Source organism: Myotis nattereri (assembly GCF_964212035.1).
Source record: "Myotis nattereri genome assembly, chromosome: 14".
Taxonomy (NCBI): Eukaryota; Metazoa; Chordata; class Mammalia; order Chiroptera; family Vespertilionidae; genus Myotis; species Myotis nattereri.
The window spans coordinates 5235655-5306754 of record NC_138089.1 but is presented as its reverse complement, the minus strand read 5'-3'; the positions used below and the strand labels follow the sequence as shown (position 1 = coordinate 5306754).

The 71100-nt window shown below is 49.7% G+C and overlaps 1 protein-coding gene across 2 annotated transcripts; it reads right to left on the bottom strand.

Moving 5' to 3' along the window:
* Nucleotides 1-34057: 34057 nt before the first annotated feature.
* EIF4E3 (eukaryotic translation initiation factor 4E family member 3) lies at nucleotides 34058-64409 on the bottom strand. 2 transcript variants are annotated; one of them, XM_081106431.1, is made up of 8 exons: nucleotides 64245-64409; nucleotides 63670-63801; nucleotides 48836-48908; nucleotides 46390-46484; nucleotides 44991-45051; nucleotides 42542-42608; nucleotides 39489-39644; nucleotides 34058-35454 (listed from the first exon to the last, which is right to left on the bottom strand). In XM_081106431.1, the coding sequence occupies exons 4-8, from the start codon at nucleotides 46413-46415 to the stop codon at nucleotides 35408-35410; spliced, it is 357 nt and encodes a 118-aa protein (XP_080962557.1). In that variant the 5' UTR covers nucleotides 46416-46484; nucleotides 48836-48908; nucleotides 63670-63801; nucleotides 64245-64409; the 3' UTR covers nucleotides 34058-35407. The 2 variants fall into 2 exon arrangements, with proteins under 2 accessions (XP_080962557.1, XP_080962556.1); XM_081106430.1 differs by lacking the exons at nucleotides 63670-63801; nucleotides 64245-64409 and adding an exon at nucleotides 58901-59082.
* Between the last annotated feature and the right edge of the window lie 6691 nt (nucleotides 64410-71100).

Genomic DNA, 71100 nt, shown 5'->3' with positions numbered 1-71100 from the left:
TTGAAATGATAAGATACTGAAATGTTCATCTAAATTTGCCTCATGAAAAGTCTACAGGATAGAATTGAATCTATTAATCATGTCTTGTATTTTTGAAATTTATTCTTAAAAATATAAAGGTGTTACTAACCTGAGAAATGCTAAATATTTGACTTGCCAGCTAAAAATTTAAGGTTCAAATTAAGTTAGAAGAAATCATATAGTTGTAGTAACAAAATATAAAAATTTATTTTTGAGATAATAATTCTTGTATTTTCTCTAAAGAAATTAATAGTTTAAAATTATTAATATGCCAAATGTGGTAAAATTTCAACCTAAAGTATAATATTGTATTGGTCTAATTAAAAAAGAAGGATTAAGTCTGTGATCCCAACTGAAATTTTTTAATACAAAAATCAGTTTAAATTTAATTAATGTCTTTTAAGATAATTATAAAATGTATATAACCTTTAAATCATATATATATATATATGATGGTCTTTCCAAGTTAAATTTCAGGGCTATAACCAAGCGATGATTTTTGGAAAACTCCAAGGGCCCGGAGTGATTCAAAGAATTTGTTCGCGCTTCTTAAAGGAAATATTTTTGAATTTAGCCAATCTAATATACTTGAGATCACATGGAAAGCTTTAATAAAAAAATAATAACTATATTTTATTTATATACATATATTTTAAATGTTATGAAGGTTTTGATCTCTAAGAAGGGCGAAATAAAGTAACAATATATTTCTTAAATACAGCCAGATTTTTCAGCAATGGAAATTTAAAAGACAAAAAGCCCCTAGCCGCCTGCATTTTAAATAGGCTGGAGGTTGGGCAGAGTTTGTGCCTTGTGAATCAAATGTATATGTTAACTAAATTTACTTACTTTGCTTTTTAATAAAGATGCCTACTTTAATTACTTAAATAAATTAGCTTTTAAAATATAATCAAGGTCTCCTATAAATTAAGTTATATGAGAAGCCAATTTTTTTATAAACAATTGAATCCTACTAAAGTCTTCTAAGTAAATTACTAAGGTTTCCCATAATCCCTCTGTATATGCAAAGAAGCCAAAGGGGGTGCTCTTTAAAAATATCGCCGAAACCGGTTTGGCTCAGTGGATAGAGCATCGGCCTGTGGACTCAAGGGTCCCGGGTTTGATTCCGGTCAAGGGCATGTACCTGGGTTGCGGGCACATCCCCAGTGGGAGATGTGCAGGAGGCAGCTGATCGATGTTTCTCTCTCATCGATGTTTCTGACTCTCTATCTCTTTCCCTTCCTCTCTGTAAAAAATCAATAAAATATATTAAAATATATATATATATATATATATATATATATATATATATAATCCTAAGTTTAATAAAAAAGAGAAATTTAAAAATTTTTTGAAATCTCTTCTGCTAATATTTACAGGGTAAACTAAAGATTGTTGTTAAAGTACTAAATCTGACAATAATTACAGTCACCATAAATGAAAAATCACTTGAAATATATGGCTTTGTGGCAGTATTTGTCTAAATCTCAAAAAACAACCATGTTTTTTACATTTGTTGCTTGGTGTAAAAAAGAAAGACAAAAATCTTTTTTAAATGAAACTCTAAATGTGGCCTAACAATTATTCTTGGAGGAAATAAGAAGAGGTTTCCTTCAAATATCTGAAAAACTGTAATTAAAAATCAATATATTAGGCCTCAAAAGGAAAAGTAAATAATTTGTATTTTTGCCTCCCTGACAAAGCTTATGTAAAGTTACTCAAAGACTAATAGCAGAAATTTAATTAATGTCATTTACTGTCCATAACTTAGGACAAGTAAAGTTAAAAAATAAACCTTATTTCAGATTAATTTAAATTGGATAATTGAAATAAGTGAATATTCAAGAAAACTTAATTGTACTGGGCAAGAAAGTGTTCCTGAAGCATTAACTAATTTTTATTGATGATTCATCTCATGTAAAAACTGCTTAATATGCAATGAATTCAGAGCAGTCATATTTCTGTGCAGAAAAAGTAAAAGTTATCAAGGCTGCATTGTAAAATTTCCAAAAACCTCTTAATATTATTTAAATCAAAAAAGGTGGGGGGGGGGGGGATAGTGGAATAATCCCCTGTAAGAAAATATCCTGTAAGAAAATTACATCAAGCCTTAATTGCTTTAAATTTTTCCTTTAAAATTAATTTTCATTTGTAATTCTAATTGCAAGACACCCATGAAGACATACATGGTGTCAAAATAAGCCAAAGGAAAATCATTTAGGCAAAAAAGAAAGGATCCCAAGTCTAAATTATAGAGGAGTCCTTTATTAACCTTTGGTCAAGAATATATTTGTATATTTCCAGAAAATTCCTGCAAGCCCATGTGGAGTCCTACAACAATGGATCCCAGAGAGGAACTGACCAGATTGCTCCAGCAAAAAAATAGCAGTGGCCCCCAACACAAGAGGAGAAACAGTCCAAAAATGAAGATGGTGAATGCCTTGCCATACTAGCAGTCAGCAGCTGTGCATTGCTGCAGGTTGCCCAGGACCAAACCAGAGAAGGTTGGATCTGCATTGCCGCCGTTAGTCCACCATCCAGAATGGACATATCATTGCTGGCATGTACACATAAGGAACTGTTGGATATTGAAATTGGGACTCAAAGAACTGTTGGCCCAGAAAGAAACGTACTGCAGGCTGATTCCTTTAATTCCTGGCAGCAATTTAAAGGGACTTGATAGAACTCTATCCTTTCCATTGAATTTAAAAATCTTAAAACATACATTCTTGTTAAATTTATAAAATCAAAAAGGGTGAGATGCCAGAAGCCAATTCCAGCATGTCAGCAGGACTGAAAATCTGGAGATGGCTGAGGGCATTTCCCCAAACCTGAAAAGGATGCAATAAATGATTGCTTACTGCCAGACAGCTCAGGGCATCTTAATCTACATGTTATTTCTTCCTACTGGCCAAACACCTGAACAACTGTAGGCAGTTTTTCCCCAATCTGACAATGGATTCTGTATACCTAACCCTACCCTTTGATGTGTATATCTACCTAGCCTTGAGACAATTTGTGTGAATAAAAAGCAAGGGGTCCTGAAACAAGGAGAACTTGGTTTCTTTAGCCAAGCTCCTCTGGCCCCCCAAATGCCTTTTAAAATTATGTTTTGTCTCTGGACTCTTGATTAATTTACACACAGTGCTTCTCAAGATTCCTGAACCCTTCTAGATGCTGGATTAAGACCACTGGCATTAGTGTGGCTCTTTGGAGAAATGGGTAGGTACAAGAAAGGAGAAGATAGGAGTGGAGCAGAAGAGTGGTCTGAGATCTGAGGCCTCAATAGCCAATGAGCAGAATAACAGGAATAATGCAAGGTGCAGACAAAGTGGGTAATTTTGTTGTATTCCGTGTATAGTCAAATACTGGCCATGGGTGTCAAAGCTGAGTAGGGATGCATCAAAGCCAGAATGGAAATGATAGCAATCAGTATGCACCGTGAAGGTGAGTGCTGGTGGGCAGGTCACTTCGCAGAGCTTTGACTTCTAAAGCCTCATTGCCTGAGGAAGGAGCCCAGAGGAGGAGGAAGAGGAAAGAAGAGGGCTCAACAATGGCTCTTTCTCTGCCTAACGTAAAATAATGTTGGAGATGGCATGGTGGTAGATTAAGTGGAAGCTACACTGACCTTCTCCCAGGACCAAACTGGAATTACAACTAAAATATAGAAAAATCATCCCAAATAACCAACTGAAGACTAGCTGGAAATAACCCTTATAACCAAGGACGTAAAGAGACCACATTGAGACTGGCAGGAAGTGTAGAGGCATGAAAAGGCTGGCTGGGCTCCCACAGGCAGCAGCTGAAGTTCCAGAGGGATATCTCAGCTGCAGGGGTTCCTCTGAGAAGTCTGGGGTCTAAACCCCAAATTGGGCTCCCTAGACAAGAGCAGCAGAACTGGGGAAGGTGCCCACATAACATCTGGCTGTGAAAAGCACTGGGGGTTCTGTCTGGCAGGGACAGATGGCTAGATATGCAGATACCCCCTTAAAGAGCCATCGTACTAAATTTTGTTTGCAGCCACTTGCCTTGGGCTCCAGCAGTGGGAGGGAAGAGTGGACTAGAGCTGTGTGAGCTCAGCAGAGGAGCTCAGCAGGGAGACAGCAGGGAGAACAACTTCAATATTCATGTGCCAAGTCATTCTCCCACATGACAGACACCATCTTTTTCAGACAGCGCTCTCCCATCAGTGCAGCTTTTGCCTGGGGGGGGGGGGAGAATTGCCCCACCCATTGGAAACCCTCTAGCCCTACACTGTGGAATTTATGCCCAGCAGAGCTGCCGCTCTACAGTCTGAGGCCCATTAAGTGACTGAGCCCAACAATCAGCCTGCAGGCAGAGGCGGATCTCTGGGTGCTCTGAGTCTTTTTCTGACCTGCCACCTGGCCCTGGGTGAGGAAAAGCAGACCGTGGCGCACAGCTTGGTCCTTCACACATGCATCCAACCCCAGCAGAGGGAGCCACAAGCTGTGGGTCACTGATAGCTCTAAACAAGGCACTCAGGGCCAGTCACAAACAGGGTCTGCACCAGGGACCCTCTGAAGAGGCCCCAAACCAATAAACCCAGAGGCCAGCTTCAGACAACAACAAAGCAGGATCCAATAAGCTCCAGAAGCAATATATCCACAGGAAGATATTGGCAGGTTCCAAAACCTCCAGAGGAAAATTCTGCTTCCTATGATAACCAACTGCACAGCAGACGCAGCTGTGTTAGGGACTGAGCCAAACTGTCAGCCAGCTTGAGGGTCGAGCCCACACACGAATGAGCCAATAGCAATCAAGACTCAATTATAACAGGAGGGCCCATATAACCCACACAAGGGACATTATTAGAGTGCCCAGGTCTGGTGATCAGGGAGACTGCACCACTGGGTCCCACAGGTCACCCACTACATAAGGCCACCCTACCAAGGCTGAAAGTCATAGCAGGTCTACGTAATACATAGAAACAACACAAACAGGCAGCCAAATGGGGAGGCAAAGAAACAAGCCCCAAAGGAAAGAACAAAAGAATTATCTAGGAGAAGAACTACATTAAATGGAGATAGCAATTTATCAGATATAAACTTCCAGTTATAAGGATGCTCAACAGCATGAGAAAAAATATAGAAACTATAAAAAACAACCATTTGGAAATGAAGAATGATATAGCAGAAATAAAGAATACACTGGGAGGAATAAACAGCAGATTAGAAGAAGCTGAGAATCAGATCAGTGAATTAGAAGACAGAGTAGAAAAAAGTCTCTCAGAGGACCAAGAAGAAAAAAACAACAATAACACAATAAACAAGAGGACAGTTTTAGGAAGCTGTAGGACAACATGAAATGTAACAATATCCACATCATAGAAGTACCAGAATGAGAAGAAAGTGAGCAAGGAATAGAGAACCAATTTGAAGAAACAATTGCAGAAAACTTCCGTAACCTGGTGAAGAATAAAGTCACACAAGTTCAGGAGACACAGAGAGTCCCAAGCAAGAAGAACCCAAAGAGGCCCATGCACAGACACATCATTATTAAATGCCAAATATTAAAGACAAAGAGAGAATCTTAAAGGCAGCAAAAGAAAAGCAATTTGTTATCTACAAAGGAGCTCCATAATGTTGTCTGCTGATTTCTCATCAGAAACTCTACAGGCCAGAAGGTAATGGCATGAAGTATTCAAGGTAATTAATAGCAAGGATCTGAGAACAAGATTTCTCTATCCAGCAAGGCTATCATTCCAAATAGATGGTGAAAGAGGTTCCCAGACACACACAAAAAGGCTAAAGCAGTTTTTCACCACCAAAACAGCACTGCAACAAATGTCAAAGGGGCTGCTGTAATAAGAAGAACAAATTGAGAGAGAGAGAGAGAGAGAGAGAGAGAGAGAGAGAGAGAGAGAGGCATAAAGAATAAAAATGGCAATAAATAAGTACCTATCGATAATAACCTTAAATGTAAGTGGATTAAATGCTCCAATCAAAGACATGGGGTAACTGAATGGATAAGAAAACATGAACCATATATATGCTGTTTACAAGAGACCCACTTCATTACAAAAGACTCTCACAAAATGAGAGTGAAGGAATGGAAAAAAATTCCCAATCAAATGAAAAAGAAAAAGAAAGCTGGGGTAGCAATAGTGATATCTGACAAAATAGACTTCAAAATGAAGGCCATGCCAAGAGACAATAAAGGTCACTACATAACACTAAAGGGAACAATCCAACAAGAGGATATAACCCTGGTAGACACATATGCACCCAATATAAGAGCACCTTAATATATATATATATATATATATATATATATATATATATATATAATCACCTCTTCATAGAATTTAAGGGAGAAGACAACAGCAATACAGTCATAGTACGGGCCATAATACCCACTGATTTTATTGGATAGATCTTCAGACAAAAAAATCAACTAGGAAACAATGACTCTAATGGACACACTGGATCAGATGGATTTAACTGACATTTATAGAACATTTCACCCCAAGCTGCAGAATATACATTTTTCTCAAGTGTACATGGGACATTCTCAAAGAGACCACATGTTAGGACACAAAGCAAGTCTCTACAAGTTCAAGAAGACTGAATCATATCAAGCATCTTCTGGGATCACAGTGGCCCCCACATCTGGCACCTCCTCACTGAGTGTTGGTATTGAACAGGCCTGCACACCTGCTGGCCAGGCAGAGAAAACATGTACCCGCCTTCATGCCAAGTCCAAGACGACACCGGCTTGTACCTCAATAACCTAAGGTCTCCAAGAAACTCTGATTTAAAAAAATAAAAGGTGGTGGGTGGGCGCCTAGGAGGCCAGAGAACACGCTGGGGAGCTGCTGCTTCCACCTGCGCCTGAGCCGCAGAAACCTTACTGGAGGTTTTCCTCCCCTCCTGGGTGATAGCCTCTTGTTGGACTGTTCCCTTCAGTGTTATGTAGTGACCTTTATTGTCTCTGGCATGGCCTTCCTTTTGAAGTCTATTTTGTCAGATATCACTATTGCTACCCCAGCTTGCTTTTTCTTTTTCATTTGATCGGGAATTTTTGCCATCCCTTCACTCTCATTTTGTGATGAAGTGGGTCTCTTGTAAACAGCATATATATGGTTCATGTTTTCTTATCCATTCAGCTACCCCAAGGAACTGCCTCTGAGCCAGGGCCGCTTTGGCAACACACACACAGGCAGCAACAACATGTCAATTATACCTCAAATTAAAAAAAAAAATTGCATGGATATGGCAGATACGTTGGTCCCCACTGCCCGCTGTGAGGACAGGGGAGCGGTGTGGGCACCGTGGCCGAGACCGCGCCGTCCCAGCTCCTGCCATGGACCGTCTCCACGTGGCCTGTTATTCTGTTCCTGAGACAGAAGCCAGTGTGGGCGTCACCTCTCCATTTCTGCACTTGTGGCTTCGGTCTAATTTCTCTCTTTATTTTTAAAACATTTTACTTCAGGTTACATTTGAGTTCATTTCTCTGAAAATGCAGAAGGGCCTGTCCGCACTGAACTCCTGGATAGCGCCTCGCTGATTCGAGTCCAAGGCCCTGTCACAGGCGCTCAGCATGTGGCCTGGGTGCAGCTCCGGGAGGCCCTGCTCCGCACGCACAGGCTGACTTCTCACCCTCCTGCCCCTGCAGGGAAGGGGCGCCATCTGATGGCCGGCATGGCCACCCTTTATGGCTGGAAAAGTTCCTGGCTGTCACTTTAGCGTTTTAAAGAAATGGTTCTCTGTCATTAGTCACACCAGATACAAGTGACAAAAGCGGGGTCTGCAGATAAGAAAGCTGCTTCAGTGGGGTCAGCTGACGGCCAGAGAGTGCAGACCGCATGTGGGCGGCCACGCCAACCTTGGGGACTCAGAGGAGAGGTTTTAAAGGCAGCCTTCTCCTCCGGCAACATCACCACCTGTGCCACCCGACATCCAAGCGGCAGCCTGGCCACCGGAGGGTCTGCTCTGAGTGGTGGTTTGTGGCCCAGAGTTTCCAGCTCTGTGTCTCCTGAGCATCACGCCTCCCTCTGCATCTGCAGGACACCCTCCAAGTGCTGGGCCTGTGCGACGCAGGAAACGCCACCCCGCCTGTCAGTCTGACAGTGTGCGAATGTGCCCCAGGGCCTGCCGGATCAGAAGGTTCCAGAATGTGCCCCAGGGCCTGCCGGATCCGGTTCCGTGGAGAAGCTGCTTCCGAAGCCTGGCTGCCACGCTGGAAGGCCTGAGGGCATTTCCCCCTCTGCTCCCACAAAGTTAAAGGCCCGAGTGCGATTCCCTCCGGTGCTGCGCTGCCCGCTACTCTCAGACAGGCACAGGAGGAAGGTGGCCTGATTCCGGGCTTGCTTTGGGAGGCAGTGGGAAGGGAGTGGGCTCATGAGGTGGACACCCTGGTGGTCTGGGAGGGAGCGGGCTGCCGCAGCCCCAGCCGCCCTCCCAGGCAGACCTCAGCAGGGAGCTCCGGGAGCCACGCCCAGGAAGTCTTGGTTCGCGCCTGCCCACCTCCCTTCCAGGCCGTGGGTTCTCCCATCGCTCCATGCGTCCAGATGGAAAGTTTGAGCTCTTGGTGCAAGCAAGGGAGGGCACCATCGTGTTCCATCAAAGACGCCCCCCTTCCCTCCATAAAGAAGATACTCAGCCCCACATGGGCGCCTTATGTGCCGCGCCAGCTCAGCCAGGTTCGGTGACCCTGAGAGGGGCCGGTGAAGGATGGAGAAAAGACAGACAAGAGAAGAAAGCTGGGTCTCCATGGGACGCTGTCCTCTCTGATGGAGAGCCTCTCTGATGGAGAGCTAGCGCCAGCGCCACGGACTACAAGCCGTGTCTTTATTTTATAGCAGATTCCACGAGTCAAAGTAAGGGCGTGGTCAAGATGTTTACACTGTTCTAATCTACTCGACTACATGCACCTGAACTCTATCAAACCCACATCACTCAGACATGTGGGGCCACGTGTTCGGACCATAGGCTCAGGCTTACAGCTACAGCTGTTGGCTATAATTGTGCTGGGAGGACTTGCACGTGGCCATGAGAAGACTGTGCCCTCTCATCAGTCCGAGGCTTGAACCTGTCCAGACACTGTAGCCGCTCCCCACAGGTACACAACACAGTGGCTCATGAGAAAGGAAGAAAATTAATATGCATGTGGCCAGATGCAAAATAAGAAGTTTGGAACAAAGGCAATTTTTAAAAAGGCACCTGAATGTCAAATACTTCTCGGGCCCTTCCTGCCCTGTCACAGTTGAACGGACTCATTTTTCACTACTTCACTTCCAGTAGTTGTAGCGATCAGTTTCCACAGTCAGCAGATTTGGGACTTAAACATTCCTAACACATCAGGGTGGGTTTTGTTTGTTTGGGGACTGCTTCCCTATTCTCTCCTCAGCCCCCTGCCTCCCCCCCCCCCCCCCCTGCAACCTCTGGGGCTGTAAACTTATCTTCCGGACCCTCTCCCTCCCCTGCCCCAGGGCTGTTCTTGCTCCAGTCCCTGCCCCTGAAACGTTCTCTCTTAGCTGTAATCCAACCCTCAGCACGGGCCTGGGGCCACATTCCCCATCTTTGGTTGCATGTGCATTTGTGTATCTGCTCCTGTTCCCCCTCAGTCAGAACTCTGACACATTCAGCTCGGAGTCCGGACGGGCTGTTCCCACGGAGAGCTCTTAGCATGCAGCGGGCTCCGCAGCACGCCCCACGGGTGCAGTGACAGGCGGCCGCCCTGCCTCCCAGCCCCGGGGGTTTGTCATTGCTGCTCCAATTTAAATTTCTCAGCTTAATATTCAAAAGAGACGATTTTTCAAATATCCAGCCGCAGACTCCATCTGGGACCCCCACAAGCTGGCTCTGCCGCTCCCAGGCGTGGATTGTGACCGTCTCCGCCAGGAGCAGGGATGCCGTCAGGCCTTCCTGATCCTGGACCAGGACAGTGGCGAAGCCTGGAAACACGCCAGACAGTGCCCCCGGAAGAGGGAATAACCTCCCCCACCGGCGTCTCCGCGAGCCTGGGACGGAGTGGGCAGCCCTGCCCGCCAGCCCGCCTCGCGGCAGGTGTCAGCCTGCGAGCTCGGGCCGAGTGTCGTGCACAGAACCAGATGGGCATTTTGGTGGCTAAATGGTTACACCGGTTGTTTATAGATTCGGACTAAAAACCCAGAGGACTGCCTTCTGCGGAGCCCCGTCCTTCAGGACGGACTAGAAATAGTCGTAGCTGTGGAAAGGCTCGGAGTCGTGTGGTCATCCGGACCCGGATATTGCATAGGGAATGTGGAGCGAAGCCGAAGGATGTTAGAGGCCGTCCATGAAGAAGAGTATAGTTTTAGAACAGTCTTTTGGAAATCTCTAGAATGAGACCTGGAGGTTCAGCGCCTGTTGGTTGTAGCAGCATTACCCCAGCCACATTCTCCTGCTGGAAAACCTTCACAAGTAGACATGACTGCATCGCTTGATGTCCCCATCTCTGGAGTAGGAAGAAATTGTCACCCGGTTGGTGTGGCTCAGGGGTTGAGCATAGACCTATGAACCAGGAGGCCACGTTCAATTCCCGGTCAGGGCACATGCCCGGTTGCAGACTCAATCCCCAGTGTGGGCTGTGCAGAAGGCAGCTGGTCACTGATTCTCTCTCATCATTGATGTTTTTACCTCTCCCTTTGAAATCAATAAAAATATATTTTAAAAAAAGATTGTCCCTAGTACCTTACACATGACAGTCACTCAAGTGATATTTACTGAGAGGGTGAAAGAATAAAAACAGAAATTCTTGTATTAGTGATAAGTATATGACTATATATTATTTGAGAAAATTTCCTTAAGTTCTCCATTTTATTTTATTTATATTTTTAATCATCACCCAAATATAAGTTATTGATTTTGGAGAGGGAGGGGGGGGGGAGAGAGAGAGAGAGAGAGAGAGAGAGAGAGAGAGAGAGAGAAACATCCATGTGAGAGAGAAACATTGATTAGTTGTCTCCTGCACATGCCCACCAGGGCCGGGGATCACACCCACAAGCCAGGTATGTGCCCTTGACTGGGAATTGAACCCACAACCTTTTGGTGTATGGGATGACACTGCAACCGTGAGCCATCCAGCCAGGGCTCCATTTTATTTTTTAATTTTGACATATATGTGGGCCATTTGTTTTCTTTTTTGGGGAGGGGAGGTGGGCAGGGCAGCACTTCTGGAAGGATTTCCTGTGCTATGTACTGAGCTAAACACTTCACCGGCGTTGCTTTATTTTAACCTCACCACCACCTACAATCTTTCGCATCTTACGCGGCGTTGACCTGGCTGAAGCTAGCCAGCCCACCTGGGGTCCCCAGCCACCCACCTTCAGAGCCCGAGCCCCACTCGCCCACACGGGGCCTGCTCTGCTGGACTCAGATCTGGAGTGCTGCTTCCTGTTATTAGTCAGAAATCTAAACTTCAGGATGGAGAATGGCTGACTCCATTAAAAATTCCTAGGAAAAATTCATAGTCAGAAACCAATTAAGGGAATCAGCAAAAGCTTTTGCTTTTGTTTGTTGTTTTATTTCTTTACTACTGAGACTCCTGAAAGATATGAATAGGCCCTGCCCACTCTCAGCTGCCCCAGGTCCCATCGGCACACTCATGAGTCCACAAACCACCTAGAAAGCTGAAGATGAAGGCAGACATAGAATTGAACTCATAGCTGGTGACATCAATAACAGAGTTAGGGTATTAATTCTAAAGTAAGCTATTGTAATAGTTTAATTTTGTTGATATCCTTTTTACCATACTTAACATACATAGCATGCTGAACATATGAGAAATTAATAACTTTAAAGCCCATTCACTTGGAAAAATCCCTCATCGTCCAAAAGTGAAGATTCTGCCACACGATCGACCTTACTTGGGGGCCCAGCAAATGTCCCCACTTTTCTGGGAGCCACTGTCCTCAGGGAAGCGCTCAGCTGGTTTCTCGGGGGAAGGACAGCAGCTCCAGGTCTCCCCACACACGGCTTAGCCGGGCACGGGCAAGGGGCTTGAGAAATAGGACAATTTCAGGCCCTCTGTGCCATGGGTCTTGAATAATGCCAGTTGGGAGAAATGTATTTTATAAAAATGACAATAAAGCATGCACTGAGTTATATAACTACTCAGAGAGTGTGTGTGTGTGGGGGGGGGGGCGGGGGGGGGGGGGGACATGTCCAAGTCAATCACCTAAAGTTAAAGAAGCCCCTGTTGTTATGATGCTTGGAAAGTTGCAAATGTGGAAATATGTCTTTCCCCTTAGCTTTAAATCCCCATGTCCCACAAATACTAGCAATTGTCCTGCTCTCATGGCGTGTCATAGGATCCACGGTCCTCCACCAGAGAGTAAAGTTTTCATTTAATTAGCACGCTGAACAATGGGCGGCATCCATTGTATTTCCTTGTTTAGGAAAGTGTATCATCTGAAAACTTTTATTAAGTTCCATGTGAAATGGAAGCACACAGCCCTTGGCCGTTTTCCTCCCCGAGTCGCTTTGGCAGGTGCCTATGGCTGGAAGGAACAGCAGGGGCTGCCAGCAAGGGCTGGGCTGGTCCTGTGCCCATTCCTCCAGCAGGTGTACACGTCCTGCCCGGAGCGCCTGGCCGGCCGGGAACAGAGGGCTCCTGTGTGCAGGGCGTGAAGCTGGGAGAACCGGGAACCTGAGTCACAGCACCAGCCAGGCCTGCTGGGTAATGAGGGGGTCGCAAGGTTAAGCTTTACCTACCCCGCCCCACCTCCCAACATGAGGGTAGCACTGAATTTAGGGGAGAAACATACAGGAATCGACAGGCCAAAAGACTAAGATTTCCTGAGCTCCCTCCGAGCACATGCCTGACCCTCCACATACTCCCTGTGGACGCGCTCGTGTCAGCCTGAGCAGGGCAGCTCGGTGGGCAAGGCCGGGGCTCCAGAGTCAGACACCCCTGGGCTACCACTCACGGGCTGCATAATTCTGGGAAATTGTGCAATCTCCCTAATTCTCAGTATTTTCATCAGCCAAGTGGGAACATACAAGTTTAAATACTAAAATCCTTTCACACCAGATGGAAAGGAGCAGCTGCTTTGAATCCCCAGAGCACACAGCCTATCCTGGGGCATCACCCCGCCCATCACGGGCCCCTTGGCAATTCGGGAGCTAAAGCAAGATGAGGGCACAGCAGAGCCCAGGCCTGCCCCACAACACGGCCCTTTGCTCTCACGAGTGGCCTCATGGTGTACCAGTGGCTAAGTAGCTCTACAGGGCTGTCCCGGGGACTGGGGGTAGATTCTACAGAGCCTATCACAGGATAAGCCCCAAATAAATGATGGTAGATATGCCATTATACAGATGGGGAGAGCTGGGCTAAGCAAGGTTAAATAACATGGTGAATCTACTTGACATAGATTCTCAACTCCGTGTCCATCAACCATAATGTATCAGTGTGAGAATGAGAAGAGCCCATGTAATGATGGCATAAGAGACCATCCCTTCTAGAAAGAGTCTTTGCCGCAACTAGATTTCGGATGGCCACCTCCTCCTTGAGGATCCCCTAAAAGGCAAGCATAAACCCAGCAGTAATGACAATATTTTAATTATGTCACCAGGCTTATATGGAAACTAGTGGCCTAGTGTACGGATTTGTGCACATTGAAAGGAAATTAATTAGAAGAAAGATTCGTGTGGTAATTACATTACTGCAAAAAATCACATGTCAAGATAGTATATATAAATATAGTATTATAAAATTAAAATACAAAATATTTTAATATCGCTATTCACCCTTTTTCTATAATAGAAGTGTCAGAGATTAAGGAAAATTAGTAAAATGTATATGAAAATAATATATAAATTGATTAATAAATGACAACATCCTGTCAACGACGTCACTTTCTTTCGGCTTTAGAGGTTCGTTGTGCCAATACTTGGTCTTCAGACACATTCCGGTGTCGCTGTAATTGGGGCCCGCGAGAGCTTTATATGTATTGTGCACATGCGAGTCAACGTTCATTTTTAAATTGCCAGTGTGCATCTTACGTACCGGCCGGTGGGTCGGTCACTTAGCCTTTATATCTATACTAGAGGCCCGGTGCACAAAACTCTGTGCACTCGGGGGGGAGGGGGGTCCCTCAGCCCGGCCTGTGCCCTCTCGCAGTTTGGGACCCCTCGGTAGATAACGACATGCTGGCTTAGGCCTGCTCCCGGGTGGCAGAGGGCAGGCCCAATCCCTAGGTGCAGCCCCTGGTCGGGCTCAGAGCAGGGCTGATTGGGGAGCTGGGGTGCCTTCCCCTGTCATGCACAGAGCAGGGCTATCGGGAGGTTGTGATGCCACCCTTAGTCACGCTGAGGGTAGGGCCGATTGGGGGTTTGGGGCACCGCCACCTGTCACACTCAAGGCAGGGTCGGTGGGGAGGTTTCGGCGCCACCCCCTGTCACTCACAGAGCAGGGCCAATCAGGGGGTTGGGGCACTGCCCCCTGTAACACACAGAGCAGGGCCGATCAGGGGATTGGGGTGCTGCCACTCTCACACTCAGGGCAGGGCTGATGGGGAGGTTATGGCTCTACCCCGTCACACACAGAGCAGGGCCCGTGGGGGGAGGGGGGAGTTGGAGCGCCGCACCGTCACACACAGAACAGGGCCGATCAGGGGGTTGGGGCGCCGCACCCTGTCACACACAGAGCCGCAGGGCGATCAGGGGGTTTGGACACTGCCCCCTGTCACGCTGATCCTGGTGCCGGGAGGCCTTGCGGCTCCGCTGATCCCGGTGCTGGGAGGCATATTACCCTTTTACTATATAGGGTAGAGGCCTGGTGCACGGGTGGGTGCTGGCTGGTTTTCCCTGAAGGGTGTCCTGGATCAGGGTAGGGGTCCCCACTGGGGTGCGTAGCCAGCCTGGGTGAGGAGATGATGGCTGTTTGCAGCTGGTCACATACCCTTCAGGGTGGGGGTCCCCACTGGGGTGCCTGGCCAGTCTGAGTGAGGGGCTGAGGGCTGTTTTCAGGCTGGGGGTTACTGAAGCTCCCAACCGCTCCTTTTTTTCTTTTTTCTTTTTTTATTCTGGGCCAGCTTTAGCTTTGAGGCTTGGCTCCAGCTCTTAGGCCTCCGGTGCTGAAAGTAGGTTTCTGGCCTTTGCTTACAATGTTGCGATCCTGCCGGCTGAAACCCAGCAGGTTTCTGGGGTTTTGTTTAGCTTCTATGTTTGTTACATAGTTGCTTGCAGCTTAGAGGCCTGCAGAGGCAGGCGGGGAACGTTGGAGTCCTCCGTCACTGATGCAAGCAAGCCTCATGTTAGTTTCAAGCTGCCTGGCTGCCGGCCACCATCTTGCCTGGCAGTTAATTTGCATATTGCCCTGATTAGCCAATGGGAAGGGTAGCGATCGTATGCCAATTACCATGTTTTTCTTTTATTAGATAGGATATATATATATAGAGAGAGAGACTGCTTTCCTCAAGACTGACTGGCATGAGCTGGGCTGAGCTGAGGCAGGGAGTCTCAGGCACACAGCCATCTTCTCACTGTGGTTGGGTTTGGGGGCTCTGAATGGGTACTGAGGGCTGTGTTCTCTGGAGGTGGGAGAGAAATATGTGTAAAAAGTTTCAATACCTAATCTCATATTATCAATGAAATCACTTTCTGAAAAACTTTTATCAAGTAGGATACTGTCAGGATATATTAAAATTAGAATGGATTCCCTGCTCTCTAGGGCAGTCTTCTGGTCATCACCTGTTTCCCCGCCAGCTGTTAGCACTTGGGCAGGAGGGTGCTTCTTTGAAAAGAGAACATAAGGCATTACATTTTTGGAGAAAGGGGAAGAGATAGGAACCTTCTAGGAGAAGGTCAGCGTAGAGATGATTCCAGACGCAATCTCAGATTTTGCTGCTAAACGTGTGGCTCCAGGACCAACTGCATGGGCCTCACCTGGAGCCCAGGGGACGTAGGCCTGAGGCTGCCCTGCCCTGCAGAGGCCTGGCCGGTCCACGCTCTGCTCAGGTGCTCAGCCTCCATCAGGCGCTCAGCCTCTGTCAGGCGCTCAGCCTCCGCTCTAAGCGCTCAGCCTCCACTCTAGGCACTCAGCCTCCGCTCTAGGCACTCAGCCTCCGCTCTAAGTGCTCAGCCTCCGCTCTAGGTGCTCAGCCTCCGCTCTAGGCACTCAGCCTCCGCTCTAAGCGCTCAGCCTCCGCTCTAGGCACTCAGCCTCCGCTCTAGGCGCTCAGCCTCCATCAGGCGCTCAGCCTCTGCTCTAGGCACTCAGCCTCGTCAGGCGCTCAGCCTCCGTCAGGCGCTCAGCCTCTGCTCAAGGCGCTCAGCCTCCGTCAGGCGCTCAGCCGCCGTCAGGTGCTCAGCCTCCGCTCAAGGCGCTCAGCCTCCGTCAGGCGCTCAGCCTCTGCTCTAGGTGCTCAGCCTCCATTCTAAGCGCTCAGCCTCTGTCAGGTGCTCAGCCTCCATTCTAAGTGCTCAGCCTCCGCTCTAAGTGCTCAGCCTCCATTCTAAGCGCTCAGCCTCCGTCAGGCGCTCAGCCTCCATTCTAAGCGCTCAGCCTCCGCTCTAAGTGCTCAGCCTCCATTCTAAGCGCTCAGCCTGTCAGGCGCTCAGCCTCCATTCTAAGCGCTCAGCCTCCGCTCTAAGCGCTCAGCCTCCATTCTAAGCGCTCAGCCTCCGCTCTAAGCGCTCAGCCTCCATTCTAAGCGCTCAGCCTCCGTCAGGCGCTCAGCCTCCGTCAGGCGCTCAGCCTCCGCTCTAGGCGCTCAGCCTCCGTCAGGCGCTCAGCCGCCATCAGGTGCTCAGCCTCCGCTCTATGCGCTCAGCCTCCGCTCAGGCGCTCAGCCGCCGTCAGGTGCTCAGCCTCCACTCAAGGCGCTCAGCCTCCGTCAGGCGCTCAGCCTCCGTCAGGCGCTCAGCCTCCGCTCTAGGCGCTCAGCCTCCACTCTAGGTGCTCAGCCTCCGCTCTAAGCGCTCAGCGTCCGTCAGGCGCTCAGCCTCCGTCAGGCGCTCAGCCTCCGCTCTAGGTGCTCAGCCTCCGTTCTAAGCGCTCAGCCTCTGTCAGGCGCTCAGCCTCCATTCTAAGTGCTCAGCCTCCGCTCTAAGCGCTCAGCCTCCATTCTAAGCGCTCAGCCTCCGTCAGGCGCTCAGCCTCCATTCTAAGCACTCAGCCTCCGTCAGGCGTTCAGCCTCCATTCTAAGCACTCAGCCTCTGTCAGGCGCTCAGCCTCCATTCTAAGCGCTCAGCCTCCGTCAGGCGCTCAGCCTCCACTCTAGGCGCTCAGCCTCCGTCAGGCGCTCAGCCTCCGTCAGGCGCTCAGCCTCCACTGTAGGCGCTCAGCCTCCGTCAGGCGCTCAGCCTCCGTCAGGTGCTCAGCCTCCGCTCAATGCGCTCAGCCTCCGTCAGGCGCTCAGACTCCGCTCAGGCGCTCAGCCTCCGCTTTAGGTGCTCAGCCTCCACTCTAAGCGCTCAGCCTCCGTCAGGCGCTCAGCCTCCGTCAGGCGCTCAGCCTCTGCTCTAGGTGCTCAGCCTCCATTCTAAGCGCTCAGCCTCTGTCAGGTGCTCAGCCTCCATTCTAAGTGCTCAGCCTCCGCTCTAAGTGCTCAGCCTCCATTCTAAGCGCTCAGCCTCCGTCAGGCGCTCAGCCTCCATTCTAAGCGCTCAGCCTCCGCTCTAAGTGCTCAGCCTCCATTCTAAGCGCTCAGCCTGTCAGGCGCTCAGCCTCCATTCTAAGCGCTCAGCCTCCGCTCTAAGCGCTCAGCCTCCATTCTAAGCGCTCAGCCTCCGCTCTAAGCGCTCATCCTCCATTCTAAGCGCTCAGCCTCCGTCAGGCGCTCAGCCTCCACTCTAGGCGCTCAGCCTCCGTCAGGCATGGTAGACCGACATGGTGGGGGTGGCCTACAGCAGACAACCAAGTGGGGAGAGACGGGAGGAGACCCAGTGCTTGTGCAGAGGCTATGCTGTCTGAGCCGGCTGGAGGGAAAGTCTGTGCTCAGCGGCCAGCAGGCCAGGGCACAGGTGCGCGCAGCATGGTGGCCATCTGTGGTTCCCCAAAGCCGCGCGGTGCAGGGTGCGGAGCTGCAGAGTGAGCACGGCCAGGTGTGTGGCGGGAAGGCGGTCTTGAAGATCAAAGGCGAGTCGATGCAAAAGAGAACATCTTGCCCACCAAACACAGGCCTTGGGAATGGAGAGAGGGCGACACCTGACAGGCCAGACGTTCGCCGCGAGGGATCCTGAGAGCCTAGCTCAACCCCCTGAAATAGCTCTGCGGCACCCGAACCCCATGACCTGCCAGGCCACCACGAAACACAAACACAGGTTCTGTAAGAAGACCGGCAGGCCCGCGAGCAGCCGGCGGGCGGCGGCAGGAGTCCTCTGTCCCTGTGGGAGACGGGCCGTCATCAATTACAGGACAGATGCCAGGCCAAAAAGCACGTTCTCGGGCGGATGAGAGGGAGTGTCGCTTTTCGAAAGAGCTGTGTGAGCACCGTGCACTCGCCAGGCTGCGGCCTGGGCTGGGCCTGTTATTTCTGTGCACAGGACGGTGGCTCGGGCCGGGAGGCGCCCAGCCCTCCTGGCCAGGCTTCCGACCTGGCACAGTGTGGTCACCGCAGAGCCCGCGGGACCTGGGCAGCGGGCGGGAGGGGTGGGGGTGTTTTGACAACCTGTGAGTTTTCCACAAGTACCAGCTGGTCTCCTCTTAATTGCCCCCACAGAGATTTTCATAAATACATTTAAATATAATAATTATTATTGTTATTTTACTTTGTACTTCTAGATGGCACCTTTCCTTCACGTAGCTCAGAGAACTACTATGAACTTATCCAATTAATCTTTGCAAAATTCCCGTGAAGAAGGTGGGTGGCAGTTGCTCTGCATTTCTGGAGTTGATGAGAGAAACAGGGAGGAAGGGGCCTGGAGCGGCACGGGGGTGGCGGCCACACGGACGTAGGCCCGACAGGCCTGTCCCCCAAGTCCTCTGCGGTGCACGCTGCGAGGCTGATACTGGGGCACAAACACTGGATGCTCCCCAGACTCGCCTCAGGAGCAAGGGCGGACTTGTGCTGCTCACTGAGCCGCCCCTGCGGGGCCTGCGGGGCGGGGCGGGCTGCTGGCTGAACAGGCCGGGCGAGCGGTCGCAGCAGCTCGGCCAGCCCCGGGCTGGTGGGCAGCTCGGCGCTTCGCAGGGGGATGGCACGCGGACGGGAGCAGGAGGCCCGGCAGCTGCCCGGACGGACGGCCTGACTCGGGGCCTGACTCCGATGCTTCCCGAGCCTGAGGCTCCGGGCGGGTCACCGAGCACACGGGGCTCTGCTCTGAGACAGGTGTGCGGGGCGCGGGACGGTGCGGACAGGGGTCAGCGTTCGCAGACGCTCCCCAAGGCCACGACGGAGGGAGGCGAGCAGGCTGCGCCAGGTGCCTGCCCGAGCCCCGCGCACATAGGAGCCGGGACGTGGAGGCACACGGAGCGCGACCCGGGCCGGCGCCTCGCCGCAGTGGGCAGGGCAGGTGCCTGCGGGGAGTAAGCAAGCTCACGCATGTGACTGACAACAGAAGCGACGCAGGCTGTGCCTGGTGAATGTGATTATTGATCATGTTATGATTGCTGCCTCATTTCTTGTTTCTGCTTTACCTGTGGAGCACGGACACTGGCCTCACGCCCAGGAGGGAGGCGACGCCACCATCTGATGGGCGTGTGGAGGGCAACAGCCCAGCATCAGCCGCTCCCCGTCACTGGAGGAAGTGTCTCTTGGCCGGAAAACACACCCCACTCACCGGCCAAGGGGTCTGGGGCCTGTCTCCCCCTCAGTCAGCTGGTCTGCCGAAGAGCGGCCACATGCTCCCCACCTGCATTTGTCAGAAAGAGCCCTGAGCTGAGGTACGCACACGCACCCCGTCGATCTAAAGCCTGTCTATGTGAGCAGCTGCTCGTGTGAATCAGACACACAAAGGCCTGGGTTTCCGTCTGAACGAGAGGAGACTGAGCACTTCAACGCGTGCTCCTATGTTTCGCTTCTTTCAAAAAGGCCGTAGAAGCTCTTGTCTTGCGGGAGAAGAAGCAAGACGCTTTAGTTCCCATGGGCAGCACCTGGTGCCTTCCTCCCCAGCCACAATCAGACCAACCCAGGCAACGGACGTCCCCGCCGGGAACGCAGGGAACGGGCTCTTTGCCGAGTTTCCTGGAGGCTCCCCAGCCGGGACCCCTTGCGGGTCTCTTGCTGGCGACACCCCTTGGCTCACACATGGGAAGACGCCAGTAAGAGAGACACCGGCTCCCAGGAGGACAGCTGGCCGCAGAAAGAGAGGGACAGCCGTGTGCGGCCGAGCCGCCGGCCGCTGCTGGTGCCATCGCTCGGCCGGCCCGTGTGCACCAGCGTCTAAGCCTGCGGCTCACCTCCAACACTCACGGCAAGGACGCTTTTCTTGGGTTCCAGGTGGTAAAATAGTAAAAACTGCCTTGAAAGGAACCTATTAAACGCTTCACTTTTGCCAAGGCCTCCCCGAGTGTGTTTACCCTCTGCAGGTATGGACAGGGGGCCTCCTGGGGAGGGGGCACACATAGGGTAGGGCCAACTGCTAGTTGTGTGTTGTTTTCAAATTTGTGTTTTAATATTTTGTTGTTGTTAATTCTCACTGGAGGGTATTTTTCCCATTGATTTTTAGAGAAAGTGGAAGGGAGGGCGGGAGGCGGAGAAAAGGAAGAGGAAAAACATCCATGTGAGAGAGACACATCCATTGGTTGCCACCTGCATGCACAAGCATGGACTGGGGCGGGGCGGTGACCCTGCAACCCAGGTGTGGGCCTTGCTAGGAGTCGAAGCCGAGACCCTTTGGTGCATGGGCCTGGGGCTCTAACCACTGAGCACCCTGGCCAGGGCTCCTTTATACTTTTGAATCTCCTTCCAAACCAGATTTCCCTTGCCATGTCGTCAGGGACATTTTACCTTGAGCAGCTCCAAAGCTCTAACAGAAAGTAAATCTACTCCCAGGAAGTTCTTTTGTGGATTAAAATCTGCTTTTTAAAAAAATTTATCTTTATTGTTGAAAGTATTACAGATGGGCCCCTTTTTTCCCCATTGACCCCCTCCACCCCATCCCACCCCACCCCAGGCCTTCACCGCACTATTGTCTGTGTCCACGGGCTGTGCATATCTGCGTATAAATCCCGGGTTAATCTCCCCACCACGCCCGCCTTCCCTCTGAGATTCCACAGTCTGGGCCATGCTTCCATGTCTCTGGATCTATTTTGTTCTACAGGTTACTTTGTTCATTAGATTCCACATATGAGTGAGATCATGTGATACTTGTCTTTCTCTGACTGGCTATGTTCGCTAAGCCTAAAATCGGAATCAAGAAGCAGCTCATTTATTCAAAGCAACAATTTATTTAAAAACTACAGTATTGTCTACAAACCTCAACAAGGAGTGTTAGGAGCCTGTGTAGTCAGCAAGGTGACTGACTGCCTTCCCCCCTCCCCCAGCTGCTGCTGGGCGGGGCTGGGATGGGGTGCATTGGGAGGGTGCTTTGCAAGGCAGTGGCCTAGATCTGAGGGTGATGGCTGTGGCTACAGGTCAGACTGGAGCCCCACAGCCACTGGGAACCAAACCCACAGAGCAAGCAGACCTTCAGCAAGGACGCCCTGCCTGCCTGCTGCTCAGCCCTCACCGATGACCCGTGAACCCCTGCAGGAGCCACGCAGGGCCTCCTGAGCAGCCCAAAGCCGTGCTCATGGGGCCCTCTCTCGCAGAATGCCCCATGTCGTGAGATTGACGTGATGTGCTCTTACGTGTGTACATTTAAAATGCAGTGAGATTTTCAAGCATGAAATAAACAGGCAGAGCGGGCCCCGCGGGCCCTGGGGGCCAGCCAGGCGGGTGGCAGCCGAGGCCTCTGCGCAGAGGCTGCGCCCACCACGGTCCTACCCCAGCCGGCTGCCAGGGAACCGCCCGTGCCACTCCCAGAGCGACCTGTCCTCGTGCCCACGCCGCAGGGGCCGCCACTCTGGTCCCCATCTCCCTCTGGCTCAACAAATTCCTCCACGTGGAGATGTGGGATCGCCCGGCCAGCGTGGCTCAAGGGTTGAGCGTTGACCTATGAACTAGGACAGTGATGGCGAACCTATCACACGTGTGTCAGAGGTGACACATGAACTCATTTTTTTGCTTTTTCTTTGTTAAATGGCATTTAAATATATAAAATAAATATCAAAAATATAAGTCTTTGTTTTATTATGGTTGCAAATATCAAAAAATTTCCCTATGTGACACGGCACCAGAGTTAAGTTAGGGTTTTTCATGCTGACACGCCGAGCTCAAAAGGTTCGCCATCACTGGCCTAGGAGGTCACGGTGGGATTCTTGGTCAGGGCACACGACCGGATTGGGGGCTTGATCCCCAGTGCAGGCGGCAGCCCATCAATGATCCTCTCTCATCACTGGTGTTTCTGTCTCTCTCCCTCTCCCTTCCTCTCTGAAATCAATTAAAAAACATTTAAAAAATAAATTGAGGCAGAACAAATCAAATAAAGGCAGAGTAGAGTCCAGGCCTGTGTCATTTGAACCCGTGGAATTCCTCCTGCACGGGGAAGGGAACGTGGCGGAGTGATGGTGACTCAAGCACAGCTCCTGCTCTGGGGGCACTGGCGTGACCTTGGGGGAGGGACCCTAATGCTCTCGGCTTTAAGACCCTCAGCTGCAGACTAAGGGAGTGTCAGGCAATGTCCCTCCTCACCCAGCAAACAGCAGGGCCTCCATGAGGGCTCCTTACTGCCGCCCTCCCCCCAGTGCCAGCAGAAGCCACCACAGCCGCTGCAGGACATCCAGGTCTCCCAGATGGGGAAAGGGTGGCTCCTCCAAAGCGGGAAAGAGCAAGCTTCATGGAGGAGGGGCCCTGGCTCATGCTCAGAGCCCTGAGGAGGGATGGAGGGGAGGGATGGAGGGGAGGGATGGAGGAAGAGGACGGAGGGGAGGGATGGAGGGGGAGGGATGGAGCAGAGGGAGAGGGGGCCACTGTCCATGGAGCACCAGTGTGGGCGTGGCCAGTGGAAGCAGGCGCTGCAGACAACCTGAGCCACAGCAGGGAGGGGGTCTGCATGCATGCCAAAGGGAACTGTCTGGCCTCTTCCTGAGATTGTGAACTAAAGGTGTGAACCCTTCATTCTTGGAAGTCTTTCGGGGAAAGGCGTGAGGCACACCCACGGACAGACAGGGACCGTATTTTGTGCAACAGCAATTCTTCGATCACAAGAAGCTGGGAGCCATGTCCCCATGCTCTGAGGATTGTGCTGCAATCCCGGGGGGCGCCCCCTCACGGGACAGCGCAGGGCATGCTACCGTGTCCCCTCAGCATGGAACAGGCACACAGCCCCACTCGGGGCCTTGCCTTTTCAACCAGGTAGAAGTTTCCTCATCCGAACTGGGCTATCTCTAACGTTTGCCAGATATCACAGGCCAATTTCTTCTCTTTTTTAAACTTCATCTTCACAGCAGAAACATGAAAGGGGATCTATAAACATTTCAGATTCGTAATATACTACTTCCCGTAGGTTCTTCTCAGCGGAAACTCTGCTCTTGAGAAAAGGTGCGCATCCACTAAAAGTAATTTTCTCTGTCAGGAGGGCTCGCCTGCACTCGGGCGCAGCTGACACGCGTTTCAATGAGGCCTTTCTCCTCCCCGTGCTGGCGCTCAGCTCCCCCAGGGACGATCGGAGATGGCCTGTTGCTCTAATCAGAGCCAGAGGGCTGCACTGACTCCCAGGCTTGGGGGGTTGTAGTTTTTGTAGCCACCTCATTCAAGAAAATAAAATTTGATTAATTTGTCATCAAGGAGAATGCATGACCCTCTGAGCCAGGCCTTTGAAGTGAAGGGCTGGGGTAGGGGGTGGGGGCTCGGTCAGCGGGCCAAACAGCAGGGCTGTTTCACTTACAACTTAAAAAACCTTTCCCACACGTGTGCTCCCTGCCCAGGGTCTCCTTTTGTTTACTTTCATTGTGGAAATAGTTATCAAGGCTACAAAGCAAGGCCCAGGGAACACTCAGCCAGGACTACAAAGCAAGGCCCAGGGAACACTCAGCCAGGACCCCAAGCCGGGGGGGAAAGACTTGACCTCCTGCCAATCTTAGAGACCATTGCGGGCAGCGGGGAGGGCGGGTCTCAGAGCAGGGCGGCTTCTGGAATGAATAATGGAGGGGTCCCTGGCTGGGTCAGAGGACAGATGCTCATTTACGATGTTCTGCTCTTGTTAACCTGCACTTAGAGAAGTTCCCCAACTGCTGAAAATGCAGAAGGTAGTGGCCCCAAGATATTATTTAATTCTAGACTTAGTGTCGTATTTCTTGCTCAGATGCTATATATACTTTATGGAGAATTACAGGCTTTTAAAAATTACAGAGAAGCAATCTTTAGACATTCCACAGTCAAAGAAGCCCACGTTTAACATGTTGGCGCACGGGCTTTTCACGATGGTTTCCCTCAGGTAGATCATAAAGACAGTGAATTACTGAGCGAAAGTCAAGGGCTAGCTTGGCTTTTAAAGATGTTTGAAAAGCACAAACAAATTATAAACAGCTTTTGTGGCTACTGAATTCAGTTTCAATCTATTATTAGAGAAGTTTAAAACAATAATGAGATTAATGAAATGCTCAGCTTTAGAAATCTAACACAACTTTGACTTAAAGCAAACTCTTATTTAAACATTCCTTCATTCAAACACGCACTGAGTTCATAGTATGTGAAACTCAAAGATGTTTTATATATACTTCTTGCCTTTTATTATGGTTTAGTTCAGATGTTTTAATGCTACTTACCAATCCACTAAATAGTAAACTCCATGAAAAGGGACAATCTTGCATATTTTTGTATCCCCAGTACATAGCACTTCATAGTTGTTTAATAAATTCTTAATGAATAATTCAATTTCCCAAACAGTCCTTATCTCAGCTACACTAATGCTTATCAACTTTCCTTGCAGGTATCAGTTCTTTACTGTAAGAATTAATGGAAACGGGCAACCAATGGAAGTACCATTTACTACATGAGCTAAGTACTGAGCTGGGAGCTAAATATGTTTTCTGCTTTGAAGAAGCTCTATCTCTTCCCATCTAAAGATAAGAAAGCAAGAGCTCAGAAGAGGATTAAAAGAATATACATGAAATATAGGGAACTCTTGGGAACCTCTTCCAATTCTCCATTGATAAGTTTGAATACCTACAATTCACAGAGGACAAGATCAGTGCCATAGAATTCACAGAGGATGAGGGCCCACAGTCCACAGAGCAAAGATGAGTGCCTACAGCCCAAGGAGCACAAGATGGGTGCATACAGCCCACAGAGCAAATATACGTGCCTACAGCCCACAGAGCAAAGATGAGGGCCTATAGCCCATGGAGCAAAGATGAGTGCCTACAGCCCAAGGAGCACAAGATGAGTGCCTACAGCCCATAGAGCAAAGATGAGTGCCTACAGCCCATAGAGCAAAGATGAGGGTCTACAGCCCACAGAGCAAATATACATGCCTACAGCCCATAGAGCATAGATGAGGGCCTACAGCCCATAGAGCATAGATGAGGGCCTACAGCCCACAGAGCACAAGATGAGTGCCTACAGCCCATAGAGCATAGATGAGTGCCTACAGCCCATAGAGCAAAGATGAGTGCCTACAGCCCATAGAGCATAGATGAGGGCCTACAGCCCACAGAGCACAAGATGAAACTCTTGCTTCAACATGAATTTGTTCAGCTTGGAAAACGTTTTCATTAACTGAGTTTCTGTCTTATATCCCTGAGTAATGGTGGCAAGAATATACTTAGAAAATAATGAATTGGAAGGTTCATTCAGGTTTTAAGTTGGTTCACGGCAAACTGACTCAGAAGTCAGATACACAGAGCTCGAGTGAAGAAGGCAGGTTTGTTTTCCTCAATAGGGTGCAACTAGGTAGAAAGATTAGTAGACAAGCAGTTAGAAGACTAGTAAGCTCGGACAGTGTGATTACCAACAACTTGCAGGACCTCAAACACCTTAAGCTGGACCAATACCTCAAGAGGAAAGTGTCAAAGTTGGATCAGTTCATTATCTTAACTGTATGGATTAATGGATACGGTCAACCAATGGAAGTACCATCTACTACTCTACCTGAACAAAGTTTTGAGCTGGGAGTTAAATATGTCATCTGCTTTGAAGAAGCTCTCTCTCTTCCCATCTAATGATAAGAGCGCAGACGCTCAGAAGATGAATAACTTACTCAGGGCACAGCTAGTGGGATTTTAACCCAATAAAGCAAATTACAGCTAAGCTTTTTGTGTCAGGCAGTTTGCTTCCCTTCTGCTTGTTAACATCCAGGGCTGAGTTGGGATCCCACAGGGGTTCAACCCAGAGAAAATTCCCCTCAAAACCTCTAAACCTTTTACCGGGACACAGAACACTCTTCTTGAGAAATTAAATTCCTTCTTCTCTGCTCTTCTCTTTTCCAATTCCTGATAGACACAAATAGTTAAAGGTCACCAGTAAGAAGCAAAAGAGGGATTCTGCATGATCCATCTGTGCTGGAATAATCCAGAAATGGCCGTGAATATGCTGAAGGCTTACACGACACCAGGAATTCTTTCTCACCTGCCACCCACACCACGGAAATGTGTTATTTTTGTACAATATCTAGAGAAGAGTGTAGGCATGTGCACTATAGACTGGGCATCAATGAATGAGACAGAAAAGCAAATTTCAAATATAAATTTTAAAATCCCAGTTAAAACCTTGAGAAAGTATACAAGTGGGTGGTGTCTCCAGCTATAAACTGATTTCAAGTTAAATCCATTTTTGTGGAACTGATACAAAGAAGCAGATTAGAAAATGTGTATTTTTTTCACATAAGGTATGGAATGAAGAAAAGGTAATTGATTTAACAGCCTGAAGATTTGGGAACTTCTGCAACTTTGCCACTAACTACTTAAAGAAGTTCTTTATATTTTCTGGGTCATTTCTTCATTTTTAAAATGAGAAGGCTGAACTAGATCAGAGATTTTTCCATGTCTTCTTAAAGCTGTAGATCCTTTCTTTGAGAAACAAGCTCGTCTAAGAAATCCCCACATCACTCTACATGGGAACCCTCACTCCCATCAGTTCCGCCTCACGCTGAAAGGGCAGCTGGAGCCGCACTGCCTGGCGCGTACCTCGGGCCTGTGACACTGTGTAATCTTGGCCACGTCATCTCACCGCTCAACTTCGGTTTCCACAGACAGAACATGGGAACGACAGTAACAGGATGTATCCCATAGGGCTTTAGGGAGAGGCACTTTAGTCTAGTTAGATGGCACGGTGCCCATGTGTTTGCTAGCGCTGTTGTCGATGTGGTAGCCGTGAACAGTGCGCACCACGGCAGAGCAGGGCGGACTGCCCACACTGGCTAGGGGTAGCGGCTGCTCAGTGTCGCTCTGCGCTTTCTGCTTATACACAACTTTTGTGAACCCAACTTTCTTTAGCAGAGAAGCTTCTATGTAAAAAGATAAAAGTAATACTTATCACTTGAGTGATAAAACCAGAAAGAAGTGCAAAAACGTGCTGACAGGAGGCCCAGGCAACAGTTACCTTAGTGGGGAAGCTGGGGCAGTGGCTGGGTGGCTGGCGAAGTTCTACTTCTTGACCTGGTGCTGCTACAAGAATGTCCTCCTATGACAAGTTACTAAGTTACACATTTGTTTGGGCTAGTTTCTGCATCTTAGTTTTATTTTACAATAAGAAGTTTTAAAAAGTGATGTTTAATAAAACAAAATCAATGAGTACATAAATTATGCTTACTGCTTCCAAAATGTTAACATCTTGCCACACAATACACATCAGTATGAATATGTTATTGTTTTACTACACTTTAAAAATATATATTTTACAATAGGAGCTTTGTGTGCAGTATGTAAAGGATTTCTGTGGAACCAACCACCTGGGGAACACTCTTTGAAAGCCAAAGACTTCTGTTACAATTTTATTTATGATTCCATGATTTTGGTTGTTGTTAATCCTCACCCGAGGATATTTTTTTTCACTCATTTTTTGAGGGAGTGGGGGGGAGGGGAGGAGGGGTAAGAGGAGAAGGATAGAGAGGACTAGAGGTAGAAAGACATCGATGTAAGAGACATCAGTTGGTTGCCTCCCAACTGGGGCAGGGATCGAACCTGCAACCCAGGCATGTGCCCTTGGCCAGGTATCGGACCTGAGACCCTTCTGTGCTGGCGACACTCCAACCAGGGCATCATTCCATGGCTTTTTAAAGAGACATTCTGAGTATAAACGTCTGGTCCCTCATTTGCTATCTTCATGTAAGACCAATTAGTTTTGACTAAAAAAGGGAACATTGTTTCAGTGTTTACCTTTCATTTTGATCATTCTCCAGTACGAGTGAGTCCCAAAACTCAGAACTTCCCTAAGACCCGGAACCTTCCTCCAGGTCTGTGCTTTCTGGACTTCTCTCGGTGTGGAACCTGATTCGCTGTCCGGTGTGCCCAGTGGCGAGGACATGGGAGGCAGAGCTTGTCCGATCTCTGAGGCTGGGAGGAGCCCCAGGCCAGCACAGCGGCGAGGCCAGGCTTGTGCGGGCTAGTTCATGTGACTGTGATTTAAACTTATTTTCTCTGGTAAGAAATAAGGTAGTCAGCACCACAGCCTCGCCAGATCGTGGGAAACAAATCTTTCAATGACAGACATTTTAACTTGCTGAGCCTTGCAAACATGACTGTTTTCTTTTCTTCCTATAACAAAAGGCCTATCTTCCTGTCGGACTCCAGAGATAGAAACACTGGTGAAAGCAGCTGGAATTTCTGCAGCAGCAGTTACCACGCTAAGGACTCCCTGTCGCTGCCTCTGCAAAGCTGCCTCTCAGGTAAGAAGGCTTACAAGCCACCCAGGACACGCCCCGAAAGCGAAAGCGGGGACCCTGGACCCGCCCCGCGGCTCGCACAGGAGGAGAGGCCAGGGACCTGCAGTCTCGGGGGCCAGGCCCCCTCAGCATTTCCAGTACATTCTCTGCGTGCGAATTCACTGAGCGTCACTCAATCCTGACTCGCTTGTTTCTACAGCAAGGAGCAGGAAAGTCTGCAAATGAGCGGGGAAACGAGACTGTGCTGGTATTTCTGTTTGTTTTCAGAGGGGCGTCTCAGCCAGAAAGGAAAAGTGAAATCACTTAACTTGGCTAAATGGGGACAGTGAATCTTACGGGCAAATTACAGGACCAAAGAGAAATAAGGGTAACTGACTTATTCTAAAGGCAGCCATTCTTCGCAAAGGTTAGAGAAAAAGAACTGAAGTACATGAAATGTGTTTTCTAATAGGCCAAGTCAGCGCTATCACCAAATGTGCCCAACAGGGGAAAGCAAGACATGGAAAGAGCTGCTTCTCATCAGCCTCGTGCACGGGCGCCGCCGGTGCGGGGGCCTCAGCGTGCGCTGGACACAGGGCCATGACCATCACGCACAGACTTGGGACTTAACTGAGATGAAGCCATGTGCCTCGGAACACTGCATGACACTGTATTTTATTTTTTAAATCCTCACCTGAGGATATTTTTTCCATTGATTTACTTAGAGAATGGAGGGGAGGGAGTTGGGAGGAAGAGAGAAACACTGATGTAAGAGAGACATATCCATTGGTTGCCTCCCATTTCTATAGAACAGTTACAGAGTGAGAATTACTGACAACAGATTCGAAAAGATTAAATTCTACAAACTAGTGAACACTTAAACCCCACAAAGTTATAACTTGAAATAGGAAGGAGCACAAATTCATAGCAACATAGTCCCAAATTAGAAAAGTGCAAGAACTCTTCCATGAGAAGTCTAAACATTTGCATGAAACACATAAATCACTACATTTTCAAGCAAGAAAAGTATAGCTTAGTCTTACCTTACTGCTCCAAAAGGCTGGAATAAAATTACTGACTTATAGAAGCAACTTTCACATGGATCTGAACATCAAACACAACACATGATATAAAATAAAAAAATAACTAGAACAGAAAAGTTTTCATTCTGACCTTAAAAATCCTGAGCAAATCACTGGATGAAGCCAGATCAAAGGCAGGGCATCACACCAGCTTGGAGCCATATGCGAAGGGCCCCAAATGCACAGGGCACAGCTGGGACCACAAGCAGATCCAAAACATAAGGCAATAAACTTGCTTCAGCTTACACAGGTAGGACAGTTCGAAAGCACGAATAATTTTAAATACAACTGCTAAGATTTTACATTTGGGACAAATGGTGCAAACTAAAATGTGCTCACAAGTTTAAGCTCAAAAATCCTTTGGTGTAATAATGTAAATGAAATTAAAATCTCAGAGAGGATATAAGCAAAGAAGATAGTTACAACTTTTTATAACCCATGCAGTGGTTGTGAGCCAAACTACCTGATTAAGGTCTGAGACATTTGGAAGGAATTTAAGCTAGGCTCACAGAATTAACAGCTGTATTTGAAAACAGAAACCCTGTAAGTTTATTAAAATGTTCCAAGTCTCTTAATATTCTCCATTCATCATAATGTAAAGTGCTAAAATTAAAATTTTCACCTTCTTAAACCTTTAATAAAAATTGCCTTTTTATATGTAAAAAGATGAGGTAGCATTAATTTTCTATAGGAAACACAGACGCAATCATTTACTTCATGCTCATTTCTATAATGCTAAGTTGCCCGTTTAATAATTCCCAAAAAAACACTTGTTCCAAATATAGAAGTTAAAAAAAATTCTCTTCCTTGAACATTAGAAGTTGAAATTTCCATAATGAAATCTTGCATTTCATTAAATAAGTTGATAACTGTTTTCGGGCAGCAACCAAAACAAAAACACTCAACACAGACTCCGTCAGCCTCGTGGCTTCTGAAGGACATGAGAGCACAGAATATCCAAAAGGCGGTCTGATTGGATATTCTTGGCAGGGACGCCCACCACACACACACAATGGGAACTCAGGAGCGATGAGGACAGAAGTGTTGACTCACAGTGACTGTGCTGAGCATTCCTACCGGGCAGGGAATCTTTTGGTTTTTACACTTGCAGTTTAGTAACAGTTCTGCTAAGCTACATCTACGAGTGACAGTTTCCGTGGAAATGCACTCAGGCCACTCTGGCCATCGTGTGAGCAGTCCTGTGCTCCTGCCCAGGCAGTTTCATCGCTCTGCGCGTTCACGTAATCTGCCCAGCAGTGCTGAGCCCCGGGGCCAGCAGACGCTATGGAAAAGCACGGACGGAGGCACTACTGTTTCTGAGCATTAACGTCTGTTCTCTGAACAGGCTGGACTGGCGTTTAGAAGAGGAGGCCGCTGTGCAGGGAGGCTTTCTATCAGGACAGCAGAGCGGCCCTGCCCTGCTGCAGGCCTCCCGGCCTCTCCCCAGCAGCACCAGCCGCTCTGCAAGGCTCTGCAGGCTTCCCAGCGCATGTTACACATCCTGACGGGTCACTGGGTGCTGGGGCGGGAGGCTTTCCTCCTTGTGGGGCAGGATGGAGTCAGGGGCGCCCTCAGGGAGGTCTGAGGACCAGCTCCTCAGCACCAGGCGGCAGCGGCCGGAAAGGCAGGCCAGGCCTGGGCGCTGGGCTGGGAGGCTGCGCACTCAGTGAGCGCCCCTGACTGCCCCGTGCCAGGGCTGGGAGCACAATGATCTCCGAGGTCCCTTCCACTCTAAAATTCTGAGTCTGCTTCTCTCTGAGCGTGTGCGGGCAGCTGGGTGACTTCCGATCTAAGTCAGAAGCGTTCCCAGACTCCCCAGGACAGAGGCGATCGGGCGAGGACGGCTGGCAGACCTGCGGGGATCTGTCTGGTTTCCCGGGAAGGCATGGCGGAGACCTCCCTCTCGCCTTCCTCCCTGCCCACTCCCCTCAGCTGTGAGAGAACTTCCTGGGATTTTTACAATCCTGAGTTACCAAACTCTTAAGTAATTTTTAATTGATCTGAATTGATCTGATCTTTTAAGAAATAAACTACTACAGGCAGTCCTCTACTTTCATTTATAATGAGTGAAATCTTACAGAAACACAGAATACAGGAAAAGTCAAACAGTAGACACATTTTAAAAGGGGAGTTATATATTCACAAAGCTAAAAAAATCAAACTGCAATTTTACTTCTCCCTTTGGGCACAATATTGAGAAAATATTTCCTACATGTTCCTTTATTTCATTCTTTCTCTTTAGAACTGCTTAAAGGCTCTATGAGAGCCTAAGAGTTGTGAGTTTTAAGCACATCTGGAGAATTCTATCTGACGGTTTATTAGGTGCAGGAGAGCTAAACCTCTACTGGTAGTACCACATTTTATAAAATCCTAAGAGCAAAATGCAGGACTCTGAAAATAATTACACAAACAGCTGAATAAACTGTGCGCCCAGCCAGGGTGGGCAGGAGGGCAGCGCCACCATGCGATGGCTCTGCAAGGTGTGGGCTGGTGCAAGGACAGGTCCTCCCAGTAACGCCCGCCCCCTGCCAGTCAGGCCCCTTTCCGAAGGCCCTGCGGCCCGCTGCAGGCAGAGCGCAGGGACAAGCGGGCAGGCACCGTTTCTGGCAAGGAAGCCTCACCTGTGGCCAGATGGCAGACTTGGTGCTGCCTGGAGGCTTGCGGGGGTCAGGCTGATGCGGCTCTCAGGCTAAGGAACCTGGACTGGGGTCAGGGGGCGGGGGCGGGGGGGCGGGCAGCGCTGAAGACTTCCAAGCCCAGCTCTGTGCTTGGTGGCCCATGTCCTCCACCAAAGCGCAGGTGGGTGGGTGGACTGTGTGTTGCGTCTATGGGCCCAATTTACTCAAAACTTCTTTCAGCTATAAAGTCTGTGCCTGGGTACATGAGCTAAATTCAAGAAGAAAGGTGAGAAGGCTAGAGTCAGTTTATTAGATTTGTTTTTCTTTTCATTTTTTTCTCCATCAACTATACCATAAATTTAACAGCCACATTACAGTAAATAATAGTTTACTATATATAGTTTATGCGTGCTCGCTGTAAACTCTCCCCTCATATTAAAAATGGGGAGGAGTGGCGAGTGCAGGGAGGAATGCTGGGAGGAAGTGGAATCAGACAGTGTCCTCTCAGTGAGAAGCAGCCCTCCCGTCAGTGCCACTCCCCATGTGAACAGGACGCCTGCTCTCACGGCTGGGCCTCACGGGAGTGAGGGAGCATCGGCTCCGAGCCCCTGGCTCTGCATCCTAGGCCCTGGAACCCAGGCAAGAAGAGGCCCTCTGGCCCCGTGTGCACCTGCTAGGGCTGGCTGAACACACTCCAGAACCCGACTGAGAGGCCCACGTCCCCGGCACTGGCCGAGATGGGTGCGCTGCCCCAGCAGACAAGTCACATGCTCCACAAAAGTTCCTTGTCTCAGAAGAGTATTGGCTTCTTTAATCCAAGAAGGTAAGGAGAGGCTTTTAACTGATTACATTAGCTTAGCTCATACATCTCTTATGAGCTACATATTCAATTAAACATTTTCGAAAGCAAAACCTGACAAAATCCTCTCCTAAAGTGACTTAGGTGATAAATTCTTAAACAAACTAACTCCTTCCCACCGCTGGCATTGCCACAGGGCCGCAACAAGCCCCGGGACAGAAACCCACTTTGTGTGTGAGCCCGTGTTTCACGATCATAAACAATATAAACTAGAAAACATTAATGTGAGCCTAACATTCCTAATTTTATTTTATTTTATTACTTTAAAAGCTATATACATGCAAAAGTTGAACATATCACAATGCCTTTAAATAAAGTTCAAAAATAAAATTACTTCAAAATCCATTTACTTACGAAAATGTATGACAATTATGATGAAGATAAGTCAATTATATCCTTTTTCTAATCTATCAGAAAAATACTTATATTATAAAAAAGAATTTTAATTCATGTCCAGAATAATTTTTAAATTCTTGATGAATAATAAAAACAAGTTGGACGTTAGTACAATATTTAAAGCAACAAGTTTCAGGCTTTTGAAAAATGGGTCTGATATCCTTATACCTCATTTAAAAATCACTGAAGAAACTCAAGTTTAGAAACAAAGCATTTTTTAAAAAACTATGACCATTGTTATTATGGTTGACATGGTTAGGGATGCAAATGAAGGGCACAGCTTTCAGAAATAGATGCTGCAGAAAGTCCACTCAAATGTTTGAAGAACTTTATTTACAAACACAGGTTGGAGGCCTGCAGGCCCTCCCTGGCTCTCTGCTGGAGAGTAAAAATCTTGGGTCCAATGAAGCTCTGAGCACCCGGCCCTTCTGTGTGATGTGTAAGCGTGTGCGAGCGACCCTGGCGCCACTAGGAGGACAGGCAGCTTCAAGCGGCCCCACCCCCTCAGGCAAAAGCAGACGCTGGCAGTCAGGGCGTGAGACGGGGTGCTTTGAGCAGGTCTCAGCATTCCAAAGTGTGGCCGTTTCCTTCCAGTGAAACCAGAATTTCTTTGGTAACAGAGTACAATATAAATTAACAACTCCAAAATTAATATGAATAAATATGCACTCCAAGTTCAACTTTGTAAATGTTCACATTCATTTTGGAAAGGAGATTTACCTTCCTGCCCCGAAATGAAAAAAAGGCAAAGCTGCCCATTTTGGGGGACTACTGATCACTGGAATGACACAATCTGAGCAGGAAAAGGGGTCATTTAACAAGAGGTGTCTATCGATGTGGAGAGCCCCAGGTGGGCGCACGCCCAAAATGTGGGAGAAGCAACTAGAGTTCTCTCCTCTGAAACCAGAAGAAGGGGCTTCTCATCTGGGGAAGCCCGTCAGGGTCTCACCTTCCTGTGAAAAGGCCCAACTGACACTCCGTTAGAAATATGTTCACAGAGTCCAAACCTAGAGTTTGAGTTGTATCCTGATACTCAAGTGTCATTACAGTTTTCATGTGAGTTAACCCAACGATTACTTTCCTTTTATAGCTATAAAAAGAAGTTTTAAAAAGGAAAAATAAAAGATGTGTGTGCTGTCAGTGCAACATCTGAGTAAGTGTGGTTTTGCTTCTCCCAAACACAGAAAAAACAATGCCCAGGACATGGTACGTAGGAGTGTGTCACAACCAGGAATAACCAAGACAGGTCTCACCAGCGGGCTTCCTGCGAGAACAGCGTGGTTTCCGAAGCAGTCCTGTCAGGAGGATGCATGTCCTATGACTAGGTACAGCCCCGCCACTTAAAGGGACTGATTTCCTGCGCCTCCACGAAAGGAGAGTGCACAAACAATAATTAGACCAAATATGGAATTTAAAAGGGCTAAAAAACTGGGGTGAAAAGAACACAGAAAGCAAAAACCAAAAAACAAAACCAAGCAATGTGACGGCAGAAACCCCGTCTCCCCCACCCCACCTGCCACGTGGGGCCCTAACTGCCCGTCTGCAGGACAGAGACCCACTAAGTGGCCAGCATCGGACTTCGGCAAGTCTTCTCTTCTCTCCCTCCTGTTAACCGTTTCCAAAACCAATCAGCAAAGGACAAAGAATTCTTTAGAGCGCAATTAGTGCTTTCCACGTCCACCTTCAAAAGCATGATGCTCTTCATGGGCTAAAGGACAGAAAAAAACAAAAAAGAAAAAAAGGAAAGAAAACTTTAAGCAAAGGATGGGGCAACCCTTCTCTAAGGCATCTATCTCACTGTTTCCCCAAATGTTGGCAAGAACTCAAATACCTTTCTGTGCCAGTGACTGTGAGCGCAGGCGTGCATTTCCTGAGAAACGTAATAATGAACATTAACCAAGGAATAAGCACGCAGCGGGCACACTGCCTGTTTCTTTCGCTGTGCCGGGAGGGTGAGTCATCCGACAAGCTGATGGAGAGAACACGTTGGGCTCCGAGCAAGTGCCGCAGGGAAAATGCACCCACAGAACGCATGCGTAGGGAGGGACCTCCTGTTACCCAGGCAGGCCACTGGCGCACGAGCCTGCCTTTAGAAATAACATAGAACCAAACCAAACCAAAACAGAGAACAAACCGGGGGTAGCAATGACGTCTCCACCTCTGAACGCCCTCTGTGGGACATGAAAGCCCATGAAGTGGATGGGTTTTTATTTTTCCCAAGCATATTTCCTCCTCCCAGCTCTACTGCCTGGCTTTCAAAATTACTAACGACGTTTAAAAAAACCTCGAGAATAAAAAAATTATCAAAACTATTTTTCAAAGGCTTAACATTTAAAAAGTGGAAGTGGGAAATGGGAGACGGGAAGTCTGGTGGCAAGTGCAGACCCCTGACGCTGCCCCGGCCCTACCTACCCCCCAGTGGAGGTGTCCAGGAAGGCCTGGCGGCCCATTCGCCTCCGAGGTCCCTCCCAGAATTTAGTCCTGGTTCCCACAGCTACTACATCTTCCCTGCAGGGTCCGGCCTGCTCAGCCCGCCTTCTCTTCTCCTGGACAGAACACTCCGAGCAGCACTCCCATGCTCTCCTGAGGGTGGCCTGGCAAGCAAACTGGTTTAACTGAACAGTTCTCGCGAGGAGAAATACAGATATTTAGCTTTTTATGTGTGTTTTTTTTTTCTTTTTTAAGGAAGACTTTCAGGGCAGACACATGAAAACTGGTCTGGTCTGCAATCAAGTAGGCAGTACCGCTGGTCACATGGGGAGCCATGCCCCTCAGCAACTCTGGGCTCCGGGGATAAAAATCCAGAGACCTGAGTCCTGGCCGGCGTGGCTCAGGGGACAGAGCGTCAGCCCTTGGACGGAAGGGTTTCAGGTTTGATTCTGATCAAGGACATGTACCTCAGTTGCAGGCTTGATCCCTGGTCCTGCTTGGGGAGCGTGTGGGAGGCAACCAATCAATATGTCTCTTTCACATCGATGTTTCTCTGTCTCTCCCTGTCCCTTCCACTTTCTCTAAAAATGAATGGGAAAAATATCCTCAAGTGAGGAAAAACAAAAAAATAAAAATAAAGAGATCCGAACTATCCTAAGACTTCCTGACTTCTGAGAGTGAGGGGCCCGTGGTGTGGCATCGATGGGCCATGGAGCCTGCACGGGCTGGGAGAGGCCTGGGGCAGAGGGCGTCCGCGCGCCTCAGCCTCGACAGAGGTGAGACAGAGATGCTCAAACCCAGGACTCCGCAAACTTTATCTGGAAAGGGGCACAGAATAAAGATTTTAGGCTTTGCAGGCCATAGGGTCTCTGTGCCAATTGCTACCTCTGCCACTGTGCCATGAAGCAGCCATAGATGCTATGTATACACATGGGCATTGCTAGGTGCCAATATGCCTTCTACATACATGACACTGACATGTACATTTCACACAGTTTTCATGCATTTTAGGTCTTTTTCTGTTTCTTTTTTTCCAACCGTTTGAAAATGTGAAAACCACTTAGTTGCAGCCCAAACACAGGCAACGAGGGGCCAAATCTGGCTGGAAGTCCGTAGTTTGCCAGCCGCTGCCCTAAACAACTCTCACATCAAAAAGGCATCGGCCGCTCAGCTGCTCTGCCCCCTAACAGGATGTGGGGAGAGGGCTCTCTATGCATTAGCAGCTTCTTGGTCAAATAACCAGTCTTTCTCCAACTCTCATATAACTTATCAACACTCGATGCTTATCCACCCGGGGGGGGGGGTCGGCCGTGCTGCCGGGCTGTGCGCCCTGTGAGGAGAGTCCCACACCGGGTCCCAGGGGCGCGGCAGGCGCAGGCAGGTGGCGCTTCACCCAGCTCACGCCACGCTGCTCCTCCTCAAGCCGTGAATCACGTTCTGCCCAAACCTCACTTTTCCAAATCAAGCCTGTAGCACATAGAGCTCTACTGAGTAAAGGACTGCCTGCTTTTTATAAAAGAAAGAGAATTACTTCTTTCTTTCCAATTCAAAATTTTATTTGAATAACCTCAGCGTTTTTAGATGTTAGTTTACACCATTACAGTATGGACTCCACTGAGACCTGTAGCCGGGGCTGCATCCCCCACGAGCTTGCCAATGGAATCTATCTGTAGGGGCCTGCTCAGCCGGTTCAGCTGTGACCAGCTCCCCTTTGTCGGGCTCCCCACGCGCCTGCCCATCACAAAGCTAGCAGGGGCTCATTCCTGTTCAGTCTCACCTGCTGGCTGCCACTGCCCTAAAAAACGGCCTCATCACTCTGTGGCCACATTACCTAATGACACCCTCATATCGCGCTGGACCTGCTGCTAACCAACATGGTACCTGGAACTGTAATCACATAATTTTGAAGTAGAAGGGACCTTGGAGATCATTGAAGACCAACCTCCTGGCTACGTAAATGAGAGTGCGGATGACAAGGTGACTGGCTGAAGGTCACCGCTGAGGCAGTGGTCCGCACCGCCTCTCCTCTCTGCGTGACAGCAGCGCGGGTTCGAGGGCGGGAAGGGTGCGTAGCCCCATCACAAATGGCAGTGCAAGGCTCCCTTCCAGAGAGTTCCTGCTGTGGTTTACCCCTCAATGGCTTCCAATTAACATTTGGACTGAAAATGCAATTCCCCTCCCTAAGGAATGACACTGTCTCTACAATGTGCACTTGCTCCCCTGCACAGCAGCGAAGGACTCTGCCCGCAACTTTGTCTCTTATGTGAACTGTCGCCTGACATCGGAAGTTGGGCGTCGCCTGAATACATGCGGCAGCTGCGGGTCTCAGTCATTCCGCCTGATGTGTGACTTCTGAAGGAACAAAATTTGATTTTTCCCTCCTTTTTTGGCAAGGGGGCTGAGAAAAATGAAGCAAAAAATGAGGCCTATTTTAGCAATTCTAAGAAGTGCCCCCTTCCCCCTGGGGAACCCGGGGATCAACAGCGTGTCCGCTTCCCTGGGAGCCTTTTCCTTTCCTTTCCTAGGAATTCTAAAATGATGCTTATCACCGGGCGCCTTCGAGTCAGTGGGTTACAGGAGTTAAACACTGAGCTGCTGGCTCTGGATCAGTTTGGGAAACAGGAAATGTGCCCACAGCAGGGCGGCCGTGCTGCGCTCCAGCAGCTCACTGGCGCCTGCGGCCCGCGGTGAGAGCTACCAAACAGGGGTTTAATGGCGCTAGCCTGTTTTCATTTGGACAAAAATGACTTTTTCAAAAGAGCACACAAAGCAATGAACACGAATCATTGATGGAAACAATGGGTCCACACACCTAGTCATACTGGAACGTGTCACCCATCCCTCGTTCTGTGTCCCCGCCACCGCCAGGCAGTGTGGGCGTCTCAGCAGAACAGCCCGTCCCTGTGCTCGGCTCCTCCGCGAACACAGATGCCACACAGACAGACCCCAGCTGCCGGGGTGACTGAGACCTACCTGCCAGCTCAGACAGCAACATTTTTGGTTATTGTTGCTTCACACAGAAGGTGATTTTTTTCTGAGAATGCCAAATTCAAAATCAGGTTTAAATTTTTGAAGTGATACATACAAGTTGTATCTCCTTTTCTGATCCATGCATTTACTAGTAGGCAAAAATTAATCTCATTCTAATTTCTGAGACTAAACTTTTGAAAAAACACTTAAATGTATTCATAAATACTTTCTGAATTATAGAATTTCAAGCGATTCTGCCTTCACCTCATTTGCAACACAGTTTCTATTTTTACAAGTATGACAGGATCATCTAGAAAGTAGTAACTGGAAAGAAGCACTTACGTTTATAAAATACTGCTTTAAAAGATATGTGGGGCAGGAGCTCATGGATCTTTTCTAAAACGGTTGCTTCGCCCACTAGAGAGGCATTTACATTCCAGACCTGGACCACATCTTCTCGGTCCCGAACGCTAACGCTGACGCCTATGACTTCGTCATCTGAGGGAAGACAGGGAAAAAGGAATGAGCGACAATTTCAGGTCTGCCAGCTTTGTTTTCTAAGCACTTATCGTTTTATCTGTAAGTTATGAATAAGCTAAAAAGAAGTGGCACAAGAGCACCCATAATAAATACTTGTTTCTAAAGAGAACTGTTGGACAAAAAGCAAGTTATTGGGCGAAAGCTGTAACAATCACATCACATCTGACCAGGGACTTCGATAAACAAAGGATTCCAGCCGAACGCATTTCCAGATACGTGGTTTATCCTTCTGACACGCTGCCAACACTTCTGACTATTCCTTACTGTGCTGAGACGACCTTTTCTAAAATGAGTGCGTAGCTCTGCCCTCCGAGAGCCAGGTGAGCGCACGTGCACTTTCCTCCAGCTCTACCGTCTCTGCTGAAACGGAGTCTTTCTCCTCACTCCCTGCCAAGCGGTCAGCTAGCGGGGTGGTCAGTACTCTTCGCCCCAACACTAACTGGACCCAGACTGTGCATTTCGAGTTGCTCTGCCTGCTTTTTGTGGTTTGTCTCCTTTCCTATGAATTCTCCTCGTTCTCCAGTGCCTCACTCCCGTTCTGTGTGTGGACTTGGAGCTGTGGCTAGAGAATCAATGACCATCTATCTGTTAGCGCCATGCATGAAGCAAGAGAACATGCTTCCCGAGGGAGGCTCTGCTGTGACAGTGCTACAGCGAGTGGAGTGCGAGCATTACCCACATTAATTCATGGAGGTCTTTGTAAAAACCGCTCCGTTGTGGAGGTGGGGCACCTTGTCGTATCTGAGAATGGCAGCTGGAGAAGTAGGCTTTGCTCTACTCCCACACACTCCCTTGCAGCCACTCCGTGTGGGCTAAAGCCTCCTGACTCCTGGTTTTATGTGTTCACGGCTCACTAGTGAACCAGGGTCAGCTCTGCACCTGCACACTCAGCACCAATAAGTGAAACGAGAAAGGCAAGCATCGGAAGTAGACAATGTCGCTTTAATAAACATGCTTTGCCTAATTTGCTGTAAATCAAAGTAACTTCGTCAGGGAAACATTTCCTTTCTTTCCTCCTTCCTTCTCTTCCTCAGTCTCTCTCTTCTTTATTTCCCTTTTAAATGAATCTGGTCCAGCTAAACATTTATAATTTGACACTAAATGGTTCCATTTTCACAAATGTGAGATGTTGCAGGTGGATGGGCAGCCAGTTGGGAAGGAGGGCGAGGAGGGGCCCTGGGTGCTCCGTGCAGGGTCTGTCTCCTTGCGAACAGTTATCAAGCTCTGTACGTTACAGCTGGTATTCTTTCCTATGAATGTAATGTTTACCAAAAATTTCCAAAAAACTAAATAGTCCCTGATCACAGCCATTCAACAGGGACTTATTATTCCATCAAAACCTTTGTTTTAATTATACCTTCGAAATATACTTGCTGGAGCTCACCTCCATTAAATTTCATGTGAATATAAAAGCACCAAGTGAAGAGGGGAGCCCTGCAGCTTATCCCTTTCAGGAATGGCCATGAGGTCGTTGCTCAGCCCTCAGCATCCCAGCCCTGCCACTGCCCACTCCTGCTCCCTGGCCAGAGGGCCTGAGGGTGCGGCGGCCAGTGTCAGTCTGGCGTGACGCTGGCTGCAGGCACAGCTCCTGTGCCCAGGCAGGCCCCTCAGCAAGCATGGAACAGCTCGGAGCGGAGTTGGTCACAGAGCCTGGTTAGTTTGGGACATCACAGCCAGGGGAGCGCAGCTCAAGGAGTATGTGCGGCCAAGGTGAGCTGACTGGCTGCAAGCGGCAGAGCCAGGCTCCTGGGAGGCTAATGGTTCATCATTAGCGGAGCTGGCCTTTCCCAAGTCAACCACAGAACAACAGGTCTTCTTTCCTTAACCTTGCTATTTATGATCACTAGGTAACTTTCCCTGGTTCTGGAAATGAATAATTCATACGGAAAACTGCCTCTCCCAGGGATGTCTGTATTTATAATTATACCTCGGATGCATTTTGGCTGCAATATTGTGAAGTTGCTAATCACTCCTGTTAAAATAAAAGGAATCTTATTTTTAAGACAATTTCATCTAACCCAGGTTTTGTCTTAATAAAAAAAAAAATGTGGTCTAAAAAGAAAGCAAAACAAAAGCAGAATTTTCGGAACTGCCGGTGGATGAGCTGGAAGCTCGCCATGGCCCGGCCCCTAAAGGTCACACAGCCAACAAGCACAGCTGCTGGCAAATTCGTTAACACCAATTTGTTTTAAAAAATCGTAACTGAAAGCTAAACAGAAAAATGTTATCCTAACACTACCTCAGGATCATCCAGAGGAACTACCCATGAAAAACACAACCTGAAACGAGCAGTTCTTTGAGTGGTTTCATACAAAAAAAGCAAAATAAAAATGTACTCTCGGGGGCTCTCAGAAATTCACTCAGTATTTGAAAGTGGTCTCCAAAGTCAAGTTCTGAAGACCTTATATTTTAGCCTCAATTGTGGGAGGTCACAGCCAATAATGATGCCCACCCCTTATCACACCCTGTGAACAGGGGACCCCAGGGACCGGAGGAGGGGCAGGGACTGGAGGGACAGGAAGAATTGTGTCCACCTAACACCAGCTCCAAGAGCCCACTGGGAACCACTCTTCCTTTCCTTTCTGCCTGTTTGCCTTGGAGAGAGGACCACAGACACTGTTAAGATGAGTTATGAGGGCACATACACATGCACATACACAGACATAAGTATAGTAGACACACATGTAAATATGCATGTGTCCATACACACATAACACTAAATGCCACAATCACATGAAAAAATCTAAGTAACTTCACAATACAAAATAAACAACTTCAAAACATGTAAAAAGTCAAACACACAAACTTCTGCAAGTACCACGACAAGGCAAGCACCCGCCCGCGCGGCCCTTTACCTGCTGCGGCACAGCCTGCGAACTGTTCCCCGATAGTCGCTAACAACAACTCTTTCCAAACTGTGGACTGGTGTGAAAAAAGAATAGAAAACAAAAAACAAAACCAAAAATACAACATACATATATTTTTAGACAATTATATCCAGGAACTAAGAAAGTCCCATTTTCCGCAACCTGTGTACTTTCCACGCCCGTGACTAGAGCCCACAGACATCTCCAAGCAACAGGTGTAAACAGGCGGCCTGTGCCGTGTTACTCCCCGAGTAACTGTGGGGCAGATGCAGTGACCCAGAGTCACTAACTTCGTGTCCCAAAACCTTGGTGTCCTTCATCACAAAGCTAATTTCTAATGACACCCGGATGAAATTAAAACAGTGTGGGGGGGGGGGGGGGATGCAATCAAATGGCATCATTTCCTGATTTATTTGCCTCTTTCTAGCTACACTTGAATGTTATCAGTAAAACCCTTCTCTTCAAAACCCCCTTCTCTGTTGCCCTTGCAGTGTCTAAGGCACTTTAAAGTTCACCAGTAAAGAGCGCTTCAGGCTTCTGGGTTACTGAATACCAGACACAGGCAGATGCCCGTTCCCTCCAGACGTCTGCGCTACTGACAGGCGCTATGAGTCTGTGTGTGCGTTTCCCCAGAAAACCAGTGGTGTCTGCTCTACCTCCTGCCAGCGAGAAACAACGGAGTCCTTTCTACTCAAGAGCCATACAGGTTCCCGAGGCCTCGAAGTCCTTCCAGCTGCCCCCTGAAGAGGTCTTGGTCCCGCTTATCCCCTCGCCCTGGTTCACAGGCTCTGAGCTCTCCCAGAACTGGGTCTGAGTCCCGACAGGCTGCTTAGTGCCTGTGGACCTGGCTGGGCAGCCACCAGCTGCTCTGCGTGTTTCCAGAGGCCAACGGGGAACAATAGGGCCGACCACTCAGGGTTGCCTTGACCACAAATTAGTCAACAAATGCACTCAAAGGACTCACCGTTTCATAAGCAGCTGCGTGCTCGCTCTGCTCCAGGGGCTCAGTCCATGTGAACCGCATCGGTGCTTACCATGCCGTTCTAATGAGCCGAAGGCAGCCTCGCTGGACTGTTACCCCAGATGACAGTTAGCCATCATGACCTCTTCCTCTCAAGAAGGGGTTTCTTTTCCTTCTCTTTTCTGGGCTACTTGTCTCCCATCTAGAAATCCTCCCTTCTACTTTGTCTGTCCAGCTGGACTCCCTCACACGCCTGGTGAGAAGCTGAGGGAGAGGGACAGTCCCATCCTGTCTCGGGGCACACAGGCTGGCCCACCGGACTCCCACGCGTTGGCAAGGAGGCGGGCACCGCACTGCACAGGGAGCTGATGCTTGCACAGACGTGCAGTGTATCATGTGGGATGGAGTGTGGCCAAGGGCACTAACAAGGAAGGGCGTGCCTTCCGGCCTCTTCCCAGAAAGCTGCCATCAGGAGTGTTTCTACTAGAATCCAAAGCCTAGTGTCAGAAAACAGCATGAGAAGGAAAACTTGTTCTTATTGAAATTTAAAAACCTACATCCTCTCTTCTCGCTTCTTATACTATCTACTTCCTCTCCTTCTTAAGGGGACAGAGTGGAGGCCCAGGCCTTACCTGCCTGACTGGGCATTTGCTTCCTGGCATGTTTTATTACGGAGGCCAAACAACAGGCAAATTTTGGAGCTATACATCCTGAGACCTCGCGTATTTAACAAATAAATCTGGCTGCATCTTTAGGTCTGTGCTTATAGGAGAATGACTCCAGCTTAAGCCTACGGGTCCTGCAGACACTGCAATGCTCTGAGCTTATCCACATGAAAGAAACCGCGAAAAGGTGAGAATGGGTAGCATCTGCCTTATCAGCTATTTTCAAAGAAGCCTTTGGTTTCCCAGGGCTTAGGAACAGATTTGAACATTCACTTTCAGACACTATGATACAATAGAGTCCCCCCCCCCCCCGCCCCCCCCCCCCCCGCCTCCTGGGGAGATGGAGGTTTCTAAGGCTTGGCCACAGCAAACCAGCATCCCACCAGGCCCTCCCTCCAAACAGCTCTCATCAGCCTCGCGGGAAACCCCGCTCGCCATGCCGTGGTCGTCCTTAGAACCATGTGCCCGTCTCCACGAGCCTTTGGTGGGAAGGACCCTGCTTCTCATGTTGTAAAACCAACATCCACATGCTAGTCACGCTTGGTGCGGAAAGACGGTAAGCTTTCTGTAAGAGCGTATGCATTTAGCTCTTCAGACTACATGACACAGTAAAAGGACTGCACCACCTCCACAGAGCAGCACAGGGTATAATCGCAAGGCGGGATGTCAGGCAAAACCCCACCAGGGTCAGCAGAGCTTCGCCCCCCAGGCCTGTTCTGAGGCCACCAGGCAGGCTGTGGGAGGCACAAAATGTATCAGCTGCATCAACCCCCCAGGCTCAGCCAGCTCGAGGAAAGGTCAGCGCACCCACCGTGCTGTCCTTGGGCACTTTCATCTTCCACACGCCGCCCTTCGCATTACTCTCCTCTTCCCTGGGTCAAAGACCAACGTCTAAAGTTAGGCTCAGGCATTAAGTGGCTGCACATACATTTACTTTAACAACAGACGACATTAAAAACAAAACCAACCAGTATTCTTCAATAAACTCCCCCCCAGTCCTTTTATTGAAAACAGACGTAGATGACATAATGGGGGTGGGAGAAAGAGGGAGGAAAGTGGAATTCAGTGGCCACAAGGGCAGGGAGGGGACGCACACCCCGCCCTCACCCGAGACGAGCAGGTGGACAAACTAGCGCAGTGCTCCGCCAGGGAAGGGCCTCCACCTGCAGCACAGGGCAAGGGCATTGCCGCCGGGTCTCCTGGGAGCCCCAGCCCCTGGGTGGGATGGGCTCTGTCTTCCTGTGTAGTATCTGCTTCCTCTCTGGTAAGAGCATCCAGACTGCCCCGTAAGGAGCCACGTGTCCCCACTCTGTGCCACACCCACTCCGCTGGGGTGACTGCACACGCTGCTTCAGGGACGGGTGCTTGTGATCCCCGTGTGAGCCAATGGGAGCAGCCCTGCTTCCTTCCCGGGTGGTGAAGCTGACAGGAATAACCTTGTAGGATGCAAGACTGGAGGTACTGTGAGCCATCTGCCACCCTGATGGGAGAGCCCGAGAACTGAACCAACGGGAGAACAGCAGGCCTGACAGAGCGAGCGCCGAGCTCTGCAGCACCTGAGCACCACCTGCCAGCCTCAGCCCTCCCCGGATGCCCAGCTACAGGCCCCAGATTTCATGCCTGTCATTTGCTACCAAAGAAAATGACATACATTCCCATTTTATTAATGAGTATGTAACTCAGAACAGCTGAGGCACATGCTGTAAGGACGTGCTACTAACAGACTCCAGCCCAGGCACACTGGCCTTGTCCCCCATCACTGCACTGAGTGATCAGAGGACGTCCCTGCCCACAGCGTTCTGCGGGAGAACGATTTGCATATTAGGCTTTTACCATGGGCGAGAGGTGTCTTTGGTGACATGAACTTGTTCCACACAACAGGGTGGAACCCCCATCTGTCCCTCAACCCCCCACCAACGGCACAGTCCTGACTGACCGCCTTGATGGTGCGCACGGCCAAGGGCTGCACCACACCTCAGAGCCTAGCCAGGGCTGTGAGACGAGCGGGCCTCAGGGAGGAGCGCCCAGAAACCCTGCCGCCCTCCTAGCCCTGTGAGCGGGTGGTGGGGGGGCTCAGCTCATGATTAAGTAAGAGCTGGAATGACATCAGCACCTGCGGAGAAGAGCTTTGCACTCCAATTCAGCACCAAGTGCTTAATGAGGGGACAATCACCCCCTCCCCCAACCTCGGCTCAACCCTGGACACTTACCAAAGTGGTCGCCTCTCTCCTCTCATTAAATGATAGCTACATCTCAAAGGCAGGCTGGCCACAGGAGGGATATTATTGTACACGCTCCAGAATATCTTTAAAAGAAAAACACTTCATTTAATATGCCCTGTATTGATTTTTACTATGCCACTAGATTATAAATTAATGAATGAAAGAAAAAAATCAAATCCTCATTAAGTCCTATCCATTCAAAATGGGTTTTTCTCAGTGTTTTTTTCTAATTTTCTGCTAGACAATGTTAACATGACACAAAACGGCATTCCTGGCTGCAGTGGGGCCACGTTCTATGCCTCGCATGCGGTAGTTTCCAAGCAAACACTCCTCTGCATTCGCCTCCACACGACGCTGGGGATGGGCCTCGCAAAGCCCTTCTGACAGTAGATGGCGTCGATGAAGCCGTGGTGCCGCGTGGACCAGACCCATGCTGTAACATAAGGACTCCTCTGCACGCCCAGAGGCTGCTCCCCAGGACTAGGGGTGGGAGGGAGGAAGAGGAGGGCAGTCACCTGCTTCTCCCGAGGGGGGGGGGGGGGTGGGAGGGGGGGGAGTGTGGGGGGCGGCGGAGACTCCTCGGTCACAGGGCTGCAGGACGGGATGGGTTAGCACCTCCAGGAGGAGGCAGAGAGCTGGCCTCTCGCTCTGTGCCCTGGGAAAACACAGCGAGGACATGGCTGTCTGAAAACCAGGACAGGATCCTCGCAGGAACCAGCCACGCTGGTGCCCGGGTCCTGGAGGCCCAGCCTCTAGGACTGAGAAATGCATTTCTGATGTTGAAGCCACCTGTCTATGGAATTCTGTTAGAGCAGCCAGAACTAACGAAGACAGAGTGGCTGGTAGACAGAAACATTATATAAAAACTAGAGGCCCAATGCACGAAATTCATGCACGGGTAGGGTCCCTAGGCCTGGCTGGTGATTAGGGCCAATCTGTGGGGTGACCAGCGTGGCGATCGGGGGCCCCCGCTGGCACCCACCTTGGCTGGCCTGGGGCCTGAGGGCTGGGGCAGATCCTGCTTTGGGCATCTGCCCCTGGTGGTCAGTGCGCGTCACAGCGACTGGTCGTCCCACTGTTTGGTCGATTTGCGTATTAGGCTTTTATTATATAGGACAACAAGTGATAGGAATAGCAGTACTAGCCACAGGGACGGGGCCAGGCCTGGACTCTGAAATGTGCATGTCTGTGTGTCTGTCGTAATGGCCGTCGCACCGAAGGCTCATAGGAAAGGAAACAGGGGCTGAGTCTAACCTGCTCGAGCATCACTGTTCCGTGTGGTCATTACGTTTAGATGAGAATTAGGTTTACGAAGAGCCAACCTTTCCCAGCTCGTGTGGAAGGGGCTACAGGACCCTCTGTGAGGACTGTGGGAACACCCTCCAGCATGGTACGCTGAGCAGAGGGGACGTGCCCCTGGCGGGTCCGGCAGGAACAGCACAGCCACCGGACAAGAAGCCCCAAGACTGAGGAAGTGGCGGGGTGGGGGACGTCCTCTAGGCTGAACCATAACCCTTAGTGGGTGCTGAGACTGTCTTGTGAAAAAATTAAAGCAGAACTAATTCCCAGGACAACACTCACAGGCCACGCGGAAACCCGCTTCCTCCCTGTGCACCAGGGCCAGGACCGCGACCTCACTGGGTGCCTCAGGGATCAGGTGGGAGTGAAAGTGTGCGGTGAGCCTAACGTGATGACGCAGGGTCAGAACACAGGCCCACCTGCTGAATCCCAGCTCACACTTCTGATGGCAACTCTGCCACTGGACAGTCTTCTGCCCAATAGATAATCTTTCATTTCAGGGAAACTGGCAAATTTCCTCCGGGAATGTTCCCGAGAAAAACAGAACCTTCGGGGTACCAGTGCCCTGCTATTCACCCTCCTTTCCACCTGGAGGAGGTGCACAGGACAGTAATTTTACAGAAGTTAACAGGGTGGAGACTGGCTCAATTGAGGACAGGGAATTTGAACGTGAAGTAGGAAACTGGTCTTAGACCCTCATGTCCACACTTGACACCCCAGCTCCTCCCAGTGGCCCGTGGTGGTGCCAGCACCTCCAGATGGGAAAGCAGAGCCCACACAGGGAGCTGGAGTCTGACCGGGCCCGGGCAGAACCGCGGGGCCGGCACGGTGTGGACGAGAGCCCGGGCAGAACCGCAGGGCCGGCACGGTGTGGACGAGAGCCCGGGCAGAACCGCGGGGCGGGCACGGCGTGGACGAGAGCCCGGGGCAGAACCGCGGGGCCAGCACGGTGTGGACGAGAGCCCGGGGCAGAACCGCGGGGCGGGCACGGTGTGGACGAGAGCCCGGGGCAGAACCGCGGGGCGGGCACGGCGTGGACGAGAGCCCGGGCAGAACCGCGGGGCCCAGGGCGGTCAGGGTGCACGACTCAGTGTCCCGCATGAACCACATGGGGTGTGCTCCTGCTTGGACTTACCTGTACCGTCTGTACCGTGTAGATTTTCTTCAGGTTGGATGCGCACTCGGCTGCCGTGGCCCCAGGGAGAGATCTAAGTGAACAAGCAAAAGGGCAGAGGCAGCAGTGAGCAGTCAGTGTGCGTGCACCAGTCCACAGGAGCCTGCGGGCATCAGGCAAGTCGGGCTAGATGCTCCGATTCACATTCCTGGGACCTATTTACAATTTAAGATGTGAAATTCCTACTTTCTGAAGTCATGGGTTTGCTTTTCTAAAAATAAGCTTACTCATTCTGTGGGAATTTAGTAGAAAAAACCTGAAATGTATCTAAGAAAGGTATTGGAAACCTCAAAATCACATTTTAAAAAACCCTAAAATAACCTTGTAATGACCAAGCCTTTGGCTAAGACTTTGGACAAGTGTGCCTATGCCCAGGTGACCATGACAATGCAGGGTCCTGACCGGTTCCCTGTGTGAAGCCTGTAGGCTCCATGGCAAATGTGAACTTGAGAGGCAGGCGTCTGTGCGCGGAGGACACCTTTGTGACCAGGGACTTGCATGTCCAAAACACTTGCCTTTGGGAAAGTCAGTTAATTTCCGTGGCAGATTGAATTACCTCTGCAATCTCTGTGGTTAGAATACGTTAATCTTCCATTTGCCCATGTTCCACTAGATGGCAACATACTACGGTTTATTCAGTAGAAAGCCAGGCAGCTGCCTGGGATGGGTAACGTGACATGACATCATCAATCCTTAGAAAACTCTGTGACATACACGCTTTCTTTCTCCCTACATGGAATCAGCAGTTCTTGCTCAAAAATGATGTGCCCGCTACATCAGACCTAAGGTGAGAATTCACACTCAAAATAATGCTTCCCAGCACCATGTCTGTTCACTGGCCAGGCAGAGGTGTGCTGAGGGCGCGTGCTGGCTCGTGGCTGACCCACAGGGATCGATGAAAGGGACGTTCTTTACCCACCCTCAGAGGCAGACCCGGGTTCTTAAGAAGGTGAACTGCATGGATCAGCCATCGCCAACCTTTCGGACCTCACGGACCATCAGTGGTCTGTGGACCCCCGGATGGTGACCGCTGCCCGGGATGGTCGTCAGGCACTGACACTGGGATGTGCATAAAACTCATAGCTCAGGTGAGGGAGGGCCGAGCAAGGGCCAGGCCCAGGTGCCTGGTTCTATGGGGGGACACGAGGCGTGTCAGGGTTCTACAGGTGACATTCGGTAACTATGGACCAATGAATGATCCCTGGGTGTCGGACCTGAATGCCAGAGACACATTTCTGAAATCAGCGCCCTGGCCTGGAGGTCGCTAAGGAAGCAGTTAAAGATCAGTTTGAGGGCAAACAGGGATCCTTGTTGAGCAGGTAAAGTCTGATAAACTTCTCTGCAGCACTGGGTGTACAACTCACGTCTAGTTTTCATAAAGAAGCTGGACACTATTTTTGAAAAAGCAAATCCACAATGACCACCACGATTGCACGTTGCTGCCTGTCCTAAAGCCTCCTAAGTATCGGGGAGCGCGGGGAGCGCGGCACTTGCTCAGTGCCCGAGCCCCGTCCACCATGTATCCGGGCTGTCGGGGCGGGTGGGGGTGAGGGCTGACTTGGACAATATTGATTTGTGCTAAATGGAGGCCTTTACACTGCTGTTGGCTAAGATTATGAAAACAGTGGCGGGGGGAGGGGCTTTTTTAAAAAAAACTTGATTTTTTTATGAAGAGATATGCACGTGAAAATTTTATTGCTTTTATATGAAAATCTCCTGGCACTTCTTCCCTTTGAAAAGTTTAGCTGGCCCCCCGTCCCCCACAGCAGAGGATGCACGCGTGCAGGGCTCCCTGTCAGGAGAGGGGTTGGGGTCCAAAGGAAGTAAATGGACTTTCTATTTTTCATTTTAAAATTACATATTTCAAATTTTTACTAATTTTTAAAGTTCCACCACAATTTATAATGGTCTAGATGAGAATAATGTGAATGCTCACCTCAGAGCATTACGTCACCTGAGCAGACACATTGTGAGGACCCGCCTTCTAACCCAGAAGGCAGTTCACTGCGACCTGCCACTCACACTCTCACGCAGGAGACCGTCATACAAAGTCACTTAGGTCCGCTCAGTTTCACATTTTTGAAGACATTTTTTTCTTCTAATTTTTTTGAAGAAATCTAGTTTCCAGTCTATAAAAGGGCTCTAGAATGAAACAAGGACTAGGCAGTGCTGCGCGGTGTTTAAAACACCGCCAGCAGCTAGTGTGTACGAAATGAATGCACGAAGGCGGCGAGTCCCTGCGAGCCTACTTACGCTGTCAGTATTATTTCTTACTGTTGTACAGGTGAGCAAGCCAGAATTTAGAGAGGTTTGGTAACGTGCCTGAGGCCACAGAAACCTAATCAGAATACAGGTGACCCATCTGAGATTTCCTGCTCTATACCCCTGACTTTCCAGTCAAGCCCTACTTACATTTTTAAGGGAATTTTGCAACTGACTCTAGGTGTGTTCTCATTCAGGCCACAGTCTTTGCTGAATCCCATTTTTTTAAAATACATTTTTATTGATTTCAGAGAGAAAGGGAGAGGGAGAGATAGAAACATCAATGATGAGAGAGAATCATCGATGGGCTGCCCCCTACTGGAGATCGAGCCCACAACCTAGGCATGTGCCCTTGACTGGAATCGAACCTGGGACCCTTCAGTCCACAGGCTGACGCTCTATCCACTGAGCCAAACCAGCCAGGGCTGGATCCCATTTTTAATACGAGGTTGTGCCCATATAACTTCCTTAGCATCGCCTTCCCAGTGGAGGGGGGGAGGGGGCGCACTGACACCAGCAGGCTCCTGCTCCACAACAGCCCCATTCCGATCGACACCTCCCGATGCCAGCCCATCGCTGTTTGAAAGATGTCAGGGTCTACGGAAACTAATTTTTCTAATTTCTGGATTCTGATGGAAGGCTCCTCACAACTGCTGCAGTTTTATGAATATCCAGGCACCAAAGTAACAGGACGGAGTTGTGGGAACTTCCGATGGTAGCAGATGTCTGGCTTGGCCTGTGCACAGCGTGCATTACTCTGTGCGCCACAGCTGATTCCGACAGTCACTGCCAAGTGCTCACGTGCCTAACCTCGTATCTGAACCTCGGACCTCTTCAAGGGCAAGGCTGGGCCAGAGCCACAGAATGACGTTAAAGGGGCAAACAAAGCAGGTTTCTAAGTGACGGCGCCTTGTGAACTGACCAGTGTGTGCTGGACTTGCTGGTTCAATGTGGACCCACAAGCTGGATCGTCTATGCTTCCTGGCTCTTCAGGAGGCAGTGCAGGCGGCTGAGGGCAGAGCTGCAGCCCTGGCAGCCGAGCCACACCTGCTCTTCCCTCTTATGCCAACAGGTAGTGTAGCAACTGGACGGTCCCTGTCTGTGTGGATGTCCATGAAACAAACAGCTGTACTGGCGTCACACGTACACTGTATTCTATCTTTTTCGTTGTTAATCCTCACCTGAGGATCTTGTTTCCATGTGTTTTTAGAGAGTGGAAGGGAGGGGAAGAGACACAGAGAGAGAAACATCGATGTAAGAAACATCTGGCTAGTGCCCACCCAGCACACTGAAGACACATCGATTGGTTGCCTCCTGCACATGCCCTGACCAGGGCTGAGGATCGAGCCTGCAACCAAGGTATGTGCCCTTGACGGGGATCAAACCTGTGACCCTTCAGTCCAAGGGCAACACTCTAATCAATGAGAAAACTGGCCAGACCTATTCTCCTATCTTTTAAAGGTCTTTTTATTTCAAACCTTCCAAGAGAACCCTAACTGAACCCTCTCTCTACAGGCCAAGAATGCTCCTGTGTGGTGTGGCCCAGGGGACACTGGCACAGCCACAGACAGTCATCGCGACTGAATGGGATGCTGCTGGCCTCATGGCTGGAGGCCAGGCTGCCGCTGACCCTCCTGCAGTGCACACGCCAGCCCTCAACACGGAAGCATTAGTCCCGAACGCCATGGAGTCAAGGCTGAGAAGCCCTGCGAGCACGTCACAAGTTTCAGAAGATTTATCATTTATTCAGTCAACAGATTCACTGCACACCTCCCAGCTGAGGGAGCGGAGACAGAGCCCTTGTCCCCGCAGAGTTTAGAACTGGCCGTCTGCTCTCTGCATCCCCTACTCTCGAAGGCAAAGGAACAATGTTTAAATCCTCTTTAATTTGCCTGGGACAGAGGCAGCGGGAGAAGCAGCTGAGAGAGGAATAGACACATAGACTTGGAGCATTCGTAGGCGATATAGGCAGAGCTGGTGACAACCACAGCTGAGGAGTCAGGACCTGTTTCACACATGGAGCTCTGTGCCCCCTCCCTGTGCTCAGCGGGGGCTGAGACAGCCCTGATGAGCAGGTGAGGAGTTTGAACTGTTCTCCAGGGTTTTCTCTCTGATTTAATGACATTACTGTGATAATGGCTTCCTTTTGTTGAGCACATGCGATATGAAAGGGTTTTACATGTATTATTTCAAGCCCTTACAGCAATCCTGCCAAGTTGGTATTATTATCCTCACTTTATAGATCAGGAAATTAAGGCTTAGTGAGCCTGTCTCTCGGCAGACCTGGGTCCTTTCTCTGGTCTGCCTGGCTTGATGAGGACGCCTCTCGTTGAAAACCAAGCGGTCACTGTCAGCATGGGCAGTCACATACAGAACGTGGGATCACAAATACCTCTCTCGCCCCACCTTAAGTTATATTCCCCCTTCTTGGGCCCACCCCCTGCTCTTGCCTATTGTCCTCGCCTCTCCCACCACCCATCTAGTCCCCAGTGGGCAGAAGCAGAGGTGCAGGGCAGGGTGAGATGCTGCCAGAGTCCCTGGCAATAATGCCTCCCCAGCATGTGCTGCAAGGTGTGCAGCTCGGGAAGAAGACATCTGCAGGTCGTTTCCTGGGGCTGGACATGAGAAGAAAATAACTGACCAACCAACAGCCACTGATGGGCTGCAGCAGAAAGACAGGTGAACAAAGGGGTGGAGATGGCCCCGCTAGAGCCCCCCAGCATACTGAGGAAGTGTAGTTAATATTAACTGGTTGAAGTGGAAAGACGTTTCGGCTTTATACGTGGTTCCATAGTCCAACTAATGGAGACACACGTCCAGTGAACATGCACAGAAAATGCTGCATGAGAAAAAGAATAATGACAACACTCCACCTAATTTGAGAGATCATCTCATTTCCGTGAAGAGAACATTAAGGGGAAACTACAAAGCCAGGGATGTCTCCTCAAAGTCCGACTTCCTGTTGACTTTGTTAACGTCAGGCTCCGCTGTCAGAGGGAAAACTCAGGTATGTGATGAACAATGTCCCGTTGAGAGCACTCATCCCTTTAAGTCACTTTTTGACAGATTTCATTTTAATCACGTTTTAGACAGATCTATGGCTTGTGGTTACAGCAGCTTGCTGGTTGAGAAAGAGTCACATGCAAAAATGATTCAGGGCATATTATTAGCATTGAATAATGCATCCATTGAAACTATCTACACGATCTGAATGCTTTATTTCTGCAGTTCTTATTTTTCCCTGCTATTGTCATCCCTAGCCTACAAGCTCCTTGACAGTAGCAACTGGGACTCTTTTAAACTTGATACACACTTACTCCCCCAGCACATGGAGGGTGGGGGGAGAGGGTGGCTGGTTAGAGTTGACAACAGAACCACGCAAGGCCAAGTTTCCACTGTCATTGTTGTCAGGTCCCTAAAGTCTTGCCAGCTGTCTTAGTTTGAAAATAAGGAAAGCGCGTCTCTAATATTAAAAAGGGAAAGTATACTTTTGAACAGACAGTGCTGGTAAGAACGAGTAACTTTCCTGGGAGAGGATGTTTAGCGACCACAGGCCCAGAAAGCAGCCACTGACCCACAGCTGGACAGGCTGCGAGCCCTCACCAGGGCCAGAGCCCCATCGTCCCCTACACAAAATAAACTCCTGGGCCTTAAAAGGGCCTGTCGTTTCAGAGGCAAGAATCAGGGGAAAGAACAGGAGTAGCTGGGAAGCCAGCCACTACCCATCAGCTGTGGCCTCCCATGCAGTCTCCTGCCTCGCCTAGTCTCCCGGGCCATTCTATGAACAAGGACAATTGGGGATCCTCTTTGCCAAGCCCCCACCTCCACGGATCAGGTTTATCAGCGTGGAGCACACAACTCGAATGCATTTGAAAGCATCACACCCTGAAAGGTGGGTCCCTCTAGAACTCGGCACCGCGCTGGGCTCCTCACGGATCTGTGGGAGCATCCAGCATGCGAGACACCCCTCCTGGGCGGCCCAGGTCAATGCTGTCATCATCTGTGCATTCTTAGCACCCAGAGCAGCGGGTCAGATGCCCAATTAACCTTGTCAATAAACAGAGCAGTAATTCTGAGTTTTGAGAATTCGTTACAAATGCACACCCCACCCCAGAGGTCTCACTGAGTAAGTGGGCAGGGTGGGGAGCCTGCATTTTAACAAACACAGCCGGTGATTCGGTGACTGGGAGGTCAGGGTAAGAGAATGCACGTGAAGAAATAATGGCTGAGTGGAGTGACCGCGGTGGGAAAGGGCGAGCCACCGCGGGCGGAATTCAACGAGGCCCTAGGTCAGTGATGGCGAACCTATGACACGCGTGTCAGAGTTGACACATGAACTCATTTTTTTGGTTGATTTTTCTTTGTTAAATGGCATTTAAATATATAAAATAAATATCAAAAATATATGTCTTTGTTTTACTATGGTTGCAAATATCAAAAAATTTCTCTGTGTGACACAGCACCAGAGTTAAGTTAGGGTTTTTCAAAATGCTGACACGCCGAGCTCAAAAGGTTCGCCATCACTGCCCTAGGTACTTGGTGTGGCCACCTGTGCCGGGCGCTGGCCAGAGCGCGGGGAGAGACCCAGGGAAGCACATTCTAAGGAGAGAGGACGGGCCAAGGGGGCGAACCCCAGAGAGCAAAGGGGCGGGGAGTGTGTCTGGAGGTGCGTGCCACTGTGTATCAGGGCTCAGGAATGGCCGCCCCGAGAAGGTGGCATCTGAGCAGGAACCAGAAAAAGGAAAAAAGCGCAGGCGCTCTCAGATGCCTGAGGCAAATTGTTTCTTTGTTACTAATGTTGTGGCCCCACCCTACAACACAGAAACAGAATTTCCGGAGGACGAGGCCCAGAAATCAGGATTTTAAAAAGATTCCCAGGTGATTCTCATGTGCAGCCACGGTTGAGAACCACTGATGTAGAGGGTCGGGAGAAAGACAGGAGAGAGGAGAAAGGGGGAAGGGGGCAGAGTCACAGATAACTCCAAGATTTCTGGGCGGGACAGACGGAACACAGGGGCTCTGTCCAGGGCTGTGATCTGAGATGGACAGATGGGAGGAGGTGGCCGGGCACACACTGCTGGGATGGTGTGGACGCCACAGACGCAGCAGCGCCGTTTGGGGAGTCAGTGCACACTGCCGTGCGACGGGACGAGCTCACTGTGTGGGCAGAGACAAGAAGAGGACTAAGGGCCGTGGATAAAACGCAGAGGAAAGGGGTAACCGCGAGGGAAACAAAGCAGAGACACAAGCTCAGAGTGGCCTCTAAGAATCAAGAGAGGGCAGGGTTTTAAATATCCAGGCAATGGAAGGAAAACTCTTCAGGCTATACCCTCAAACAAAGTTACCTCCCAAATGCTGAAATCCTTAGCCAGTCTACCTGAAAACACCCCACACAACAGAACACAAACAGGGTCACGCTGGAGTTTACTACTGCAAATGCAAGTAAGTCCACTGGGCGGCTCTCCAGCTCATCCTCGCGGGACGAGGCGGTTGGGGGCCTCGCACACTGAGTTCAGATAAGCTGCTCCAGGGGCTGTGGGTGGGTGTGTGAGGGGAGGGGGAGGGCCTGTAGTGTGGGAGCATGAAATATCAATGTTAGGAGCTAACCTTTATTAAGCACTTACGTGCTGGTGTTTTACATCCATGGCTCTCATTTATCCTCAGATCAGCCTGTGGATATATGAAAGGGAGGCTTCTCTCTCGTCCTCATCACACAGTGCTGGATGGTAGGACAGGCCGGAAGGCAGGTGACAAAGGAGAGTCTGAAGCCATGGGAGGGAGGCCCATGGATGAAGTCTCTGATGGCAGATATCAGCTAAGAACTTCCCCACTCTCTCCAGAATTGTTTCTCTGGGGAAAAGTGATAAATGAACCCCTAGAACTCAATGTGCTCATACCCCCAAGAGGAAGGGGCCGCCTACATAAAGGCAATGGGCTCCCAAAGAAGTGGAGAAAGTCACGGGATGGCCGACCAGGGAAATGAATTCATGTGAGCAGCGTTGGAGCTGATTATAATCTCTAAACTAATAGAGCCACTTCTATTAAAGATTCCCACGTGACAATAACAGTACATTTCACTTGACTTCTGGCTTTCAGAGAACAAAAATGTGCAAGTACATAATAGGAAAGCAATAGTTTGTCTTCACTGAAGTTACCATGTTCTTATCTTAAAAAGATACAAAAATAGCCCTACCCGGGTGGCTCAGTGGTTGAGTGTTGACCTATGAACCAGGAGGTCATGGTTTGATTCCAGGTCAGGGCACATGCCCGGCTTGCGGGCTCGATCCCCAGTGTGGGGCGTGCAGGAGGCAGCCAATCAATGGTTCTCTCTCATCACTGGTGTTTTTTTTTCTCTCTCTCTCCCTCTCCCTTCTTCTCTGAAATCAATAAAAAAATTTTTAAAAAGATACAAAATATTCTTTAAAAGTTGTGTGTTATGTAGTATTATCGACTTAGACCATTCTTAAAAATGTTACTCTTGTAAGTAGACTGATTTTTGACCTGTTTAAAGAGAAACTCTCTTGATACTGCACCTCCCCCTCTCTCCCCCCCCAGTCAACAGTATTCACAATTTAAACCTGGGGTCCAGGTTTAACGCCTTGGAAACAGATACCTGTTAACAAGTGGTTACAGCACACTCTTGAAAACAAAGACACACATGGTTTCATTTTGATAGTTGGCTAAAAAACTCTCCTTATGACAATGAAATGCTCTTAGCATCTCATAATGAAAGTGAAAATATTTTTGGGGAAAAAAAAAAAAAAGAGCCTCGTACCTCCCCTACCCCCAACTTCTTCTTTGAGCGCCAGAAAAGACAGCGGGTCGGACGTCAGTTCTTGCGGTGGCGCTAAGCCCACAGGAAGACCAGACTGAGTCTGTCCTCCTCAAAAAGGCGAATTTCACCTTTAGAAAGTCTTGCAGGCATTTTACACAAGGCCTTCCACTGATGAAACCAGGTGTGTGCAGTGAGGCACTGTCAGGGGATGTCACACACACTTCCTCCTGACATTCGCCACTGCAGATGCATCAGCGCGCTCCTGCTCCTGGGCAGCCCTGGGCGTCCGGCGGGCACGCTCACTGCGAGATACGGAAAGGGGCTCTGCAGGCGCCCATTTACTCCCTTGTCTACAAGTTCTTGTGCTCCTACTGTGCGCCAGGCACAGTTCTAGGTGTTGTGATACAGCAAGTGTCAAAAACACAGTCCCTGCTTTGTGGCCCTTAACAGCGGGATCGAGACAGATGAAAAGTAAACACACACAATTCACTGCGTAGCATTCGGCACGAGAGGCAGAACAGAGAGGCTGCGGGGGGCGCTCACCCACGCGCGCACAGGGGGGATTTCCGAGAGAGCGGCCACCGCGTCACGGCCAAGGTGAGCGCGGCCCCCGCGGCCCCCAGCGCCTGCGGGCGGCGGCTCCCGGCTCCCGGCAGCGCTCACACCGAGCGGGGAGAGGTGAGCGCGGCCGCCGCGGGCCGTCCGCGCCCCGCCGCGCGCACCCGCGGCCTCCCCTCGCCCGGCGCCGTCCGGCCAAGGTCGCGTCCCGACCGAGGGGTGACCGGGCCGCCCACCTCCCGCCGCCAGGCCCGGGGCCGTCCTTGCCAGGGGGATAAAAGGGAAGGCGCGGCCGAAAGTTCTGGAGCGGCGCCTGTCCGCTCCCAGCCGCTCGCCCGGCCCCACCTCGGCTTCCGAGCCCGCGAGCCGGCGGGCGGGGGCCCAGGAGCCCAGACAAAGGGCCAGGAGCCGGGCGCGCGGCCGGGCCTCACCTGTCCAGCCAGAAGGTCCAGGGCGAATGCAGCGGGACCCCGCCCGGCTCGGGCCGCGGCGCCAACAGCGGCTGCAGGCCGGGCGGAGCGGGGGCGGGCGCGGCGCGGGGCCTCGCCATTTTCTGCGCCCCGCCTGCCAGGCCGGGACCAGCGGACGGCCGGGCGCCGGCGGCTGAGTCACCGCGCCCGCCCGCCGCCCCCGCGCCAGGCCCCGCCCCCCTACCAAAGCCCCTCCCTCCCTCCTGCCAGGCCCCGCCCCTACCAAAGCCCCGCCCCTCCCTCCTGCCAGGCCCCGCCCCCAAGCCTCGCCCTCCTGCCAAGCCCCGCCCCGCGCCAGGCCCCGCCCCCACCGCCTGGCCTGCGGAACAAAAGCTGGCCGGCCCTGGGCAGGTGTGGTGGCTTGGAAACCTGCATGGATCGAGGGAGGGCAGGAGGGCAGAGCTGCGGCCTGGGACATCTTGGTAGGCTATGGGGGTGGGGGAACAATATGTGTCAAGCTGCTAATTCTTTATATATATATTTTATTATTGATTTCAGAGAGGAAGGGAGAAGGAGTGATAGAAACATCAATGATGAGAATCATTGATTGGCTGCCTCCTTCACACCTCCTACTGGAGATCGAGCCACAACCCTGGCATGTGCCCTTGACCTGAATCAAACCCAGGACCCTTGATCAAGCGGCTAATTCTGTAGCCAGACCAGAAGTCTACAGCCGAGTGGACGAGCTACAGAAAGGGAGGAATGGCTGGATATGGGAGGGAAGAGGAGTAGGTGGGAAAGATGACTGGAGCAGCGATGGAGGAAGGAGAGGGCAGAGGGAAGCACAGTTGGATGTGACTGACAGATACAATGGGACGCTCTAGCCAAGCGCTGGAATGCCTGAGTGAGTGCAAGAGAAAGGGCAGGACCCTCTGACGCAGGCATGAGGCTGTAACAGGTCAGCCTTACATTCCTCGTGGTGACAGCACTTTCCGAACTCAGCTGATGTGAAGGGACTAGAGCCCCCAACAACCGCCCCCCCCCCCGCAGCCACCACGTGCATATAGTGAGGGGCCCAAGCCTGGCCCCAAGTGTGGCCAACTTCAAAGGCAGTTCTCCAGGCTTGCCCCAGAGCACCTGCTGGAAAGAGGAGGAAGCCACCCAGTCTTGAACACAGAGCCCCCCTGCTTTCGACACCTCTGGATAAAGAAGTCCCTGTGGCCAGCAGATTCCCGCGGGATCGTCCTGGCACAGCCCCTTTCTCGGCCTGTGCCCCTCTCTCAGAAGAAAAGGAGAGGTGTGAGGGCATGTGAACATGGATCATAACTGGCACAGGCATGGGTACTCTCTTTAACCTTGAATTTCTGGATCGTCCCTCTCTAGTCTGTAACAGTTCCGGTTTCTCATAGATTTCCCACCTGGCCTAACATATGTTCTGCTCTTAGCGTGAGCATTCACTGGGATGGACCGGAACAGGAGCTGCAGTCCGGATGGGTTCAGGGTCATCACAGGCATCGGAGATGTCTATTGAAAATCCCAGGACAGGCGCCTTCCCTAAAAAGGTATTCAAGCCCAGATAAAATGACAATGAAAACTAACTACTGCTTTTCGATTCCTGCTTCAAACATAATTTTTTTTGTTACTCCTCACCCAAGGGTATTTTTTCAATTGGTGTTTAGAGAGAGTACAAGGTAGGGAGAGCGGCGGAGGGAAGGAGAGAGAGAGAGAGAGAAGAGGGGAGGGGAGGGGAGGGGAGGGGAGGGGAGGGAAGGGAAGGGAAGGGAAGGGAAGGGAAGGGAAGGGAAGGGAAGGGACACATCGATTGGTTGCCTCCTGCATGCACCCTGACGGGAGCCAGAGATTGAACCTGCAACCCAGGTATATATGTGCCCTTGACTGGGAATCAAACCCGCAAACCTCCAGTACACACGCCAGCGCTCTAACATATTTTCTATACAGCGTATGATGCTGGAAGCAGTGACATATCTATAAAGTCCTTCCAACTTTGAGATACTGGGGGTGCTTTTGGTTAGACGCATTTTTTAAAATTTCTCCTCTTATTTTTTCAAGAAAATAGATATATGGCATTGTTTAGGCTGTTCTGAGCACTTCATACTTAATTCATTTAATCCTCACAAAAATCCAATGAGGAAGGTACTATTATTGGCCCATTTCATTGAAGAGAAATGCAGAAGTTAAATGAACCCAAGGTCACACGGCTAGTAAATGACAGAGCCAGGATGTGAACACTGGTATTCAGGCAGCAGAGTGTAGGCTTTTAACTGTCAGGCTCTACTGCCTCCCTAAACCTAACGGGTCCACGTGGCAAAAATAAGGAAATGATTTCAAACAGGAAGGGAATGAAAGTTATGCTCATTCCTCCCTCCCAAAGCTATCCATCTTCCTGCCCAGAGGAAACCCGTTAACAGTTCCCTTCCGGAAAAATGCAAGTATGCACATAAAAGCATATACCTAGATATATAAATTGTACACCTATCTATATCTTTCAGAACAGAAATAGAAGCATTTTATACCACTGTTGCACGTCCTTATCTTACTTAATATTATATATTTGCTTTTTTTCCATATCAAAACATATAGGTCTATTTCATTTTAAGGGCCACAAAGCAATACATTCTAAAGAAGTAATATAATTTAATTCACTACCCTCAAGATTTCAGTGGTCTGGAGTCATTTTCTTTTATAAATAATGCTACCATAAACAATTTTGTATTTGATGTCTGTGCTTGTGTGACTTTTTTCTTCCCCACCTCAGGGAAGTTTTCTGATATTATTTCTTCAAATAGGTTTTCTAATCCTTGTTCCTCTTTCTGTTGTTCTGGCACCCCTGTTATTCGTATGTTGTTTCGTTTCATGTTGTCCCAAAGCTCCCTTAGACTCTCCTCCTGTCTTTTAATTTTTTTCTACAATTGCAGTTCAGTTTGGGTGTGTTTTGCTTCCCTGTCTTCTAATTCGCTAATTCGGTCCTCCGCTTCTTTTAGTCTACTGTTGATACTTTCAATGGTGTTTTTTATTGCAGCTATATCGCTCTTCATTTCTTCTTGGGTCTTACATAAGTTATTGATTTTTTTCATCTGTTTCTTCTTGCTTCTTGCATAAGTTGTTGATTTTTTCCTCCATCCGGTTTATGCACTCTAGGACCCTTATTCTGAATTCTTTTTCTGTCATGTTGAATGCCTCTGTATCACTTAGCTGCTTTTCTGGTGAGTCCTCCTTTTCTTTCCTTTGGGGGTTTCTTTGTCTACCCATGTTTGGTCTCACTGACATATCTAGATGTTGAGTCATTCAGTGGCTGCTCCCTGGGTAGCAGTGGCTCCTTGGGCTGTGGTTGCTCCTCAGGCGGTTGTGGTAGCAGCTGCTCCTCAGTTGGCAGCAGCTCCTCTGGTGGGTGCTGTTCACAGCTGTGGTGGCTCTTCTGGCTGGTTGGGGAGGCTTCACATACAGCTGCTGTTTCTCAGACAGAAGGTGTGGTGATCAGGAGGCTGCTGTAGCTTGGATCTGCTTTCTGTGAGAAGCAGGACTACACATAGTCGCGCTGTCCCAGATCCGGTGTCTCCGGGTTAGCAGCCGATCTCTGGATGCGGGGTCTTTGGGTGTACAGTATACATTTCCAAAACACAGCCACTCAAGATGGTGCAATCTCCGAGGCTGAGCCAGTGCACCGGGAGAGATTTCAGCCGCAGTCTCCAACTTTCAATCCACTTTCTCAAGGATTCCTCTGCAGTTCCTGGTTGCAAACTGTCTCTCAGCTGAATATCCTCTGCTTATTCAGGCTGTATGTTACCCGCTTCAGCTGCTCACCCTAACAGCTCCGGGACAAGGCACGGGACACATCCGTCTATACCTCCGCCATTTTTTTTCTCTGTATTTGATGTCTTTCCTCATCTGTACCAGTTTATTTCAGAACAACTTAGGAAAGTGTACATTTTGTCTAGGTTGAAACGTGATACATTTTTCTAAATTATTGTGTAAGTGGTTACATGAATTTATGTAGCATTAATGTATAAATAATAGTTGGTTCTGGAAGTTTATATTGACTAGTTGACATTTACATTTATAAAATTTTAAAGTATTGGTAGAAAGGCATTTTTGCTTTCTAATGATCAAAACAAGTCAAACTATCAAGGTGAACTTCTACCTTATGTCCTTTAACAACACCCTCGGCAAGAAAGGGTTAATTAAAAAGTTGTATCTGTAGTTGCTAAAAGACAGTCTATACCACATGACAAGTTACTTTCCGAAGTTAGAAGAACAGTCTGGCAATTTTTCTTTATTGAGTCACGATCACGTACCTCCCTCTCTTGCTCTGGCTTCCAGGATGCTCAGTATTACATCTGATGCTCAGTCACCTCAATATTAACCAATGAAGAAGCATCACTATTTTTGTATTACTTTACTCCTAGTTTTATTGCAATGACCTAATTTCACACATGCATCTTATACAAGCCCTCAAGTCTATTTTAGAAATAGGAGATAGAAAAAAAATTAAATGACCTTTAGATTAATAAAAGGTCAGGTCATGTCACTAAGGTAAGAGGCAAGGAGAGAGCAATAAGCAAAACTTTCATTCCCTTCCTGTTTGAAATATGTTATTGCTCTTCAGAATCATCCTTAGAAGATAACAAATTGGGAAAATTCCTCTCATCTTCCCCCTTTGTAACTGGGCAGTAGGGATTAGAATTTCAGGGTAGAAAAGGAATTTGAAGATTAGGCAAACCTATCATTTTACAAATGAGGAATCTGAGGCCCAGAGGGGCGAGGTGACTTACCTGAGGCCACCACTCTTGGAAATGACAGAGGAGGACTAAGGCAGCTTGAGATCCAGGCCAATGTGCTTCGAGTAACAGGAGTCAGAAGACTTGGATGGCAGGAGAGAGGAAGAGAAGGTAACCACACAGCCCCTAGCAATGAAAACAACAAAAAGGACTTGAGGCACTCATAAATAATTAAGCAATTAGCTGAGCAGCTACTCCCCTCCCTCCAGCATGCAGTCACCAAGGCAACTTGGGCAGGGTGCCTGCTGGTTGCCTAGTAACAGTGTGGCTGGCTCCCCTGATGGGCTTCCTAGGCATCACAGGATCTGAGAGCAGGAAAGAGCCTTGGGCAGGGATCATTATTCTAACACCTTCATTTTCCAGATGAGGAAAGGGAGGCACAGAGAAGTCGAGTAACCTATGCAATGTCACACAGCTACTCAGAGACACAGCCAGGCTCTCTATTTCCAGCTGTTTGCTGCACGAGGACTGCCTTGGGGGCACTGCAGATGGGGGTGGGGGAGATCACTCCATAATTCCTAGGAAAATAAGGAAGTAAGACCCAGCCAACAAGCAAGAAAGAGACAGACCTGGAGCTCTCATGTGCAATTAGCTGGTAATTTGATCAGCCCAACTTTCATCATCACCATGGCAACATGGGTGAGGTGGGTGCTGGTTGCCTAGTAACAAGTGGTCTTCTGTCTTCCACTCCTATCAGGCTCCTTGGGAGTCACAGGAACAGTAGAATGTTGGAGCTGGAAAGGAAGGCAGAGATCCTAACTCAGTCTCTTTCTTTGACAAATGAGGAAATTGAGGTTTGGGGCACGGTGGAAAGTCACACAGCCACAGAGCTCGCTAGTGATAGGGACTTATTGTCGGCCGGCCAGTCTTTTCTGAATTCCCTCCATTCACTGTCTCTGTCACAGCACTGCAGGAAAGGAAACTTCACGCAAAGTGAAGAGATTGGAGGGAAATGGCTGGTGGTCCCCAGAGGTGCTCCTACCACTTGTCTAAAGGTGGCTATGCCACACACAGGCCTGGCAAATAGTGGATGTACACGGAGGCACTATGCACAGTAGTTAAATCCAGGGACCTAAAGTCAGAAAACCTCCGTCAAAGCTCGCTCTCCCCAAACCTGGCAAGCTTCTTGTCCCTCTGTGCCTCGGTCTCCACATGTGAGAAATGGGCATCCCAACAGTGCCTACCTCTCACTGAGCATAAATGATCATCAAGATTAACTGAGAAAATGGACACATCGATTAGTAAGTATTTGTGGCATGTCCGCAACGCAAATGCCATGTCCCAGGCTCTGAGGTTCCTTAGTGAGCAGTACGGAAAAAAGAAATCACTGCCTCAGGGAGCTCCCTTTCCAGTGGAAAGACTTGTGCACGTGTGTGTGTGTGTATGTGTGTGTGTGTGTTTGCATTTTTTAAATGTTTGTTGAACAGGTGGGGGAACTTACTGGCAACATCCTATGTTTATGTTGCTGGGCTCTTTCTCTAAGTCTGAGCAGGCTCCTGTTTACAGGGCTGTCTGGTATGTGGGAGCTTTTTTCCCATTTCTTTTACAAGCGCAGGAGAAATAGGAAGGCAGTGGCCACTAGATGGCAGACCCTAGATACAAGGCCCAGGGGCAGGCCCAGGCCTGGGGTACACTTCCAGTGTGGTGGCCACTCAGTCCGAGGGGATGGCCCAGAGGCTGAGGGAGGTTGGAAAATCCCCTAGGACAGTGGGGGAGGGGGAAGTGGAAAATCCCCTAGGACAGTGGGGGAGGGGGAGATTGGAAAATCCCCTAGGACAGTGGGGGAGAGGGGGAGGCTGTAGAGTGGTTTAAGAGTATTGCTTTAATCCCATGTACAAAAATTAATTCAAAACAGACCCAAGACCTAAATATAAGATCTAAAGCCATAAAGTACATAGAAGAAAACATAGGTACTAAACTTATGGACCTTGGTCATAGAGGACATTTTATGAACTTGACCCCAAAAGCAAGGGAAGTAAAAGCAAAAATAAATGAATGGAACTATCTATAATAATAAAAGTGTAATATGCAAATCGACCGAATGGCCAAACAGCGGAACAACTGTCTGGATGACCTTCCAGACGACCTTCTGGACAAAGCCGGGACTGCGAGGGTGGCAGAGGCAGCTGGGGCTGCGAAGGCCTACTCTTGCATGAATGTTGTGCATCAGGCCTCTACCTCTAGTCCTATATAATAAAACGCTAATATGTAAATCGACTGAAAGGCAGAAGGACTGGTTACTATGATGCACACTGACCACCAGGGGGCAGACGATCAACGTTGGAGCTTCCCCCTGGTGGTCAGTGCGCTCCCACAGGGGGAGTGCCGCTCAGCCAGAAGCCCTGAGCTGGGCTCATGGTTGGCAAGTGCACAGCAGTGGCGGGAGCCTTTCCCACCTCCACAGCAGTGCTAAGGATGTCCAACTGATGGCTTAGGCCCATCTTTCATCATCACCATGGCATCACCCTAAGCCATCAGTCGGACATCCCCTGAGGGCTCCCAGACTACAAGAGGGGGCACAGGCTGGGCTAAGGGATCCCCTTGAGTGCACGAATTTCATGCACTGGGCCTCTAGTGTTAAACTAAAAAGCTTTTGCATAGCAAAGAAACCGATAACAAAACAAAAAGGCAACCAATTGAATGGAAGATGATATTTGCAGACAATAGCTCTGATAAGGGGTTAATATCCAAAATATATAAAGAACTCATACTACTCAACACCAAAGAAACAAAAACATAGAATAAGAAAGAAAAAAAGCAGAGGACCTGAACAGACACCTCTCCCAAGAAGACGTAAAAATGGCCAGAGTTATATCAAAAGATGTTCAGCTTCACTAGCAAATGCAAATCAAACTACACTGAGATACCACCCTACACTTGTTAGAATGGCCATTATCAACAAGACACGTAGTTACAAGTGTGGGGGAGCATGTGGAGAAAGGGAACCCTCATTGACTGCTGGTGGGAATGTAAACTGGTGCAGCCACTGTGGGAAACAGTACGGAAGCTCCTCAAAATATTAAGAAGACAGCTACAATATGACCCAGCAACCTCTCCTGGGCATCTACCCGAATAACTCAAAAACATCTATTTGCAAAGATATATGCACCCCTATGTTCACTGCAGTGTTATTCACAATGGCCAAAACCAGGGGTCCTCAAACTACAGCGCGCGGGCCACATGTAAATACAAATATTGTATTTGTTCCCGTTTTGTTTTTTTACTTCAAAATAAGATATGTGCAGTGTGCATAGGACTTTGTTCATAGTTTTTTTTAAACTATAGTCTGGCCCTCCAACGGTCTGAGGGACAGTGAACTGGCCCCCTGTTTAAAAAGTTTGAGGACCCCTGGCCAAGACACAGAAACAGCCAAAGTGCCCCGCGATAGAGGACTGGATCAAGAAGATGAGGTACATATACACAATGGAATAGTAGTCAGCCATAAGAAAGGAAGAAATAGCACCATTTGCGACAACATGGATGGACCTTCAAAGTATCACGCTAAGTGAAGTCAGTCAGAAAAAGCTAAGACCCATGTGATTTCGCTCGTATGTGGGATATAAAACTGAAATTCAGACACGTAGACAGATGACAGTATGGTGGTTACAAGAGGGAGGGTGTGGGAGCAGTAAATGGTGGCAGAAGATGATCTGACTTTGGGTGGTGGGCACACTATGCAATATACAGCCCATGTATCATAGAGATGTAACTTGCAACCTATATGCTCCTATTGGCCAGTGTCACTCCAATGAATTTAATTTTTAATTAAGAGAGTGACTGCTTTAGTGAGCCGAGTCCCACTTTGACCAGGACCCTGCAGGGTCAGCTGTGTGACTCCAGGGAGTTACCGACCTTGCTGAGCTCTGGCTTCTCGCTGAACACGGAGAAAATGACTGCTTTGAGGCGCATGCAAGAAACTATGTCTAATGCACCTCGCAAACTCAGCGGGTGTTACTTTACAGAAAAGCTCAACCAGTGTTATCATCTAGACTCGAAAGACCCCCGAAGGCCTGGCTCTGAGGGGCGAGAGGGAGGGGGGAGGGGAGACAGCGTGTGTGGAGCATCTGCAGTGAGCGGACTGAGGGCCTGCCAGTCACCGAGCCTGGACAATGAGACAATGAGGCTCAGTTGTCCACCCTCCACATCCACATGCCCCCGTCCACAGTCCTTATTTGGGTCACCCTGCTCCCCTTGCACTGGTCTTCCCAGTGGTCCACCCACTCCCAGTCCTCACTTCCTCCAAGTCTAGCCAAGCACCCCCCGCTCCTCGCTGGTCTCCCCACTTCCAGCACTAGCCCCTAACCTCCCACTGCCAGGCAGCAGCTGAGCACTGTCTCCAAACAGTGATGTGACCACACCCACAGGGCGCTGCTGGCTTCCTACTGCCTCACGACCACGCCCAGACTCTTTCTGGTGGCCAGCAGGGCTTGGCGTCTCCTGCATCCTGTGGTCTCCCCTTTCCTTGAGCTTCTGGCCCGGGAGCACCTGCACAGGCAGTTCCTGCTCTTAACCCTCCCATCCCTCTGCTCTGCACGGCTGGCTCCTCCCACTCAAGCCTCCTAGGAGGTCTCCTGCCCCAGGCTCCAGAGCAGACCCCTCCCTGATTGTTTCCCTCATGACACATGTCACAGCAGCCCTGACCTTCTGCCTGTCTCCCAGGCCTGGGCCCCCCTTGAGCACCCCTATGCCCTGGTGCCTAGCATAGCGCTGGCCACATGGATAGCACCCCAAAAAGTTAAAAAGATGAGCTGGGTACACAACTACTGATTGAAAGGAACAGTCTGTGAATTCATCTCCCAATTTCTAGTCTTTCTCCTCTGCCAATTCACCCTTCCCGTGGATGGCAGGTTCATTTCCCTAAAATGCACCTTTCCCCTGGACTTCTTTGCTCATAGTCCTCATTGGCCTGCTGTCTCTCACAGGCAGAGTCTTGAAACCTCCAGTCCAGCATGGGAAACCCTCCCCACCTAACCCACCTCTCCAAAAGCATCTGCAAGTCCATCTCTTTATACACTTGGTTACATGTCATGTGACAACATTCCCTTGTGCCTGGCAACACGTGCGTATACTCAATACATGTCTTCGTTACATATTTGGATGCAGCCTCTTCCCCTTGGTGGGTGTTTGGCTCACACAGCATGAGCTCCAGGGTTGGGCTGGGCCCCGCTCCTCCCCACGTCCTCCCAGCTCCTCGTGCAGCACTTGCACATGGAGATCGGCTTTCCGGAGCCAGTGATCCATCTAATCCCCGCTCAGCAAGCACCCTGTGTGCTCACATATCCATACTCTTTCCCGAGAGCTTTCTTCTTCTCTGCCCATCCTTCCAGGGCCAGATCAAGTCCTGTCAGCGTCAGTCGCCAAACACAACTCTGAAAGGAGCAGGAGGCGAGCTCCCAGGCGAGGGCTAAGCAGGCCCCAACGACTCTCCTTAGGAGGCTCCTGCTCTGGCCGAGGGGGCCTGGAGAGCAGCCATGCTTCTCCTTGGCTAAGAACAGAGCCAGCTGCCCTGGCCCATGGGGCTTAGTTGGTTGAGCGTTGTCCAGTGCACCAAAAGGTCACCAGTTCGATTCCTGATCAGGGCATATACCCAGGTTGTGGGTTCGATTCCCAGGTGTAGGCAACTCACCAATGTTTCTCTCTCTCTTCCTCTCCCTTCTTCTCTCTCTAAAAAATCAATGAAAACATTAAAAAAAAAAAAAAAAAAAAAAAAAGAAGGCCCTGGGCCTAGCCAGTTTGGCAGTGGATAGAGGGTCGGCCTACAGACTGAAAGGTCCCGGGTTCAATTCTGGTCAAGGGCAGGTACCTCAGTTGCAGGCTCCCCTGGCCCAGGCCCTGGTCTGAGCATGTGCAGGAGGCAACCAATCGATATGTTTCTCTCATATTAATATTTCTCTCTTTTTGCCTCTCTTCTACTCTCTCTAAAAATTGATGGAAAACTATCTTGGGGTGAGGATAAACAAAAAAAGGCCCTGGCTGGTGTTCTCAATGGTTTGAGTATTGTCCCCGACACTGAAGGGTCATGGGTTCAATCCTCAGTCAAGGGCAGTACTGGGTTGTGGTTTCAGAGGAGGAGGAGGAGGAGGAGGAGGAGGAGGAGGAGGAGGAGGAGGAGGAGGAAGAGGAGGGGGAGGATTTCAGAGACCCTGGCTCTGTGGCCAGTCTAAGCATTCAGACGAAGAGAACCTGTGGAAGCCGTACGGGGTGGCTACTGACGGCAGGATCAAGCTCCTGTACCCGACGCCTAGCGCTGGCGTTTAGATGTCACTGAGGATTGTCTCCACAGCATGCAGCCCTGCAATGCCGGGCTCTGTGCATCACTGGCTCCTTAGCCAAGTCGTCACTGCCGCTCCCCCGGGCCATCAACCAGACGAGCGAGTGTCGCTCAGGTCAGAAGGTGGAGCTGAGCAGGAAAGCCAGCCGGCCTCACGCTGGTCTGCAGCAGTTCTTAGAAAAGAGGGACAACAGAGAGGCAACGTGAGCAGAAGAAAGTCCAAAAGGTGTGTTCGGGTCCACGCGCCACAGCTCTGTGATTTGGACCAAACCTTCGCCCTCTCTGAGTCTCCTTGTCTCTCCGTTGACCCTGAGTGTGCAGGGACCCCTGCTTCCCAGTCTGTCCGGACGGAGGCCCTGCAGGACCACACGCTGCCTCACAGTCGGGTTGCCGTGTCCTGTCGGGACTGCGCACTATGTCCCTGAAAGCCCTGCCACAGTCCAGGCAAACGGGAAGGGCTGGTCGTGCTGAGATGTCCACAGAGCACGGCCTGTTCCGCTCGGTTTCCTGCAGCTGCGGGGCCCTGTCCCCACTGCGCCGACTGCGCTGCTTAGTGATGAGTTGTCCTGAGTTGGTTACCTCTTCACAGCTACTGGTAAGCAGCTGCTTTAGGGTAAGATTTTCCTTTGAGCTTTCAGTTATCATTTAAGGCAGCGGTTCTCAACCTTCTGGCCCTTTAAATACAGTTCCTCATGTTGTGACCCAACCATAAAATTATTTTCGTTGCTACTTCATAACTGTCATGCTGCTACTGTTATGCATCGTCATGTAAATATCTGATATGCAGGATGGTCTTAGGCGACCCCTGGGAAAGGGTTGTTCGACCGCCAAAGGGGTCGCGACCCACAGTGGAGAACGTTCAACGTGATTGAGGGGAACGCTCTGCAAGCCAGCACTCTGAGGAAGGCACTGTGTCTGCTGAGCTTAAATAATCACTCTGTATAAATAATCTCATCAATAAAATAGAGCGCCAGGAGCACCCTGATACAGAGACACCAACCTGCACTGCACACAGTAGGCGGCGGTGATGGCGTACCAGTGGCCTCCGCACCGTCCCCCCCAGCACAGCGCCGGCCGAGGAGCTCACACTCGGTCCTCCCAGGGAGCCCAGCGCTGCTCGTGAAGGACACGCAACAAGCATCTGAACAGGAACC

What these genes read in the sequence shown, in the direction of transcription:
- EIF4E3 (XM_081106430.1), bottom strand. Translation starts at nt 59,019, where the DNA reads ATGGCGAGGCCCCGCGCCGCGCCCGCCCCCGCTCCGCCCGGCCTGCAG. An exon ending in TGGACCTTCTGGCTGGACAG is followed by an intron (nt 48,909 to 58,900) that starts GTGAGGCCCGGC and finishes TTGTTCACTTAG; the next exon opens with ATCTCTCCCTGGGGCCACGG. An exon ending in ACACGGTACAGACGGTACAG is followed by an intron (nt 46,485 to 48,835) that starts GTAAGTCCAAGC and finishes TTTCTTTTAAAG; the next exon opens with ATATTCTGGAGCGTGTACAA.